Genomic DNA, 72089 nt, shown 5'->3' with positions numbered 1-72089 from the left:
GGGTAGCACTGAAAGCATTGTCATTGTTTCAACATCGTGGGAATAAACGCAATCAGGAAATTTCAACTGGTGCGAAAATAATTGTTAACGTTTTCTTTACACAATTTAAAAATGAACTTGTTCAATTTCATAACAATTGTAGAAGATATTAAAACTTTGACCGTTGTTTGATTCAAATAAGAAAGAAAACTACTTAAGAAATAGACAATTGACATAAAAAGATACTACCTGCTGACGGAAATATTATAAAAACATTAATGAAACAAAAATAGAATTTATTAATGATACATAAAAGTCAAATACTGAGAACAGATGTCTGACCTCCAAATTTATAAAGACAGAAAACAAAGCTTATATTTCATCTGCAGTGCTTATCCATGTTATAATTGTTGTAACATTCATTTTTATGCCAGCCTCCGATAGCAGGGGCTTGTGTGTTCTGTTTTGTGCGTCCGTCCGTTAGTCCGCTCCGTATCAGATTATGGTTTTGATTTAGGTAGTTGTTCATGAAGGTATGGTCACATCAACATGTGATTTAGGAAAATTGTTAACAGTTACATATTTGTTTTGGTTTGGACCCCGATTACAGGATTCATTGAAAATAGAAATATGATAATTTAAAATAAGAAAATTCTCATTTTCAAGTTTTCGTTAAGATGGCTTACCATGAAGTTTTGGTCACATCAACTTATATTTTCGGGGGAATTATTGCGTGTAATTTTGCAGGTATTTTTTTTTTCTCACTTTTGTACACATTTATTACCTGCATATTCATTTTCATCCTGTTTAAGGCAAGTTAGTTTTTTCTTCTTCATAATGCTCATTTTAAAAATCCTCCCGCAACCCCATTCCCGATAACCAAAGGCATATCTTACAATATATAATTGTCACAATTTTTTGTGGGATTTCAAAAATATACGTTTAGAAAAGTAAAAGTCCATGAAAGCTGAACATTTTGTAGACTGCCATGCGGGGTTATAAATTCTACTATAAGACTAAATAATTCCATGTTCTGATTATTTAATATGCAATAAAACTGCACGTTGCTGACAAAATATTTTTCGGAATAGGCACGCAAATTTCGAAGCCGGTTTTGAACAATGTTTTCGCTCTCTATGTGTTTGGTAGATGCACTGTTTTATCCAATGGATTTGGGGTTCGTTTTATAAAGAAAACTTCTATTGATATACACGGTCCATCTTTTGTTTCGTCAATTTCTTAAAGTATATAAAACGGGGATAACTGTAAACGACAAAGGTAAACGATTAGAGAAATGTAAACAAAATAGATTTTGCTCATTCCATCAAAAATATAAAAATGTGTTTTCTTTATACAAAAAAACAAATATAACTTTTTTTTGTTTTTTTTGTTTTGTTTTTTTGTGTTTTCCACAGTTTGGAAAATTTGATTTATTTTTTTAGAATCGAAACAATGTAGAATTTTACATACTGCATAGGCTCCTGTCTACTGTTGAAGACCTTTATCACACTTTCAATGTCTTTTGGGTAGTTTGGTTGATGTCTGATTTAATCTTTTAAATATCTCATTTTATCCAATATAAAAACAAGAAATGAATTTAGAACACCAAACATTTTCATTCAAGAAATCATCCACAAAGAAGTGCATTATCTTATCACGATTAAATCTGTTTGCTTCAATAGTAGTTTTGCTGACTTCATACATAGCATTGAACGGATTACTATGCAGTTATCTGATAGCAAAGTCAGTAGAATGTATGTGTTTTACAGTTTATTATAGAACCCGAGACTAATTAAATAAAAAAATATAGATAGCATAAAACATTGAAAAGTAAGGGATTTCTGTACGGATTTCTTAAATAAACCTCACACTTGGTTTTATACTAATTTAAATAATTTTCTTTACAAAATAATGAAAGGGGAACTGTGTTCCTCAGTGTACCATAATGTCATGCTGTTCATTTTATTATTACATTATTGATTAATTTCTAGTAAGTTGAACAATGGCAAGTGGCAAGTATTTAAATAAAAGTTTGGACCTGAAACAAGTTAAAGCAATCTTGAGGTGGTCAAAAATGGATAATATACAGAATATGTTAGCTCACATTGTTCAACCACAGCTTGTTAAATGTAAAAATAAATTGGACAAGAAAAGTAGAGAGAACACGTCGAACAAAATGTATGTTGCTTATCTCTCCATAAGTACTGCTATGAAACCTTTAATGACAAAAACATAGAATATAGTGTTGTGTGAAAACGAAATTAGACCTCAGTGAAGTTAAAAGGATAGATCAGTGATTGATTGGGAATTTTTAAATGTCAGCTTAAAAGGGTTATTTTGCAAAAGAGTGAAATAAGTTTATTTTTTAAAGAATCAAAATGCAACAATATAATTAAAAAAATGAATACTAAAGGAGTGGTTATATGAACACAAATTCTACTGAAAGATTTTTCAGAATTTTACCAACTTTTATGCTTTTATGAAATCATGTCGAATAGGCAATGTGTGGCCTAACATATTCTATCTATTTAAAGCTGTCAGCCATCATTAGAGACCATGATTTTCTATTTTTTACAGACGTCATATAATATTTTGTTTGTTAGAGACTTGTAAGACAGAAGCAATATTAAAATGATTTGTGCTGTGTACAACCTGTTTATATATATAACCATGCTGCAATTTAGTCAATTTACAAAGGTGGCAGATAAATGTTATATTCAAACTGGGCCACAACTCATCAAAATAACATTTTTCCCGCCAAAATAATTTGTTAAGGTTTTGTTTTAATTAATCTTCTAATATGTCCCTAGATAATGGATAAAAGACGAAGAGTAGAGTTTTTTAGAAAGGTCTAAATAGAATACAGGAAGACCTCTTCTAGATTGTCCTATAGTGTAAAAACCAGTCCAGATGGAATTGAAACTATCTATTTACCCTTAAGGTAGCTACTGCAGTTTGCTTTCTACAGTTTTTGTATTGCGTTTGAGTCATCTCATATTTAAGATTCGTCAGACAGTTCTTACTACTCAATAACAGGTTTATATGATTTAGTATCTTTTTGCAGAAGACTTGTGCAGCTTTGAATTCTTGCTTAATGCACTTCTTGACATAAGCCTGTCCGATGTATATGCCATATAAAATATTAGAATTTTTGCACAACCGTCATCGGTGAATCAAAAAGTATAAGACATCCACCCACAAAATTCATCAAGCAAACAAACAAAAAAACAAAACAAAAACAAAACAAAACAAAATACCAAAAAAACTAGCAAAAAACTCCAACAAAAATAAACAAAAAAAAAAATAAAACAATAAAAAAAAACAAACGAAACCGATAAAAACGAAAAAGAAAAGAAAAGAAACAAATAACTCAAAAATTAAACGAAGGAAAAACACAGAAAAAAGTTTTATTGTATAACAGTATCTCTAGGGAAAATAAGTTTCCCTGAGATATTCTAAAAGCCCACTCAAACAATGACATGGGTACTTATAATCCAAATTTATATATAAAACTCATCGGAAATACGACATATCTCCACAAAGCCACAAATATATACCTTAATTCAGTAATTTATATAAACAATTGATGTTCTTTTCATGTTGCATGTTGAAAAAAGTAACTTATTTAAGAAAATAAATATGCTGTTCTTAAACAAATGGGCGAATTTTACCAGAGGAAACAAAGTTATCTTTGTTTTGACAATGGTTACACTTTGTCTCCTTGTCATTGGATTTTACACATCACTTTGGATTTTGATATCAGTGGATACTGCCAACAGTAGTTTTAAATTGAACAATGAAGCATTTGAAATAGTCGATTAGGAATATGTTGGCCTTTGGCAGTGTTGCTTAAAACATTATGGATGTTTTGATTTATCATTGGCGGCGACAGTTTTATTAACATTTACCAAATCTATAAACAAAAGAAATAGAAATGACATACATGTACTAGATATGATAATAAACAAGACCAACAGAATTATAAGAATGTTAACATATTAATAGTTATACTTTTACATGTTGTATTAAGTGTTGGGTTTTGATATGGATTAAGTGCTATATGATATTAAGAAAAGGCAAAAAAAGTAAAAAAAGATATCCGATGTATTTCATTCTATTTTAACATCTCATCGTGTTTGAACTTCAAATTCCATTCAATCTTTCATATGCATATCCCTTAATTCTTTTTTAACGTTTCAACAAAGAAATATTTAAATTCAATCCCATTTACACGGTATAAATTTTTGATTTTCTTTATATTTTTTAGATTTGTGGACAGTTTCAAGATCATGTGCAACCGTTGCTGTCGTTTGTGCAATCTCATTTTCCATTCGGAAATTGCATTTTATCTGGTTAAGGAAAGTGAACCGTGTCTTCCTAATTGTGTCAACTGTAGAAAATTTCGTCATTGATAAGTTTAAATAAACTCATCAGAGGTACCAGGATTAAAATTTTGTATGCCAGACGCGCGTTTCGTCTACAAAAGACTCATGAGTGACGCTAGAATGAAAAACGTGAAGAAGGCCAAAAATGTACGAAGTTGACGAGCGTTGAGGACCAAAAATTCCGAAAGGTTTTGCAAAATACATGTACGGCTAAGGTAATCTATTCCTATGGAATAATATACATTACATTGCACATGTTAACAAATACCAAAGGTATTTGTAAGAGCTTATAATCCTTTTCACATGCATGCTAGTTTCAAATAGGGTGTAATGAAATCCGATGTATTTCTGGATATATTATACAGTAATTGAATCCAGTCTGCGTTCACACGTGTTTCTATCATAAGTAATTGTTATTCTGAATTTAATTCCATAAAGCAGTAACATTTTCAAACTACCTGCCTAAGTGGTTTGACTTAGGATCCTGCAACAGATGAAGGTTACCAGGGGTCGATATTTTCATTTTCTTTGTATATCGCTTCGGTGTTTCGGAACACCATATTTGAATATGAAAATCGCAGGATAAAAACGTGTAATTCTCATGTACTAAAACACGCAACAATTTTAAATCGAGTGGCGTCTAATGTAGACGAAACGTGCGTCTGGCGTATCAAATTATAATCCTGGTACTTTTGATAACTATTCGACGGCCAAGTACATTTATGAAGCAGATATCTTTTACAATAAGTTTACCTTGAGTAATATCGAAAAAATTTACTCTTTCACGAAAAATGAAATTAATGTCATCTGCTTCATGGAAATATATATTATGGTAATGTTATGTGTCTTAAAGATTATTTTTAGGGATTCGAAGGAACAAGGACCGTTCAATATTTGTCAAGAATTAAAACAATCAGATAAAATAGAAAGAAAATAACGAACAGAAGAACAGACAACATAATTGGCAAACCAAAATGCAAACACAAATAAAAAAAACAGCAATATTAACATAACACACTTTGTAACACATATAGGTAAAGATTGAAGAACACGTTACCAATAATAACATTAGGGGTACATCAGATGTTTTTGAATGATTACTAGTTCCTGCTCTTCAATTGGCAACCTTAATTTTTTATTTTCCGTATATTGTACGGCGAAGTTTACTTTATAATAATTAACAAATACCCGGAATATTTAATGGCGGCTGTGGCTGTCAACCAAACTTCATAAAGTATATTATAATGCATGTTTTATCCAAGTTTGGTTGCAAGAACAACATGATTTTATTCTTATTACAAACAGCGACTATGTACAATGCATGATGACGGATCCCATTGAACCCTGTATTAGAATATTAAAGCGTCTTTTCCTACAATTCACTATAGATGTATTCATGTTTAAATTTTCTGTCCGTCCACTATGATAAACATATATCTCTATTTTTGATAATTTTACCTATTATGTCTGTTTGTTTTGATCACACATTGTTGTCAATACAATGGAATTTTATGCGACTGTCATACAAGAATGACAAGTGAGAGGAATTAGCTAGCTATAAAACTAGATTAAATCCATCATTTTCTACATAAGGAAATGCCTGTACCAAGTCAGGAATATGACAGTTGTTTTTCATTCGTTTGATGTGTTTGAGCTTTTGATTTTGCCATTTGATTAGGGACTTTCCTTTTTGAATTTTCCTGGGAGTAAAGTATTTTTGTGATTTTACTTTTTACCGGATACATTAAGTATACGTACTAAATTTATAATTTATAAACAAATATATATATCGTAGCTATTGGAGATATCGAGTCCCACGGAAATGTAGAGTGGGTAGCACTGAAAGCATTGTCATTGTTTCAACATCGTGGGAATAAACGCAATCAGGAAATTTCAACTGGTGCAAAAATAATTGTTAACGTTTTCTTTACACAATTTAAAAATGAACTTGTTCAATTTCATAACAATTGTAGAAGATATTAAAACTTTGACCGTTGTTTGATTCAAATAAGAAAGAAAACTACTTGAGAAATAGACAATTGACATAAAAAGATACTACCTGCTGACGGAAATATTATAAAAACATTAATGAAACAAAAATAGAATTTATTAATGATACATAAAAGTCAAATACTGAGAACAGATGTCTGACCTCCAAATTTTTAAAGACAGAAAACAAAGCTTAAATTTCATCTGCAGTGCTTATCCATGTTATAATTGTTGTAACATTCATTTTTATGCCAGCCTCCGATAGCAGGGGCTTGTGTGTTCTGTTTTGTGCGTCCGTCCGTTAGTCCGCTCCGTATCAGATTATGGTTTTGATTTAGGTAGTTGTTCATGAAGGTATGGTCACATCAACATGTGATTTAGGAAAATTGTTAACTGTTACATATTTGTTTTGGTTTGGACCCCGATTACAGGATTCACTGAAAATAGAAATATGATAATTTAAAATAAGAAAATTCTCATTTTCAAGTTTTCGTTAAGATGGCTTACCATGAAGTTTTGGTCACATCAACTTATATTTTCGGGGGAATTATTGCGTGTAATTTTGCAGGTATTTTTTTTTTCTCACTTTTGTACACATTTATTACCTGCATATTCATTTTCATCCTGTTTAAGGCAAGTTAGTTTTTTCTTCTTCATAATGCTCATTTTAAAAATCCTCCCGCAACCCCATTCCCGATAACCAAAGGCATATCTTACAATATATAATTGTCACAATTTTTTGTGGGATTTCAAAAATATACGTTTAGAAAAGTAAAAGTCCATGAAAGCTGAACATTTTGTAGACTGCCATGCGGGGTTATAATTTCTACTATAAGACTAAATAATTCCATGTTCTGATTATTTAATATGCAATAAAACTGCACGTTGCTGACAAAATATTTTTCGGAATAGGCACGCAAATTTCGAAGCCGGTTTTGAACAATGTTTTCGCTCTCTATGTGTTTGGTAGATGCACTGTTTTATCCAATGGATTTGGGGTTCGTTTTATAAAGAAAACTTCTATTGATATACACGGTCCATCTTTTGTTTCGTCAATTTCTTAAAGTATATAAAACGGGGATAACTGTATACGACAAAGGTAAACGATTAGATAAATGTAAACAAAATAGATTTTGCTCATTCCATCAAAAATATAAAAATGTGTTTTCTTTATACAAAAAAACAAATATAACGTTTTTTTGTTTTTTTTGTTTTGTTTTTTTGTGTTTTCCACAGTTTGGAAAATTTGATTTATTTTTTTAGAATCGAAACAATGTAGAATTTTACATACTGCATAGGCTCCTGTCTACTGTTGAAGACCTTTATCACACTTTCAATGTCTTTTGCGTAGTTTGGTTGATGTCTGATTTAATCTTTTAAATATCTCATTTTATCCAATATAAAAACAAGAAATGAATTTAGAACACCAAACATTTTCATTCAAGAAATCATCCACAAAGAAGTGCATTATCTTATCACGATTAAATCTGTTTGCTTCAATAGTAGTTTTGCTGACTTCATACATAGCATTGAACGGATTACTATGCAGTTATCTGATAGCAAAGTCAGTAGAATGTATGTGTTTTTACAGTTTATTATAGAACCCGAGACTAATTAAATAAAAAAATCTAGATAGCATAAAACATTGAAAAGTAAGGGATTTCTGTACGGATTTCTTAAATAAACCTCACACTTGGTTTTATACTAATTTAAATAATTTTCTTTACAAAATAATGAAAGGGGAACTGTGTTCCTCAGTGTACCTTAATGTCATGCTGTTCATTTTATTATTACATTATTGATTAATTTCTAGTAAGTTGAACAATGGCAAGTGGCAAGTATTTAAATAAAAGTTTGGACCTGAAACAAGTTAAAGCAATCTCGAGGTGGTCAAAAATGGATAATATACAGAATATGTTAGCTCACATTGTTCAACCACAGCTTGTTAAATGTAAAAATAAATTGGACAAGAAAAGTAGAGAGAACACGTCGAACAAAATGTATGTTGCTTATCTCTCCATAAGTACTGCTATGAAACCTTTAATGACAAAAACATAGAATATAGTGTTGTGTGAAAACGAAATTAGACCTCAGTGAAGTTAAAAGGATAGATCAGTGATTGATTGGGAATTTTTAAATGTCAGCTTAAAAGGGTTATTTTGCAAAAGAGTGAAATAAGTTTATTTTCAAAGAATCAAAATGCAACAATATAATTAAAAAAATGAATACTAAAGGAGTGGTTATATGAACACAAATTCTACTGAAAGATTTTTCAGAATTTTACCAACTTTTATGCTTTTATGAAATCATGTCGAATAGGCAATGTGTGGCCTAACATATTCTATCTATTTAAAGCTGTCAGCCATCATAAGAGACCATGATTTTCTATTTTTTACAGACGTCATATAATATTTTGTTTGTTAGAGACTTGTAAGACAGAAGCAATATTAAAATGATTTGTGCTGTGTACAACCTGTTTATATATATAACCATGCTGCAATTTAGTCAATTTACAAAGGTGGCAGATAAATGTTATATTCAAACTGGGCCACAACTCATCAAAATAACATTTTTCCCGCCAAAATAATTTGTTAAGGTTTTGTTTTAATTAATCTTCTAATATGTCCCTATATAATGGATAAAAGACGAAGAGTAGAGTTTTTTAGAAAGGTCTAAATAGAATACAGGAAGACCTCTTCTAGATTGTCCTATAGTGTAAAAACCAGTCCAGATGGAATTGAAACTATCTATTTACCCTTAAGGTAGCTACTGCAGTTTGCTTTCTACAGTTTTTGTATTGCGTTTGAGTCATCTCATATTTAAGATTCGTCAGCCAGTTCTTACTACTCAATAACAGGTTTATATGATTTAGTATCTTTTTGCAGAAGACTTGTGCAGCTTTGGATTCTTGCTTAATGCACTTCTTGACATAAGCCTGTCCGATGTATATGCCATATAAAATATTAGAATTTTTGCACAACCGTCATCGGTGAATCAAAAAGTATAAAACATCCACCCACAAAATTCATCAAGCAAACAAACAAAAAACAAAACAAAAACAAAACAAAACAAAATACCAAAAAAACTAGCAAAAAACTCCAACAAAAATAAACAAAAAAAAATAAAACAATAAAAAAAAACAATAAAAAAAAACAAACGAAACCGATAAAAACGAAAAAGAAAAGAAAAGAAACAAATAACTCAAAAATTAAACGAAGGAAAAACACAGAAAAAAGTTTTATTGTATAACAGTATCTCTAGGGAAAATAAGTTTCCCTGAGATATTCTAAAAGCCCACTCAAACAATGACATGGGTACTTATAATCCAAATTTATATATAAAACTCATCGGAAATACGACATATCTCCACAAAGCCACAAATATATACCTTAATTCAGTAATTTATATAAACAATTGATGTTCTTTTCATGTTGCATGTTGAAAAAAGTAACTTATTTAAGAAAATAAATATGCTGTTCTTAAACAAATGGGCGAATTTTACCAGAGGAAACAAAGTTATCTTTGTTTTGACAATGGTTACACTTTGTCTCCTTGTCATTGGATTTTACACATCACTTTGGATTTTGATATCAGTGGATACTGCCAACAGTAGTTTTAAATTGAACAATGAAGCATTTGAAATAGTCGATTAGGAATATGTTGGCCTTTGGCAGTGTTGCTTAAAACATTATGGATGTTTTGATTTATCATTGGCGGCGACAGTTTTATTAACATTTACCAAATCTATAAACAAAAGAAATAGAAATGACATACATGTACTAGATATGATAATAAACAAGACCAACAGAATTATAAGAATGTTAACATATTAATAGTTATACTTTTACATGTTGTATTAAGTGTTGGGTTTTGATATGAATTAAGTGCTATATGATATTAAGAAAAGGCAAAAAAAGTAAAAAAAGATATCCGATGTATTTCATTCTATTTTAACATCTCATCGTGGTTGAACTTCAAATTCCATTCAATCTTTCATATGCATATCCCTTAATTCTTTTTTAACGTTTCAACAAAGAAATATTTAAATTCAATCCCATTTACACGGTATAAATTTTTGATTTTCTTTATATTTTTAAGATTTGTGGACAGTTTCAAGATCATGTGCAACCGTTGCTGTCGTTTGTGCAATCTCATTTTCCATTCGGAAATTGCATTTTATCTGGTTAAGGAAAGTGAACCGTGTCTTCCTAATTGTGTCAACTGTAGAAAATTTCGTCATTGATAAGTTTAAATAAACTCATCAGAGGTACCAGGATTAAAATTTTGTATGCCAGACGCGCGTTTCGTCTACAAAAGACTCATGCGTGACGCTAGAATGAAAAACGTGAAGAAGGCCAAAAATGTACGAAGTTGACGAGCGTTGAGGACCAAAAATTCCGAAAGGTTTTGCAAAATACATGTACGGCTAAGGTAATCTATTCCTATGGAATAATATACATTACATTGCACATGTTAACAAATACCAAAGGTATTTGTAAGAGCTTATAATCCTTTTCACATGCATGCTAGTTTCAAATAGGGTGTAATGAAATCTGATGTATTTCTGGATATATCATACAGTAATTGAATCCAGTCTGTGTTCACACGTGTTTCTATCATAAGTAATTGTTATTCTGAATTTAATTCCATAAAGCAGTAACATTTTCAAACTACCTGCCTAAGTGGTTTGACTTAGGATCCTGCAACAGATGAAGGTTACCAGGGGTCGATATTTTCATTTTCTTTGTATATCGCTTCGGTGTTTCGGAACACCATATTTGAATATGAAAATCGCAGGATAAAAACGTGTAATTCTCATGTACTAAAACACGCAACAATTTTAAATCGAGTGGCGTCTAATGTAGACGAAACGTGCGTCTGGCGTATCAAATTATAATCCTGGTACTTTTGATAACTATTCGACGGCCAAGTACATTTATGAAGCAGATATCTTTTACAATAAGTTTACCTTGAGTAATATCGAAAAAATTTACTCTTTCACGAAAAATGAAATTAATGTCATCTGCTTCATGGAAATATATATTATGGTAATGTTATGTGTCTTAAAGATTATTTTTAGGGATTCGAAGGAACAAGGACCGTTCAATATTTGTCAAGAATTAAAACAATCAGATAAAATAGAAAGAAAATAACGAACAGAAGAACAGACAACATAATTGGCAAACCAAAATGCAAACACAAATAAAAAAAACAGCAATATTAACATAACACACTTTGTAACACATATAGGTAAAGATTGAAGAACACGTTACCAATAATAACATTAGGGGTACATCAGATGTTTTTGAATGATTACTAGTTCCTGCTCTTCAATTGGCAACCTTAATTTTTTATTTTCCGTATATTGTACGGCGAAGTTTACTTTATAATAATTAACAAATACCCGGAATATTTAATGGCGGCTGTGGCTGTCAACCAAACTTCATAAAGTATATTATAATGCATGTTTTATCCAAGTTTGGTTGCAAGAACAACATGATTTTATTCTTATTACAAACAGCGACTATGTACAATGCATGATGACGGATCCCATTGAACCCTGTATTAGAATATTAAAGCGTCTTTTCCTACAATTCACTATAGATGTATTCATGTTTAAATTTTCTGTCCGTCCACTATGATAAACATATATCTCTATTTTTGATAATTTTACCTATTATGTCTGTTTGTTTTGATCACACATTGTTGTCAATACAATGGAATTTTATGCGACTGTCATACAAGAATGACAAGTGAGAGGAATTAGCTAGCTATAAAACTAGATTAAATCCATCATTTTCTACATAAGGAAATGCCTGTACCAAGTCAGGAATATGACAGTTGTTTTTCATTCGTTTGATGTGTTTGAGCTTTTGATTTTGCCATTTGATTAGGGACTTTCCGTTTTGAATTTTCTTTGGGGTTCGATATTTTTGTTATTTAACTTTTTATATATATAGGCAGCACTATTTTGTTTAAAATGTATGAAAATACGTGTATTTTTTATTGTAGGTCTTGATTTATTTGTATGCTTAGGAACGTTTGGTGTTGCAATACAAACCTTTGATGGGCTAAAAATGAATTTGACATCTGAATGGAACTTTGATCGAGTAGCAAAATTTAATAGATATTTCTTCATTTCTTTCTGGATGGTATGTGCTGCAACACTAGAATACTTATTTAATGGGATACTAGCCGTTGTCAGTTTGTGTAGAGGCTATGTAAAAGACACAAAAAACGGCATCTAGAAGACACTCAGTAGCTCGAAGTACTCTACTTGAAATCCTGGCAAATTACTTCTATGTATAATAAATAAATGAATTATTGCAATGAGAATAACCTTGGCGTATTAACAGTTTGATGTTTAGATTATTTATGATAACAGTATTTTCAAACGGGAAAGCACCTCCTAATTTTTACGAATACGTTGTTTACCGAGCCTGGAAATTTAGAAACGATCCGAGTAAACTTATCGATCCTTTAAATAGACTTATTCTAAAAGGTTACCAATTCAACATTGTAATTAGATTTTCAAATATTGTTTTTATTGGTATAAATATTGATTTTGTAATCAGTAAATTAAAACCAAACTATGCATATACATATATAGAAATAAGAAGATGTGGTATGAGTGCCAATGAGACAACTCTCCAAGTCACAATGTGTAAAAAGTAAACAACTATAGGTCAAAGTACGGCCTTCAACACGGAACCTTCTCTCACACCGAACAGCTAGTTATAAAGGTCCCCAAAATGACTAGTGTAAAACCATTCAAACAGGAAAAACAACGGCCTAATCTATATAAAAAACGAGAAACCACATCAACAAATGAAAACCAATGGACAACAGGCTCCTGACTTAGAACAGGTGCATACGAATGCACATTCACGGTTCTACAATCTGTCAATACCTGTATTTTGTCATTGCACAAGGTCATGTTTTACTCTGACTGTTAATGACGTCTTTACACTAAATCTATTGGATTTGAGATGTGTGAGGGTTGATACTTTAGTCTAAGATACATGTTTTTTTTATTAGTTGTTATAGGCTTTGAACTAGCTGTCAGTAACTGCGAGTACTCTCAGATCTGTATGTAATGTCTTTTTTGTTCTGGGGATGAATAAATACCCTGCCACGTCCGGTCTGTTTTTTTTTTTGTTTTTTTTTTTGTTACTCGCTTTTCTGCTTTGTATCGATCTAATGAGTTAAGCCCTTTTCAACTGATTTTGATAGTTTGTTCATATGTTGTGCTGTTACACCACTGTCCCCGGTTAGGGGATGGTTGGGCACCCGCTAACATGTATAACCCCGACACATTCTGTATGTGCCTGTCCCAAATCAAGAGCCTGTAATTCAGAGGTTGTCGTTTGTTGTTGTAAATCATTTTTTTTTCGTTCATTGTATTGAACATAAATCAGGCCGTTAGTTTTCTCGTTTGAATTGTTTTTCATTTGTCATTTCGGGTCCTTTTACAACTGACTATGCGGTATGGGTTTTGCTCATTGTTGAAGGCCGTACGGAGAACTATAGTTGTTACCCTCTGTGTCATATGGACTCTGGTGGACAGTTGTCTCATTGGCAATCATATAACATCTTCTTATTTTCATATGTGTTCGGTTTCTTGTTATTCTGTTGGCGTCTGTCGTACGTCTTTCCGAATCCTCAGTTATACAATCATCTTCGTGAACGAAAAGTAAACTAAATCAATCTACGTTCTGACAACCGTATGAATAATTTATGGAATGTTGTTTATAAAAAAATTCCCTTCTTAGAATTAACGACATAGGTACTTCTTTGAGAGCTCTTAGATAAGTCAATTGTTTTTTATTTCCTGTTCCTTTCCCCCTATTTTATAAGTTTCATCTCCGATCTTTATCCCCTATTTTATTTCTCTCCCGTCCCATTTACATTTTTATATATTTTAGAAGAACGAAACCCGTACCTATACGTTTTTATTTACTTTTCACTATTCAGTATAGAGACATCATGTACAATGCTTATATTGAAGATGGAGTGCAATATTTTGTAAAGAGGGAAGCATGATTATTTTCTGTGTTTTTATCATGCAATAGGTTAAAGATAGTCTCTTGTGTTATTCTGCTTATATGTTTATCGAACAGTGATGTTAACATTATTGTGTTGTCCCGGTTTATTATGAGTCATCTTCGGAGTTTGCGTTTAAGCCATGTTGACTTGTAAAAAAATCAGACAACAGTTCGAAACAAAACAAAATGTAAAGGTTAAATTACGGGATAAAAACATTTATTTCTTATACAGCATAAACACTGCAATCTGATTAGTTAATTATCCCGGTGTCAATAACACCCCACCCTTGTTCACCCCGGGATAAATAAAATTTTTCCAAAAAATTTAAAAAAATAAAATTTTGCCAACATAAAGAACAAAAAAATAAAATGTCAAAAAAAAAAAAAAATAAAATGTCAAAAAAAAAAAAATAAAAAATAAAAAATGAATAAATTTGAGAACAAAAATTTAAAAAAAAAGTTACATTGTTTTTTTTTAATTTTTTTCCCGAAAATTCGAAAGAACACAAAAAAATTCTGAATTTCCCAAAAATAAAGAAAAAAAGTATTTAACAATGCGCAGCAACATCGACGTTGAAAAAATGTTACACTGGAAATTTTTCATTAGCATTTTTCAATTTTACATCCCAGTTTAGAAATGGGTAAAGGCATTGTTCATAAGAAATAAATTCGTTATCTTGGTGTAATCAGGGGTGTACGGAATTTTACACCGTTGTTGAAAATTCATAAATCCATTCGGCTGCGCCTCAGGGTGTATGAATTTTCAACAACGGTGTAAAATTCTATACACCCCTGATTACACCAAGATAACTAATAGTACATAGTCGGAACAAATGAAATTTACTTTAATTGCTACAAGTCAGGAAAAAAGTTCGGTGAACCTCGTTGTTCATCCTGTTTCTTCACTTGGTACATATAAATCATATATTTATGAATGTAGGAATGATTTTGGAAAGCACATTATATGGAGATTTAGAATTAGTTAATTGATAAATTGTTTGAAAAATAAAGTTGCAACCCCCCAAACAAAAATGACCTTATATGAATTTTTGTTTCCTTTTTGGGGGCAGAGAAAATCAATGTAGTGTACTTAAACTATGAGTTTTATATATTTTTTGTAAATATGTATATATAGCTTCTCAATAGTCGTTGGACGCTGGCTCTGGTTTTAAAAATTTTGTGAGTTTATATTTTGTACGTGGTTTTAATAAAAAGTGAAACTATAACGTATTGTCTTTGTCTTGTCTACATTATTCAATATAATTCTAGAACGGTCAGAAAGCCTGGGTGGTAAATACGTGTAAATACCAGTGATAAAATAGAGGCGAAGGATACCAAAGGGACATTCAAACTCATTAGTCGAATATAAACGGACAACGCAAAAAAAAGACAACCGGACAACAACAGTACACAAAGACTAACATAGAAAACCAATGACTGAGCAACACGAATCCCACCATAAACTGGGGGTGATTTCAGGTGCCCCGGAAGGGTAAGCAGATCATGCTCCACATGTGTACTCCTTTTTTTTTGTAGATTGTTTGCTGCTCCGGTTTCATCTCTTTTTATTCATTCTGTAGACATCTCATACCTCTTAATTTCATGTTTATATGATTTATAATCTTGGTTTTACTTCTGCGGAGGATTTGTATAACCTGACATCACGGAGTAATAACGCTGTCTATAGCTAGTATCTTTTGAACGCGAAGTCCACTAAAGCTGTGTAGCTGACTTTACAACTTACGGAGCGATAAAACAAAAGAGACGCACAGTCGGAGCCTTTGACATATAATGAGTAGCCTGCATTATCCCCAAACATCTAACTGTTATGGATAATTTTATGTTAGTCATATGAAACAGTATTATTGGCCGCCCAGTGATTAAGAAACAGACACAACAACCCCTAAAGAGCAACCAAGAAACCTATAAAAAACACAATAAACAAACAAAATAAACAATTAAAAAATGAGGAACCCAAACACACATTTTTTTTGGCAAAAATAGCTCCTCTTGAATGATAAATTACTTCCCGGAAATATTTAAAAAAAAACGACCAGTCACACAATGGCACGATGCACTTCTAACTTTGTACAGTGATCGTTTCTGTTCCGGAACTATTTTCCTTTACTCCATCAATTAGCACGAGGATAAAAGCTTATGTGAAGGGTTACTGCCAGTCACTCAACGTCAAAACCGTAGCACTACGAATATTGTCTACGCAAGTTAATGTAATCCCAACCAAAAAGGTAGATCTATATACCTAAAGGGAAACATTGTAATTGAGCATTTAGATGCCATTGAAGTGCAATCTTTCTTGATTATCAAATTTAATAGAATAGCCTGTAATTTTCAAGTAATAATGATTCCAGTAAAAAATTTAGATTAAAATCGACGATGTAATTACATATGCAACGTGACTCAGTTGATGCTAACTATTATAAATTCTGTCACTCTTTATAATATGTATTTTGTGTCCTTTAATTTTAACTTAAGGTTTCATATATTTCATCTTTTGATTATCCTCTTTGTATTACGTTGAAAATTACTGTTTATTGGAAATATATAAAATACCATTAACAATCATATCAGGCAAAATGGTAGGTGACTGCAGGTCACATTTACATATCACCAACTTTTAAAATGTTGTAGATCTTTACACGTAGGGTATCATGGATTTATAATTATTCATATGAGGGTCAAGAAGGAAATTTAAAGGTAAGACCTCGGACCTGATTTTCGAAAGTATCTTATGACTAAGACATGTTCTACGATAGTTTTAGTTCATGTCATAGTCGTGAGATATGTATTCGAAAGGGTCTCAAGTTATGATATGTCATAACTTTTATCGTACACTTAAGACACCTTGCAACATGACTTATAATGGTCTTATGATTGTCATAAATGTTACGACATCACACATTTGTTTCTAACGTATACGTGTCATTTACTGCATCTCTATTTGCACATGCAACATGCAGGTCCAGGATTTTGAAAAAAAGGGGGCCCAAACTAGACAACGTTTGGAGTGGCATATGCTAAAAATCTATACATAAACCATATATGTAGCTCCATATGGGGCAAGGCCTTGCCTCTCCTACTAAATCCGTTACTGCATGCAGCCTCCCTTGCTCTATTTTTCGGAACTGTTTGTTGTGTTGTTTTATCTGCCAAATAGTAAAGATTTATTTTTTTTCACTTTGCAATTTAAAATTTGAATCTCCTGCAAAGTAAAATTTGGAATCCTCTTTATAGTCATGATTATTTTTAATAAATATTTATGATATTTTTCTCTTTATATAGTAAATCATTAACGTATTTGCACGGGCATTTCATTTAAGCGGGTACTCGATGTACCATGTCTTAAAGGTATTCCCATTTAGAAGTTCTAACTAAATTAAAACAAATTATCAACTCAGATTATAACTCGTTTTCATATATACTTTCATGTTCATCTTGTTCATTATAATGAAAAATACGAAATATTCGTATAAGATCAGAATAGTAATAGTTTTTCATACTTTTATTTTTTTTTTTACTGTCATAAGAGCATCATAGGTATGATTACTATTTTATGACTGCCATGATTTACGTTCTATGAAATATCATATGATTGTCATAGGATGGTCATAAAATGTGTCCTAAGATTATCTTATGACATATCTTGGGATACCTTCGAAAACTAGCCCCTGGACTTTTACAATTCAACAAAATTAAATGTTTACTTATTAAGTTCGTGAAAACATAGGTATCAACCGAATTTGGAATCCCAAAAATATCTACAGGGGCATATCTTGAAAGTTAACTGAATCAACAGGTGAACTTCGTCTTAGTTCAAATGTTGTTTTAGTGGAGTATATTTTCCATTTCCTTTCTTGAATGTTGCTGTGTTTTTTTCCCTTTTTTTGGTTATTTATGATGTCAAAGAGTGGTGTCGTGTTAAAGGACTTTTAAATTTAATCAAATGTTATTTCTGACCTTTTACTCTACATAGACGATCTTTTAGAAAACCGCAGGAGTTTCACTTAAAAGGGGGACATGTATATGTGTTCACGTGTGGAGTTAATTGGTGGCATCAATATTCTTGCAAGTAGTCATGCCAAGAAATTTTCTCCGTTGCAATTTTGAAAACATCCAATGGAGCAAATTACACTGATGATTTATATTGACCATTTGGTACATAGGAGGGATTTAAGCGACATGTACATGCAAGTCATAAATTAATTTGTTGAATATTTATCTACAATTGGTTGTCGTAGAATGTCAACCAAGGTTTAATTGAACTGTTCGTGGCATGACTAGTACGGCGAACTGCCATATCTTTTATTTTCTTTAATTAATAATTATTATTAGATTTTGGTTGTCTGCCAATCTTTATTTCTATAACTTTACATCTGTATTTTGAACTACATTTACATTTGTACAATTACTTTATATTAAGGCTCTTGTATTGCACGATGCAAAGAACTGTTCTGTTCTGAGCTGTATACTGGTAAACATGTAGGGTTAACATGTACCACCACGGTTACTTCCTTGCACATTGATGAAGCAACCCTATAAAAGCATCACAGCACCTGCATCTTAATAAATGTGAAACATGTTTTATTCTGTAATATCGGCCTAGGCATAATGCAGTTGACACTAAATACTTGATTGCTTTGTTCATTGCATAAGTCGCACTAAAATACAGACGTCTTTCTTCTCGTCAAATGACAGTTTATTGGTCATTGCAGGCCACTAATAGACTAGAGTTACTGCTAGTCTTATCCGATAATACAGGTGATGCTACTAATATTATCCTTCAGCATAGGATTTACTGCTAGTCATACAAAATAAAACATGAGTTATTGCTAGTCGTACTCAATAGCACTGGATTTACTGATAGCCATACCCAATAATACATGGGTAGATGCAGGTCACACACAAACGTATTGGTAAGGACAGGTTACTCCTGATAACATATTAACTACTGCTGGCCATTCCGTATAACATATAAAACTCATTTGGTTTTGCATTTAAGTCATCCTGTTATTGATTTGTACCATAATTTTCTGAGGTGCCTGTAGGTCACCGTGCTATTGATCTGTACCATAGTTATCTGAGGTGCCTGTATGTCACTCTGTTATTGATCTGTACCATAATTATCTGAGGTGCCTGTAGGTCACCCTGTTATTGGTCTGTACCATAATTATCTGAGGTGCCTGTAGGTCACCTTGTTACTGATATGTATCATATCATTTCAAACGTGTAGGTATGTAACCCTGCTATTGATGTGTACCATATCTTATCAAAGGTGCAAGAGGTCACATTGCTATTGATCTCTATCATATCTTATTAAATGTGCGTGAAGGTCATCTACTTTTTGTCTCTACCATATCCTACCATAGCTGCTGAAGATTATATTCCTGTTTGTCTTTACCATATCCTATCATAATTATCAAAAGTGCCTGTATGTCATCCTGCTACTGATCTGTACCATAATTATCTGAGGTGCCTGGAGGTAACCCTGCTATTGGTCTGTACCATAATTATCTAAGTTGCCTGTAGGTCACCCTGCTTTTGATCTGTACCATATCATTTGAAAGATACCTGTAGGTCACCCTGATGTAAATATGTAACATATCATATCAAAGGTACAAGAGGTCACATTGCTATTGATCCGTAACATACCCTTTCAAAGGTGCTTGAATGTCACCTTGTGGTTGGTCTGTACCATTATATAAATAACACATAACTGAGAGGGTGATAGAGCAGATTGTTTCCCCGAGAAAACATTGTCAATTGAGGCGAAGCCATGATTGACAATGTTTTTTCGAGGGGTACCAATCTGCTCAATGGCGTTTGATTTTGTTGCACTTCAGTGTTTCTGTTGTTCCGTTGTTTTCCTCTTATAATTGATGTGTTTCCCTCGGTTTTAGTTTGTTACCAGGATTTGTTTTCTCTATCGATTTATGACTTTTGAACAGCGCTATACTACTGTTGCCTTTATCTATCATAGCTGCTAGCTGCTGAAGGTTATATTCCTGTTTATCTTTACCATATATTATCATAATTATCAACATTATCAAAAAGGTCACCCCGTTATTGATTTGTACCCTATGATATCCTAGGTGCCTGTATGTCATACTGCTTTGATCTTTAGCAATCATTTGAACGGCTCTGTTGTTAACCATTTCATATTATAGATGCACGTAGGTCACCTTGTTATTTTCCATATTACATTATAGGTGCCTGTAGGTCACCTTGTAATTTTCCATATCATATATATATGCCCGTAGGTCACCTTGTTATTTTCCATATCATATATAGATGCCCGTAGGTCACCTTGTTATTTTCCATATCACATTATAGGTGCCCGTAGGCCACCTTGTTATTTTCCATATCACATTATAGGTGCCCGTAGGCCACCTTGTTATTTTCCATATTACATTATAGGTGCCCGTAGGCCACCTTGTTATTTACCAAACCCTATCATAGGTGCCTGTAGGTCGTCCTGCTATTTATCCGTACTATAATTGCCTGTAGGCCACCATGGTATTTATCCATATCATATTATAGGAGCCTGTAAGCTTAAGTCACCCTGTTATCTTAAATATCCTATCATCGGTACCTGTACGTCACCGCGTTATTTTCAATATCATATATATTATAGGTGTCTGTAGGTCAACTTGTTATTTTACATATCCTACCATAGATGACAGTAGGTCATAATGTTATTTTCCATACCGGTATTATATTATATTATAGGTGTCTGTAGGTTACCCTGTTGTTTTACATATCCTTTCATAGGTGCCTGTAGTTCACCATGATATTGATCTATATCGTATTATAGGTGTCTGTAGGTCATCCTGTTATTTTTGTTTTACCTATTATAGGTGCCTGTAAGTCGCGAAGTTATTTATCCATATCGTATTACTAGATTCAACCTTCATGCTCCTATGATACAGATCTATATGGTGATTGGATCTGAAGTCTCCTATAATGCGCAAAAGTGTAGATAGATATCAGTGTGACCTGCAGGCACCTATGATAGGCTATAGTATAGATAAAAAGCTGTGTGATCTTCAGACACTGAATATAGCCTATGTTACATATACATAGCAGTGTGACCTGCAGGCTCCTATGATGTGCTCTGGTAAAGATCTATGAGGATACGACCTGCATGCACCTATGATACAGATCTATGATGACGTGACGTAAAGGCTCATATGATGGGCTATTTTTCAGATACATATGAGTGTGACCAGCAGGTAGCAATAAAAGGCTAATGTTACATATGAATAAAAGAATGACCCGAAGGCAATGATGGTAGTGATAAATTTTTATATGACCTGCAGGCACCTATGATAGGATATGGTACTTAAAATAGCGGTGTGACCTACAGGCACCTATGATTGGATATGGTAAATAAAAAATACCTGTTTGACCTACAGGCACAATTGACAGGCTATGGTATAAATAAATAGCAGTGTGACCTGCAGGCTCCTCTGAAAGGCTATGGTGCAGATCTATAGTGAAGTGACCTACTTGCACCTATGATAGACCCATGATAGACTATGGTACATATCTATGGTGATGTGACATGTAGATACACATGCTAGGCTTTGGTACAGATAAAATGTTGTATGGCCTGCAGGCACCTATGAAAGGATATGGTGCAGACCTATGGTGATGTGACCTGCAGGCACCTTTGAGAGACTATGGTACAGATCTATGGTAATGTGATCTGCAGGCACCTAAGATTGACTTTAGAACAGATAAATATCAGAGTGACTTGCAGGCACCTATGATAGTCTATGGTACACATAAAAAATTGTATGACCTGCAGTCACCTATAGACTATGGTACAGATAAAACGCTCTGCGACCTGCAGGCACCTATGATAGTCTTTGTTGCAGATAAATGGTGATGTGACCAGCAGGCACCTAAAATAGGCTATGGTACAGATAAAAAGCAGTGTGACCTACAGGCACCCATGATAGGCTATGGTGCAGATAAAAAGTTATAGACCTACAGGCAACTATGATGGGATGTAGTGCAGATCTGTAGTGAAGTGACCGACAGGCTCCTATGATAGGCTATAGTGCAGACATATGGTGATGTGACCTGCAGGCACCTATGATGGACGATGGAACAGATAAAAAGCTGTGAGACCAGCAGGCACCTATGATAGGCTTTGATCTATGGTGATGTGTTCTGCATGCATCTATGATAGGCTATGGTACAGATAAATAGCAGTGTGACCTGCAGGCACCTATTATAGTCTATGGTACAGATAAATATGATAGGATATAGTGCAGATCTGTAGTGAAGTGACCGACAGGCACCTATGATAGACTTTGTTACAGATATATAGTGATGTGACCAGCAGGCACCTAAAATAGGCTATGATACAGATAAATAGCAGTTTGACCTACAGGCACCCATGATAGGCTATGGTGTAGATAAAAAGTTGTATGACCTACAGGCACATATGATAAGATATAGTGCATATCTGTAGTGAAGTGACCGACAGGCTCCTATGATAGGCTATAGTGCAGATATATGGTGATGTGACCAGCAGGCACCTTTGATTGGCGATGGAACAGATAAAAAGCTGTGTGACCTACAGGCACCCATGATAGGCTATGGTGCAGATAAAAAGTTGTATGACCTACAGGCACATATGATAGGATATAGTGCATATCTGTAGTGAAGTGACCGACAGGCTCCTATGATAGGCTATAGTGCAGACATATGGTGATGTGACCTGCAGGCACCTATGATGGACGATGGAACAGATAAAAAGCTGTGAGACCAGCAGGCACCCATGATAGGCTTTGATCTATGGTGATGTGTTCTGCATGCATCTATGATAGGCTATGGTACAGATAAATAGCAGTGTGAACTGCAGGCTCCTATGATAGGCTATCATGGTGCAGATCATAAGTGAAATGACCTACAGGCACATATGATAACTGCAAGTACTCTCAGATCTGTACTGATTGGTTTTTTTTTGTTATTTGCATGTACAAGTACCCATCCACGTCCACTTTGTGTTTTTATTAGATTATGATGTGTTTCTATTTGTATCCATCTGATGAGTTAAGGGCATACCATACAGTTACAGGTGAGGTAATAACGTTTCTAACGTAAAATGTTATTTTCGCGACGTCAAACTGTGACATATCGGTAAAAGATGCATTTGTCTACTGTTTTTTTGTGATTTAAACTGATTTTACCTGAAAACGAGTACATAGACCCATCTTTTTTTAAAATGGCGTTAGGTTTGATTACGTATGAAGATAATTTTGTACCAATTTTAATGAAAAAGTCAACATTGACATTTTTTTTTTAAATTTGATTAATATACCGCAAAAATGCCGTTTTTTTCCTAAAATCCTGAAACTTTGTTAAGAATTAATTATTTCCAAAGAACTGTTGAACATATTAAGACCATATTTATGTAAAGAGGATTTTCATAATGTTTCTACAAAAATCCACTTGTGTTTATCTGTTGAAATAAAAAAGTTAGGTGTGTCTATCATGTCTATCCAAAGGATAGAAATGTCCAAAACACCGAAATTTTGAGTAAAAGTCTAACATTTCTACCTCTGTTATCTCTTAAAGTAGCACATGAAGGTATATTTGAATTGCTAAGATGGAAAATAGCTTGCATGCAAATTTTCGTAAAAAAATCATCATGGGATCGAAACTGTATCGTATGCCTTTAAGCCTTTTTCAACTAATTTGTATAGTCTGTTCTTATGTTGTACTGTTACACCACTGTTTTTCGTTCATTTTCTCGTTTGAATTGTTTTACATTTGTCATTTTGAAGCCATTTATAGCTGACTATGTGGTATGGGCTTTGCTCATTGTTAAAGGTCGTAAGGGGACCTATTGTTGTTAATTTCTGTGGCATTGAGTGTCATTGGGTCTATTGTGGAGAGTTGTCTCATTGGCAATCGTTCAAATCTATAGTGATGTGCCCTGCAGGCACCTACCATACATATATATAAATGAAAGTGTGACCTGCAGGCACCTTTAATAGAATATAGTGCAGATCTATTGAGATGTGACATGCAGGCACATATTATAGGCTATGGTACAGATAATTAGCATTGTGACCTGCAGACTCAAACGATAGGCTATGTTACAGATCTCAAGTGATGTGATTTGCAGGCATCTATGATACAGATAATTTTTGTGTGACCTGCAGGCACCTATAGTATTGTTTATGATTATACGCGTAGGTATATGCAGCACTACTTTTTAATAAGTGGTGACTGGCAGTAACCCTTCACATAAGCTTTTATCCTCGTGCCATCAATTAATGTAAAGTAGTTTGCGGATCGGAGCTGGAACTGCCGGGAAGTTTGGATGCACTTAGGCAATCCATCGGAATACTTACAACCAGAAAAATAATATCCTTAACACCATTTATAATGAACATTGTTCTGAATGTTTCATCAAATATAAAATGTTCTATGTATATTGAAAAAATATCAACAATATGTCATGCCTAGCAAAATGGACGAATACAACCAGAGTAAACAAAATAATCCTTGTTTTGACCATGGTTGGAGTTTTTTGCTTATTCTTGAAAGTTTAGGTTTTTGATCTACAAAATCAATCCAGATAATGTAATAAATATGAAAACAAATTATTCACTAGATATAACACCAACCAAACTTTTGGAGGCAATTAGTATGTCTTTTCATAATTTTCAAGCTTAATGAACTTTTAATTTGTTGTAAGTATATAGCGTTAAGAGGGTTATTAAGCGTTTGGTATTGTTCGCCGTTTTGGCCTTAGATGGAACACTTAAATCTTCGCTGGGCTCTATATCCGCTTTGCATGGCCTTGTACAACATATCTAAGGTACCTAATTGAACAGTGAAATGTTCGAAGGTAATTTCGCGGTTAAATGTTTATCGCGAAAAAAAAACGACAATTATAGACACTGGATAAAATGTTTCGATATACGGAATGTTCTAAGGACAGTCAAATTGATTGGTCAGCTTGTTGTTCTGGTAATCATTTTTGTGATTCCAAAATATGAGTCATTCAATGCAATCGAAATATGTTGTGTGGTTCCTGAAAGACCATCTTTGAAACAATTTCCGTAAGCTGAATATATTGTCAGATCAACATTGCTTCTCCCATTAACTATGAGACATCAGTCATTTAATTGTATGTGCAATCGGTATTAGAAAAAAAACCTTCTTGCGAAGTTCGAAAAATTCCCTTTCATTAATAGGGATGATGTCTTGTCACTCAATAACTCACATTTCAGTGAGCGCTTGAATCTCATATATTCCAGTAAACTTGAAATTAAAAATACTACCAAAAATAGAAGGTCTGGAGAAGCGGATTTAGGGGAGGCAGGGGGCCTGGGCAACCCCTTTTGAGGGAAAAATTTGATTTATTATTTAAGGAATCACTGAAGCATGACTGGAGCGGGCCCGCTCATAGGCAGTCAGTGGGCCCCCACTTATGAAAATTTCTGCATCCACCACTGGTCTGCTTCCTATTTTGATCTTTTCTTCGATATTTACACAGATAGACGACTTCTAGCTGGAATCTATGACAAGCATGATGATTTCAAATTTTCATTTTCAACTTCCCATTTCTCATCAGCGACATTACCTTTGCGCCATCGTATGTCGTTTCCTCGATTGATACGTAACAATCGTGCATGTTCACACTTTATTCGGACTATTATGAGAAAGAACGACTAAAACTGACACTAAACGAGTGGAAGAAAGAAAAGAAGTTGGCATTATTCTTTAACTTCTCTTTCTGTTATATAGATGATGTTCTCTCACTAAATAATTCAAAGTTTAGTGTCTATGTGGAACGCATCTATCAAATCGAACTTGAGATAAAAGATACAACTGATATAGTTAAGTTTGCCGACTAACATCTAAAAATCGATAATTAAGGTCATTGAAAACAGAACTTTACGACAAAAGAGATGATTTCACCTTCCAAATTGTGAACTTTCCATTTCTATATAGCATCATTTCAGCAGCGCCTGCATATTGAGTATATATCTCCCAGTTGATACGATATTCCAGAGCTTGTATGTTCTATCATAATTTCCTTGACAGATGTGTTGATGCTCACAAGGAAGCTATTAAACCAAGAGTTCAAAGTGGTGAAGTTGAATCATCTCATCGTAAATTTTACGGACGCCATCACAAATTAGTTGACCGTTATGGAATATCTGTTTCACAGATATGACGACGGATATGTTCCGATTGTTCCGACAATCCCATACCCTTTTTTCCCGAATATGACCTACCAAATTTATCTCTGGGTTTGTACTTACTCGAATAACACGACGGGTGCACCATGTTGAGCAGGACATTCTTACCCTTCCGGAGCACCTGAGGTCATACTCGGTTTTTGTTGGGGTTCGTGTTGCTCAGTCTTTAGTTTTCCAAGTTGTGTTTTGTGTACTGTTATTTCCTTGGAGTTCGACATTTTTGTTATATACTTTTGTCTTTTGGTCTTTTTCTTTTTTTTTTGCCATGGCGTTGACAGTTTATTTTCGACTTATGAGTTTCAATATCCCTTTGTTGTCTTTAGTTTCTCTTTTATGTATACTATCACGAACTGGTTGACCGAAACGATATGTCTGTGTCTCATTAAACTCAGGTGACATGTTTTCGTAGTCTTAGATCTTATGATGTTATAGATAATGAATATTTTAAGGTCTGTTTGTCGTATAACACACCGAGGGGTGTCTGGATAGTTCAAATGAAAAACCGACCGAAGAAAAAAAGAAGAAGAAGAAAAAGAAGATGATGATGATGATGAATATTAAACCTGCTTTGTACTAGACCGACACGCTCTGTCAGATTTGTAAGGTGTTAGTTCACGAGGTAATAGTCCGCAGGAGGACATGCCACCCTACTCGGGAACATTACTCTGACTCAGAGCCGACCAGTCTTTTCTGTTACTCCTAAAAGTAAAATGTAAAAAACAAGATACATTATAGCCTAACTTACTTCATGCAATACTGTTTATGTCTTGTCATCGAAAGTAGGTGGCATAACGTTTTCTGGTATGTGTGTCCGTCAGTTCCGTATAAGGATAAAGTTTTGGTTTAGGGTAATTCACCATGAAATTATGGATACATAAATTTGAATCATTATACACATGTTCCTTGTGTGTGAACTTATCAGTGCTAAAACCCAGATCTTGGTTTTATTGAACATGGTAATGTTACATTTCGAAGAGGACATATTCCTGGTTTTATTTCAAAGGTTGTCTTCGTGTCTATTGTCATGACTTCGGTTGAATATTGACTTGAAATGCATGTCTCAAAATAATAAAACAACTTCTGATATACTTTTTAGTATATAAGGGTCTGGATGGGGGTCCTTCGTGTTTGTATTCTTTTATTTTTTAGGCCATTTTTCTCTTCTCTTTATACTTTTTGCCCATTATTCTCTATTCTTTATATTTTAGCACCTCATTATTCTCTATTCTTTATTTTTTTGATCCATTTTTCTCTATTCTTTATATTTTTTTCCAATTATTCTCTATTCTGTACACCCCCATCCACACTCTAATATATATTGATTTTTACTCAACCTGATTAGCACAGCTAGCAATAATTTGAAATTTCTGTTTTCGTGATTAATACATCTGCCAATGCAATTTCTACCTTCAAATTTTTGAACGTATGTATCATTTCGACAAAACCAGATGACCCCGAAAGATCTTTAAAACTGAAATTAAAACGAGGGTAGCGTTGTTGGATCCTTATAAGCAACGGGTGGACACAGTATCTGTATTTTATTCACATTCAATTTGGTTTTTACTAATGACAGCTACTAAACTCGAAACTAGTACCAACAACTCCATTGCAATAGTAAATTCGTAGCAACAACGATTATTGATACTGTAAAAACGTTTTACAACATTTATTTAGGAAATCAACTGTTTTGCCTGTAAAAACCTCAAACGTTTCAATAATTCCCAACGACTTTATTTTAGGATACATTAAGAAAGATCGCGATATGGATTTGATTTACTCGTAGTGCAGACGACATGTTGAAACTACACCTGGTAGCTGTTATGGTGATCTTTTTCTCACAAAAAAAGAGAATCCAAAGGGTGACAGGGGTGGTTTCCCCTTCCGTAATAGTAAGACCCGCATTGCTGCTTAATGCGGGATGTAAAAATACGCAACCACGTCCAATTAGAATGGAAGAAGACGGTTCTTATCTGGAGATACTGTTTACATAAAAGAACCCTTACGCGACAACTAAAAGACTTGGGGATTTAAGGTCACTAATTTTTCGAAAGGCGTTTCTACCCCAAGAATAGACTACCGTAGTTATATTTGGCAAAAACTTCTGGAATTTGGGTCAACAATGCTCTTCAACTTTGGAATGTATTACAAGAAGCGCGCGTATGGCGTACACAATTTTAATCCGGTATCTACAATTAGTTTATTGCAAGGTAATTTTTATTTCCTATCTAATAAACCCTTCTTTCTTCAGTGGGAGCCCAACTTTTCCCGGTCTTCAAAATTGATTTATTGGTTGATTTCCTCTTGTCATTATTATGCCTGAAATATTAACCACTGGACAATAATCAAATAGCGATCAATCTATCAATCATAAACAATTTCTATATTTCTCTATTACTTAAATTAAATGAGTTGAAAAACATGATTATTTGACATCACTCTGCCTAAGTAGGGTTTAGACATTGGCAAACTCCCCGGCAGTTCCAAATCCGATCCGATTACTACTCTACATTGATTGAGTAAAGGAAAATAGTTCCGGAACGGAAACGATCACTGTACGAAATTTGGGTTTTAGAATGATCTGTGAATTTGAAAATAAAAAGGTTTAATTTAATACAGAGTAGAAACATACATAAAAACCGCTCCGTCAAACTTGCATTAATAAAAATACAAATAGAATTGAGAATGGAAACGGGGAATGTGTCAAAGAGACAACAACCCGACCAAATAGCAGAAAACAGCCCAAGACCACAAATGGGTCTTCAACGTAGCGAAAAAATCCCGAACCCGATGTCGGGCTTCAGCTGGCCCTTAAACAAATAATGTATACTAGTTCAGCAAAAAGGACGTCACACTAAACTCCGAAACATATAAATGAGCCAAAAAAAAACAAAAACATACAAGACTAACAAAGGCTAGAGGTTCCCGACTTGGGACAGGCGCATAAATGCGGCGGGGTTAAACACGTGTGTGAGATCTCAACCCTCCCCTATACATCTAGCAATGTGGAATAATCAGACACAGTAATAGTTGAATACGCATTCACAGTAAAAACTCGGTTTAAATGAAGTCCGAGTCCGATGTTAGAATAGGTAACTGAAGAAACTACATTGTAAGCAAAATGACAATGATCAACATAAATTAACAAGTGTTGCTTTGAATGATTTTAATTATGCGTAAACTCTACCGGGTCTGTTTAAAACTGCCTTTATTACTTATAAACCTTTTTCCTGTGTAGGAATTCTTTCCCATATGACGTAATGAAACTTTAGAAGAATTTGTCAACTACTATTAAGCAGTTTAATTTTGCTAATAACCAGAATTTTTTTCATTTGAATCATACCACCTTACAAAAGAACAATTTCCTGTGACACCTACTGTCTTCTATAATAACCTATGGTAAACGTTGTAACATAACAGAACAGTAATGTTTTATCAATAGTTAAAATTCAGCCAATCATAATTCGAACAGTAAATTAAAACACATGAATCAATAGCGCAATTGGAAAACATAATTTTCAACTTTGCATCCATGTGTAAATTCTAATATCAATTACTGATTTTTAATATCAAGCGATAGTACGTCTGGAAATTAACATAATTATTAAGTTGGAGAGTTTTGTGAAAATGTCACGTAAATACACGAAGTAAAACGAAGAATCCGGAAGTAAGAATCTTTTGCTGTGGGAGGTATATAACTAGGCAGTCAAGTCCGATCAGACGACAGACGTTAAATTCTTATATACATGAGGAAAAGAGAATCTTGATATTATTATTTTTTATACAAAATATACAAGTAAACGACTATTTGGAAGAATTGTGAATTAACATAAAATTGGCAGTCACACTCGATCAGACGGAAGACTTTAAATTTAAATATACACGAAGAAAAAAGAATCTTGACATTTTTCCTTTCTATGAGGAATATACAATTATAGTAAACGACTATTTGGAAGAATTATGAATTAAAATATAATTGGCGGAAGACTTTAAACTCGTATATATACAAGAAGAAAAAGGAATCTTGTTATTTTTTCATTCTATGAAAAATATACAATAGAAAACGACTATTTGCAAGAATCATGAATTAAATTTAAATTTCATAGCTGAAAGTTTAAATGAAAATGATCAGTTATTTCTTATCATTGGTCTATGTTTTATTCCTCATTGTAACCTTCATAGTTACAAGTAATGGAAAACGACTGACATACGCCAGCGCGAAGGCAAACGCTGATTTTGTTAACATTATCGTTAACAGCGTGACGCCAATAAACGTTCAGCTTGGACAGAAACAAATACGATGTTTAAAATCATGTATGGATCATGCCTCCTGTATGTCTTTCTTCTACAATTTCTTGTCCACGGAGTGTAGACATTTTGGAGTGGATTTTACTGATCCAGGCGTTGGAGTTTCGGAAAATGGTTGGAAATATTACACTGTAGTTAGAGGTAAGATATCAATAAGTATGTTACGTTTATCAGTTTCTCCTATTTAAGGAAAAAGAAAAAGACGCTAAACGGTCCTAAATTATTAGAGGAAAATAAACAAAAAATGAGGGTCTGGATGGTTTTACAGAATAGAGAATAGTGAGCCTACAAAAATAAACATTAGCAAAAAAAAGGCCCCAAAAAGCGAAAAATAGAGAATAAAAGGCAAAAAATTTAAAGAGTAAAGAAAATGACCTAAAAATGAAAGAATACAAAAATGAAGGACCAACATCCAGACCCTCAAATATACTAATTCTATTCACAGTATACGCATTTAAGCAACTGTTTCTAACTACTATATGGTTTCCATTTTTAAAATATCAAATACTTGCATGGATATAAATTAATGTTTTTTATTATTACGAAGGCAAAATAATTATTGTTTTTTCTAATATTGCCGTGATGGCCCTGACCATGTAGACCCTAATCACGGTAAATACATAGAAAATATTATATGGATTTTTTCAATATCACATCCGTATCAACCCGAGACGCCAATATAACCCCAAGAGCTCTGTTCGAGGGATTTATTGGTGTCTCGGGTTGATACGGTGTGTGATATTGAAAAAGCCATATCATATACTTTATTATATATCTCAAGTAGATGTTTTTCATGTGACGTGACTTCATACAGATAAGGGGTTTGATAAATCCTTTGCAACGGTGACTGATGTCGATGACGTGACGTCATAGAGATTAAGGCTGTGATAAAGCCTTTACAACTGTGACTGATATCGATATCATCATGGATGGCTGATACAGCATGATTGCATTGATCGTATTACACATACAATTTATATGTATTTACTACTAAGTATATGATAAATTAAAATTACTATACTAATTATTTGTCTTAAAATACCGCCTAGGTGGCGTAGTTTCTTAATTATGCGGCTCGAGTTTGCTGCGGGTCAAACCACAGCACAGCAAATAAGTATTTGTCGCTTCTCTGCTTAGTATTCGGCATTAAGGAGTCGGATAAGTACGGGTCGGTTTAATAAAAACACAGATTGTGATCAGGAATCTGAATCAGAATATCACTCGTCAAGTACTCGTATCACAAACAAGTACTATCTTTTAAAAAAGATATCTGACGCATTCAGGTGTGAGCATAGAAACCATGAATCTTTATCAAGTTTTTTTTTCAAACGAGTAAACCAACAAACATACAAGACTATTGACAAAAGAAAAATAAAGCAAAAAGACGAGCAAAAGTCCACAAAACCAAATTATTAAACAACAAGAATCTCATAAAAGATATGAACTGATGAAGTCTCAAGCAAACTATAGTAAAAAAGAATAAAAGAATAAAAGTAAAAGTAAAAAAAAAATTATTAGCTTCTTCATACAAAACTTTTCCCTTCAAAACAAAAGAAACTAGAGAAACAGGTTACATGCATCTAAAAAAATATATTCATACATTGTTATAGTGTATGGTACACAATTTGATCAACCCATAATAGCGATATATAAAAGAGAGGCGGAAGATACCAAAGGGATATTCTAACTCATAAGTCGAAGACGGACTGACAACGACATGGCAAAAAGTAAAAAGACATTATACATAAGTCTGCAAAACACAACATAAGAAAATAGACTGTCCGTACCTTGACCTATAATGGTTTACTTTTATAAATTGTTACTTGGATGGAGAGTTGTCTCATTGGCACTCATACCACATCTTCCTATATCTATGAGCAACATGAATCCCGCGTAAATCAGGGGGTGAACTCATTAGCTTCAGAAGGATAAGAAGATACTGACCCAAACGGTAAGAAGATCCTGCTTCAAATGATAAGAAGATCCTGCTCCAAATGTGGCAACCGTCATGTTACTCCTGTAAGTAAAAGTTCGGTGATAAGCCTGATTTTGGGATGTCGAAAATTTCACGATATCTTGCATATGCTACCACTAGGCCATTCCGTTATCTTTCTTTGCGTGGAAAGCAGAGGCGGATCCATCCGTTTTTAAAAGGGGGTTTCAACCAAGAATAAAGGGGGGTTCCAACTCAGGATAAAGGGAGGGGGTTCCAACCATATGTCCCCATTCAAAAGCATTGATCGACCAAGAAAATGGAGATCCCACCCCCCCCCCCCCCCCTTTTCCACACACACACCCCATCCCACCCCACCCCCTGGATCCGCCACTGGAAAGTGTCCGTACCCGAAATATGTGTTTACTTTGTAACGTTGATTTTTTTCAATTTTCAGATTGCAGAATAAACGGTTACGCATGCCCGACTAGTACTGGTTATACATTTTTCGCAGATATCTGCTTTTGTTACAAATACGTTGGAACAAAGTCCACCCATTGGCAAGCTAAACAATATTGTGCTAACATAAAGGGATACCTTGTCAAGATTAATCGCAAGCTGAAGCAAAGAGAGATGGAACGTCTATTAAGTAAGTGAGATTATTATACTTCATGTCAAAATGCCAGACTTTGATTGGTTATTACGAGAGAGATAATTTACTCTATCCCAATTTGCTTTTCATTCTCGCAGCTATGTGCTATTTATTTTAAATTATCAGCTTAGTTGTCAGTGCTGCGGTACTAACATGATTCAAAACAAAATCAAAAATATGATTGGCTTGGTTATGTCTTCATCGAGTCATACTAAAATTAAGAAAGGCCATTCCATCAACACTTAAAATAAGATATCTTATATATTAAGTAAGATATCTTATATACTAAATAAGAATCTATAAAAAATAAACAATTAAGATTTCTTACAAACTAAATGTGATAAGTTTTTTCGTTTTAATTATTTTTGATATCAAAAGCAGGGTTACCTAGAAAAAAGGACAAAACCAATATCCCTGTTTTCATATTGGGATCTTCTTTGCTGGTGGTAAACTGTCATTTTCATATGATTGCAATTGTTCCTGCTTGAAGCACATTAAACAAGTTACATGCATATTGATAGGGAGCAAGGAACTGCTTTGTTTTCTTTCGTTTATCGTGAAATGATCATTTACAACCTCCGTGGAAATGCACATAACCCCCATTTTTAGGAATTTGTATGTCAATAACATGCAATTTACATTTAATACAGCCGAGAATAAATGTTTGCAAATAAAATTTAAGGCTTGATAACAAAAATGCAGAAAACAAGTATTGAAATAAAGCTTAAGTGTTCAGTAATTATTTTGACATTATGCTGATGATTAGGGTGTGAATCTCCACAAGTATCATCAGTTGTAATCAAATCAAATTGACAGTAATCAACCAGTTATAAATTTTGGTTATTATATAGGTGCATACGGATTAAAATAAAAGATAATTTTATCTTTTTATTGTGAAATTATATATTAATTGTACATAACGGTGGCGGAACAGAAGAAGTAATTTTTATTGATATATTATTGTGTAGTGGATTGGACATATTCTTAACTTATAATATTGTGTGGTGAAGGACACTATTTTATTCTACTCCATTGGAGGTGTGCCTACACTTGCAGAATCTATACAGATACAGATACGGTTTGGCAATCTCGATCTGAATTGCTATTGATTTTATGATTGGTCAAACTTTTTTCCAACATAAAGGGATACTTTATTTCAATTCGTAAAAGAAAGGAAGATATCTTTTTTAGTTAATAAGATATCTTATTAAGTTCACAATATATCTTTATAAGAAACTATATAAAAGATATCTTTTAAAACTATTAAGATATCTTTTAAACTATTTGAGATATCTTATAACCTAAATAAGATATCGTATATGTATAATATCTTTATTACCAGTTTAATAAGATATCTTATCTAATTATCAAGATATCTCAATTAGTTTATAAGATATCTTATTTAGTTAAAAAGATATCTGATTTAACTTGATAAGATATCTTGAAATTGAATAAATATAAAAACGGCTTGCCATATAATTGCCATTGACACAAATATCTACCAGAGACAAAATAAAATGAAGGCAGATGTATGCAACTATAGGTTAACGGACTACCTTCAAGAATGAGCAAAATATTCCGGATAGTAAAGTATGACCATTATTATGTTTATGATGTATTCCAATAGCTATATAAAAATAAGGAGATGTGGTATGATTGCCAATGAGACAACTATCCACCATAGTTCAAATGAAGTGAATATAAGTAATTATATGCTACCGTTCGGCCTTCAAAAGGCTTGCTGCTGATGCAGAAAATCATTTTGTTTGATGGCGTTCGACTAATAAACCAGTTCAGAAATGTTGTTGCTGATTTGAAATGTCTTTTACATAATTTACGACGAAGCTTAAACTACGCAAGACAATTTACAAAGACAGAAGAGATTTTTTTTAATTAGTAAATGTTATTACAAAGAAGGGTGATCTTGTCAAGAATGTTAAAGAAAGTAACAAATATGAAAATAAGAAGATGTGGTATGATTGCCACTGAGACAGCTCTCCACCAGAGACCAAATGACATAGAATTTAACAATTATAGTTCACCGTACGGCCTTCAACAATTAGCAAAACCCATACCGCATAGTCAGATATAAACGGCTCCGAAATGACAAAAATAAATCAATTCAAACGAGAAAACTAATGGCCTGATTTATGTACAAATCAATGAACGAAAACAAATATGATATACAGCAACAAACGACAACCACTAAATTACAGGCTCCTGACTTGGAATATACACATACAGAATGTGGTTGGGTTAAAATAGTTTATTGGCGCCAAACTCTCCTCCTAACCTGATAAAGTGGTGTAACATTACAACATAAGACAACCTATAAAGATCAGTAGAAAAGGGCTTAACTCATCAGACCGATACAAAGCAGAAAGACATCTATCTAAAGCCTTGACAAATAATCTTTGGATTTTCAATCCTCGATATATTTTCGTTTCCTTTAACATCGTTCGAATTATTATTGAGTTTAGGTCCTTATTACTATAATCCTCGGATTAACATGACTCCTTTTCCAAAACCCATAATATTTAATCCAAATGAAATGATATGTAAGTTTGATTGATGTAAAAAAAAAAAAAAAATAATTACGATTTTGAAGAAGAAAAAACGATTTTGTATCGTGACGTCGTTTCGACTTTATGCTTATTTTGTTATTTTTATTACTTTTTATTCAATATAATCGAGACTTATTGAATTCTACTGGAAAAACGAATCTATTGACCTCTTATATCTTGGTATTGAAACAGAAATGTTCTCCCATTAATGACATTTCATTTTAAAACAAAATTCTGTTGACGGAATTTCGAGAAATAGCAATTCAAAGCGCGGGAACAAACTGCACTTTTTTGCTTCTTTTTACATATAATTAAACATTATCAGATCTATTTCGTCACTTTTGAATTTTGATTATATCTTTGAAAACATGAATGGTCATTTAAGGATTAGTTAGTTGAAATTAAAAAAATCTAGTATTTAAAACTGATACTATAAGTATTAGTTAAGGAACAAAATAAGCTAAACATATTGATAGGTTATGGAACTCCTTTTCGTGATATTTGATTAAAAAAAAAAATAGCGGGAAAAGGCTGTCTCGGACTTTTACCTTATATTTGCATTGGTATTATTTGGGTCTCAAATCGAAAGAAAAGAAATCTAGAATCTGCTTAAATTTTGGTGAATGACCTTTAATGAGCTATTGAAGTCTTATATGAAAAGAAAAATGGGTGTTATGGGGCAAAATATTTTACCCTGTATCGTAGGGAAAAACCAAGGAGTCCGAACATCTGACAAAAATTTCTAAACCTGACCTAAGTACATAATTAAGATTTACGAAGCAGTTCAACGAGTTCTAAATGCATACAAAGTTTTATAAAAATCCGAAAGTACCACTCAATTACGTAATATTCTTCGCCTGAATATTACTTCTTTAATTAACAAATGTCTTCTCATTTATGAACCTCACCGAACTTCCTGCAGAAGATCAAAAGTTTATTTTCATTTTGTCTTTCTATTGTCCTTTCAAAAAGACGGAAAGAAGAAAACGATAAAAGCGAAGAAAGATAAATTATGTATTAATACTTAAGTCTACAAAACATTATGACTATTCTCTATCTAAGATCATAAGCATTATTTGTAACTAAACAAATAAAAGGTCAGACTCAGTTTTAATGTATAAAACAATAAAATCCATATACTGTACTATAATATTTCTTGTGAGCCGTTTTAATAGATAATAAATATGTCTTCCTCTTTATTCAAAAGTAGATGCAATGTACCGAAGTGGTTTTTAATGTCATTACGTCAATCGTAGGAATAAAAAAAGATTTTTAAATTAAATTGTGCAAAATTTGATAATACAATTCTTGAGTATTATGTAATTTATGTATGCATTCTAAAAGAAGAAAGCGTAAACATTCTGATATGAAAAGAAGATGTGGTATGATTGCCAATGAGACAACTCTCCACAACAGACCAAACGACACAGAAATTAACAACTATAGGTCACCGTACGGCCTTCAACAATGAGCAAAGCCCATACCGCATAGTCAGCTATAAAAGGCCCCGAAATGACAAAAGTAAAACAACTTATACGAGAAAACTAACAGCCTAATTTATGTACAAAATAATGAACGAAAAGCAAATATTTTACACAGCAACAAACAACAACCACTGAAATACGGGCTCCTGACTTGGGATAGGCACATACAGAATGTGGCGGTGTTAAGGTGGTACCTTGACTAAAATTAGTTTGGCTCGTTTAATTTTTTCATAAAGTTTGGACAAAATATTTACTTTGACCCTTTGACAAAAATATAAAAAATTCAAAAAACTTGAACAACACACTTTATCGGAAAAATGTCATTGGATATATAGCAGTTTGACAAACATTAATTTTGATCATTGAGAAGCTTAATATTTCCTAAAAATTAGAACGTGATTAAAACGTTCAGCTGATTTTTACAGAGTTATCTCCCTGTAGTGTAATGTACCACCTTAAACTAGTTTGAAGGCGCGTGTTTTTGCTCCGCCAACGATGGTAGTAACGTTAACATTACGTTTTCCGCTCTGTCCGTCAGTTCGTCTGTCCCATTTCAGGTTGGAGTTTTAGTTTTAGCTTATTAAACTCGATAAACATGTTCATTATTATGATATACGCCAAATTAGGGTTTTGACCCAGATTTTGAGGTGCAATGTACATGTTCATGGAAATATGATAGTGTGAAAAGTGCATATGATTCCTTCGTGTTAATATAATATGATGTCGAATATGGATCCCTTCTCCTGTCCATCCTGTTTTAATTTTGTTCTTCTTTTTCCATTTCTCTCTTTTCGAATTCCTGCTTTTTATTCATCGCGCATTCTAATCTCCATTCATTTCGGCTTAATCTGTTCTTCTTTTCAGTCGCCTGTTTTTTGCATTAAAAAGGACCACGGCAAATCATTTTTACAGAATGACGGTATATTGAATAAGGACAGAACTTGGTCTTGCAACAACCCACCTACTCACCCCTCTAAAAGTTGTTGCAAAGGTTCTTCCCGTGTAGAGAGCGTGGCATTCTCAAAACACGAGGCATCGAATTTAACGTCCCCATACCTAATTAGACAACATTCTTGAACGTTTTTTCTGGTTAATATTTTATAGATTTTCAAACGAAATGCAGTCAAATGTGTAAGGTTTTTCCGATTTATTTAAACATATCGGATCAAATCTCTACGTCTATCAACTTTCTTTACTTTACTCATGGCTTTTCCTTTTAAAATTTATTCATTATCTAATCTTAATTTTCAACAAACCCTTGTCATGTAGATTCATGATATATACCAATAATTGCTATGTAAGAAACAATTATTAATAAAGCAGTCCAATACTTTCAAACTGGACACATCCAAGAGTTGACTGAGGTATAGGAATATGGTCACTTTGGTCTTCTTCCGACCGGCAGTAAAACCCTCGCCAATGTATATATAAATAAGAAGATGTGGTATGAGTGCCAATGAGACAAATATCCATCCAAGTCACAATGTGTACAAAGTAAACAATTATAGGTCAAAGTACGGCCTTAAACACGGAGCTTTGGCTCACACCGAACAGCAAGCTATAAAGGACCACAAAAAGACGTGTGTAAAACAATTCAAACAGGAAATCCAACGGTCTAATATATACAAAAAAACGAGAAACGAGAAACACTTATGAACCACACCAACAAACAACAACCACTGAACAACAGGCGCCTGACTTAGGGCAGGTGCATAAAAATGCCGCGGGTTTCAAACGTTTTAACAGGCGCCAACCTTCACCATAACCTGAAACAGTGGTATAACATTACAACATAAAAAGACACACAATAAAATATCAATTGAAATGACTTAACTCGATCAAAAAGACAATATACATGTATAAACAAAAGAGAACTGAAGGTGTGTGTGCATGTTAAGTTGTCCACCTACATTTCATGGATGTGCCAATTCAGGCTATGTGTAGTTGATTGTTGTATGTCTTTGTACGTTTATTTTTTCGCAGAGGAATCTGTTGTAGTTAGTTGTGTGGAATTGGTGTACGGTCTAAACATGTTGACATATGTAAATTTACAAAAAAAGATTTTGCTAAGGGACTTTCCGTTTTGAATTTTTCCTTGGAGTTCGGTATTTATGTTATTTTACTTTTTATCAACAATTTAATTCTTAATTTCATGGTTAACGCATAAAAATGTAATCATGAGAATTGAAACCTTTTTAACTTAATTTTATAGGTTTGTAAAAGCGTTGAGAGTGTACAATTTTTTTAGACTATATACAAAAACAAAATGAAGCATTCAATTATAAATAAAATGTTGAAGTAGCAAATTTGAATTATGATCTCGTTTTTTAACAAATAACATTTTCAGATGAATTCTCAATACTCAAATGTAATTAATTAACCACTTTTCAATACCATATCTCCTTCGTATACGTAAAATATTCAAGTCAATCTGTAATTTTGGACATGTAAACAGGGCTTTAGTTCAATTCACGTGTCGCATGCAATACTTCTACACGTTCAATTGATTCTTGACGTAATTTGTAAATTTTAATTGTTTACACAGTATAATTTTTAACTGTTACAACAACATTACAATAATAACCTCATTATGATTAATAAATTGATTAAGTAACTTTTACAATATGTGTTAAATGATATTATACTTCGCGTTAAAATGCCAGATTTTGATTGGCTAATACGAGGGAGATAAATTCCTCTATCCCATGGGTCAGCGGAAGACAATTTTTTGAATGTCACCCTCTCGTGCAGACCAATCAAAGTCGATAATTTAAAGAACAATAAATTGAATTTACATCAATAATTTTAAAGACAATGCTCAAATTCAATGTTTTGGCCTCAGAAATTTTTCATAGACTGTCAAAATTAAAGAAACATCTTGCTTAATCAGTTTTGTTGTTTTTCTAATAACTGTAACATTGTAATGTACATGGCATCATGATTAATTACTTTCAATTCAAAATTGAAAAAAATAACAGTAATGGCAGAACTTGACATTCAGTTTAATAAATTAAATAACACCTAGCTGAGATGGTGATAGAGCAGATTGTTACCACTCGAATAAACATTGCCACCTTAGCATCACCTCGGTTGACAATATTTTCTCGGGGTAACAGTCTGCTCTATTATTCTCTCAGCTTTGTGCTATTTGAAAATACAGAGGTCCCGTATATTGAAAAAAGGGGGTAGTGTAATATTTTAACTTATCATATACTTAGAGTAAATATCTTATAATTTCAACAGTATGATAATAGCATTAAATTTACGTTAATTCCATATTTTCCCAAATGGTGATGAAGGAATGAAGTTGCTACCTAATATAAAATTTAATTAATAACAATTTTAAAACATAATTTAACTTTTAAATAATGCTATAACAGCTAAAGCTTATTCATACATTCTGGAAGGATTGCAAGTATCATACAACGATATCCCAGATTGGCCTTATGATTCAAGTTTTACCCAATCATAACTGTTTGACAATTATATAGTAGGATGATCAGCTGGTTGTTTCAGATGTATTTTCCTGTTTAAGTCTTCTACTAATTCCAACACTTCAGTTGCTTATCCGGTTATTTTGTCGTTTTTTCGTAGTCACAATTCCATACACCTGTCCATGTTTAGTGACCGACCATTCGTCTTTAGTTGGGGAGATAGCGGGTTTTTTTCAGGGGATAAACATTTTTTTCTACTTTAACGAAAGTAATTTGTTTAGTAACATGCAGGAACGAGAATTATTTTGAAACTCAATGTTGAATACGTTTGTTCCTAATTTTCAATGCAAACAAAATCATGTTTTTTTTATTTCCCTTCTAAAACAAAAAAATATGTTTTTCAAGAAATTAAAAATCAAAGATTCTATGCCTCCTCTCCCACACACAAAATGGGAATTGTCGCTTCCTTATGATATCATCAAATGCGACTTATTACCGGATAATTTCTTGTCACGCGAAAGTCAACGGGTGTAAAAGAGAGAGAGGCGAAGATACCAAAGCAACATTCAAACTCATAAGTCAAAAATAAACTGAAAACGGGGGCCTCGGTTGCCGTGTGGTTTAAGCAGTTACTACTGTAATCACTAGCCAGTCAACACTGCGGGTGCACTCGACTCCAACCTTAATTGACTAGGATTGTCAGTTTTCCTATCGAAGGTCGGTGATTTTCTCCGGGCACTCCGGCTTCCTCCACCAATAAAAACTGGCCGCCACGAATAGCCCAAAAGTGGTGCTTAAAAGTGGCGTTAAAACATCATAAATCAAATAAATCAATAAACGGATAACGCCATGGCAAAAAAAGAAAAAAAGACCTAAAGACAAATAACAGTACAAATAACATAACAAAGACCACTAAAGACTGAGCAACACAAACCCCACCAAAAACCAGTGATGATCTCAGGTGCTCCGGAAGGCTGAGCAGATAATTCTCCATATATGGCACTTGACGCGTAATTATCCAAATAGGAAGTGTCTACACTTTCGGAGCACCGCAGTATACCCGGTTTCCTTTAGTGGGCTACACGGTGCGCGATCTGTCGACCTATGACCCGCCGTTTTCCTTCATCTATGTTTTTTTGTTATTTCATCATTGTTAAACTCTTATTTAAAAGTAGAAGTAAAAAAAGGTACCTAAGTTCTATATTGAATACTAGTTTACTTAAAACAGGAATATTAACCTTTACATGAACTTGATGACAGATGATATAATAAAAATAAAACCAAGCGCCTTGTTTCAGGAAATGTATATTTTTGTCAAAGGTCGGCATCTCTGTGTTAATCAAAATTACGTCAAAATAAAGTAAAAAATAAATGAAAGCAATCTCCTTACTGTCTATTTTGAAATCGATTCGCTTTCACAATAAATGGCTTATGTGTAATATTTTGCTGTTAGGGTTAACTGTTAGCAATGTCAGCTTAATTAAATTTCAGTTAATTGTTGAATGAGGGTGTGGATGGAGGTTTACAGAATAGAGAATAATGGGCAAAAAAAAAACAATTATAGAGAGAAATGGACCAAAAAAATAAAGAATAGAGAATAATGAGGTACTAAAATATAAGAAATAGAGAATAATGGATAAAAGTGTAAAGAATAGAGAAAAATGGCAAAAAAATAAAGAATACAGAAATGAAGGACCCCCAACCCCAACCCCACCGCCATCCAGACCCTCCTTAATTGAATTTCAGTTAATTGTTGAAATGAAAGGACAACAAATTATCAACTAAACTCTTTCACAAATGGATTAATTGGTTACAAGAATACGTACTTATTGCTTAGAATTGTATTATATATGTATTTTCATTTCTGAATAAATACATAAGATACATTTCAATGAGAGTACTTGATATTGACTCACATCAGGAAATGGACAACGAATGTAGGCTGAGAACTATAGTTTACTACAAAAGGTCATTCAAATTTTTCCATTGTGACCTATCCATTTCTATGTAGCTACATTCCAGAAGCGCCTGTATACGGAATCTACATCGGTAGCCTTGTTGGTCGAGTGGCCTATGAAGTTCATCTTCTGTATCACTAGCCTGTCAACACTGATCGAGGTTATGAGTTCGAACCCTTCATGTTGCAGGTGCGTTTGACTCCAATCTCAAAATACTAGGATTGTTAGTTTTCCTACCGAAGGTTACAGTATGGTTCTCTTCGGGCATTCCGGCTTCTTCCAGTAATAAAAACTGACTACCACAAAATAGCCAATAGTGCTGAAAGTGGCGTTAAACACCAACAAACAATTAATCAGCCAATCCAAGTATGTATCTATTTGTTAAAACTATCTATAAGGGCTTTTTTTTTCCTTCCATTATTCCATGATAATAGAGGATTGCTAGTTACAAGGAAATTATTGAAACAAGGGTTCCAAATATAGTAACGTTGATAATCCCTGAAATGTTTCAAGCAGACGGAATCATGATTTGTGACATTACCGAATTGAACTTATCACCGAATGTGTTACTTGTTAATACGGGTGCCTCTAAGTCTTAAAGAGCAGGAACTCCTACTTTTTTTTCAGAATGGATAAACACCAACGTTATAAAAACCGTTTTAGGTCTAGACAGGTTTTGAATAAAGGAGAGGGTATAATTTTCTATGAACTTACTTCACTATAGTTCAATTGTCGAAAATTCATTTCAATCATTATACTTAAGATTAATTCATTGCTTTTTTTGTAATCTTATTCGGGTTTAAAAGCGTTGTCCGAATCACATGTTGTATGACGAGCGGAAGCACATATAATGATAATATAATACAGTTTATGATTTAGTATTTAGTTCTGTATGAAGTCTCCTCAGTTCAATTCTAGTTGCAAGAGTAGGTGCATTCTTTCTAGCTATTTCCATGTAAAAATCACAAAATTTCAAATGTGATTTTTCAATCGGACTATATTTTGAGCAAACCTTAAAATGTCTACTTCTTTTCCAGATTTTAAAGCTCCTCATATATATATATATGTTTTGCTCTATAAATATAGGTACATATGTGTCTGACTAGTTTACTTCAGATTTGTATATCGTATAAGAGGGTCTGGATGGGGTTTACAAAATAGACACTAATGGGTAAAAAGTGCAGAATAAAGAGCAAATAAAATAAAGATTATAGAGAAAAATAGGCCAAAATGAACTGAGAATAGAGAATAATGGGGTGCTTTTAAAATATAAAGGATAGAAAATAAGGGTAGAAATAGATAAATAATAGAGAAACATGGTCTAAAAAGTTAAAGAATAAAAAGGTGAAGGACGTTCTCCTCTCCTTACATATAATGTAAGAAACTCAACGTATGCACTTGGAGTTTAAGTGAATATTAAACGGCTTTTTTAATTGAAAAATCACTATCAAAAGTATTTCTAAACACGAGTCAAAACACGAAATATAAGCAGTGATGTATCTGCCATTAATCTGTTAACTTAACAATTACATAGGACACATAGGGACCAGTTACCTACTGATAATTTTTAAACTCGGTTATACTACGCAGTTACTTCCCTTGATAATTGACGTACACACATTTTGCCTCTTATGATTAATTTTCTTGAAAATAAAATTATTCATTTTTGACACACTTTTATTTATGCAGTAAAAAGATCAATTATTTTCATAGTTGATATACTTTTATAGATGAAATTGCAAGTTAAAATCCATATCTATACCTATTTCATTGAACACAAATAAATACGTATATATCTTTGATAATAATTATGTGGCATAAGAACTGAGCAAAAACATATTTGAAGGTTACTTGTAACGAAGTCTCCCAAATATTTAATTTGCTTAATATTTAGAGAGGATGCATTGCATCCTTATACTATATACTTATATAATACAAAGGAAATACATCACACAATAAGAGAGACAGCGAAAGAAAATTAATCTTTAGTGCTTTTAAATGATGTGAAATATAACCACTTTCTAAAAAAAAATATGTATCCGCAGTTTTAAAAATTATATATCTACCACTGACAAGATAGCCTTCCAAAATTGACACTAGGCGTCTTTGCTTAAAGGAAGATATTCATAAAATCTGTATAGATTTTCAATTATTTAAAGCTTCATTTTCAAAACCCTATCCGTATCCATATAAAATACCAGTAAGCTGATACATATTGTAATTATACGGCAGCAAACAGGGACGATGCTTTATTGAAATATCAATTCAAAAAATATAATGTTACCGGACGGGGGTGAATCTATTCCAATCCCCTCTTTACCTCAATCCACTGACCTCGCCTTTCTCTTTGAAGTAAGATTCGATTTTTTTCTATGAAAAAAATATGTCATGACAGGGTTTTTTCAACAGATTTGATTTAATAATAATAATAATAATAATAATAATAATAATAATAATAATAATAATAATAATATCTTTATTTAGAGAGAGTAACTGATTTGGATTACACAAATTTTAAATAAGGCTCTCTAAATACAATAATAATTACATTAAACATTTAACAATACAAATTCAATAATAATAATAAATAAAGATGCAATACAATTTGAATTTCATAAACAATTAGTAGTATTATATGGCATTACAGTACAAATATTATGGTAATGTTAAAAGTACATAGATTTGTAGTTATGTTTAAATTCTAATACTGTGTTTGATTTTTTAATTGTATTAGGAAGAACATTCCAAACTTTTGGTTCACTGTACGAGAAACTAGACTTATGCAACTCTGTATTTAGTTTGGAATTATAAAATTATCAGAAGACGAAAATCTCGTGTATCATGTGTGGTCCTAACACACAGGTCCTTGTCTCTGTTTTTTTTTACCAATACATCTTTAGTAACACAAGGTACCCATCTTGCATTTTTGAGAAATAACACTGGGTCACGAACTTTCTCTATATTACCATATATTGCAATTTTTTTTTCTGTGAGAAGTCATACACTTTTTTGTAGATAATTGAATGCAAATTTACGACATCAAACGTTTTAGTGGGATAGATGATCGCGGAATCAAAATAAAGCGAACGTTCGCGACCGAGTGTTATAATATATATAATAATTTCTAAAAAATGCGAGATGGGTACATTGTACCTTGTGTTATATAAAGGTATTATAATAATACATAGATTTTGTATAGAGACAAGTGCCTGTGTCAGAACAGTATTAAAAATTCAATAAATCAAGCGCTGCAACCAACAAAGTCTTTTCATTACTTAATCACAAAATTGAATTAATTTTAGATTGTTTTAAATTATAAGTATAGGATTAAACTTGTGTTGATTAATTAAGTGTTTTCTTTTCTTTTTAAACGTTTTCAGAGCCATTTGAGAAATATAATGTTTTTCCATTAATACAATTATATTCTAACTGCACGATGCAATGTATAATGTTTTTAATACTTCCTATTATGAATTATTACATTTACGGAAACTCCATTAAGATATTAACTTTTTAATAACCATGCAATACATTTTCACTATATTGAAAGAATCGCTGTAACAAAGCTTATATGTATTAAAAGAAGACTTTAAGTTAGTAAAATTACCGTAACGAGTATGAGTCATTAATTGACTTTTGTCCCATGAGCATTCTTAAGAGTTTTTACATTTGAAATCATCGTGCAAAAACTTTGTAGAGTACTGATGTTGTTTACAAAAATAAGAAAATGCGATATGATTGTCAGTGAGACAACAATCCACCAGAGACCAAGGTATGCGGATGTAAGCAACTCTAGGTCACCGCACGGCCTTCTACAATGACCAAAACCCATTCTGTATTGCAAGCTTTTAAAGGCCCAACAAGACAAAATGTGAAACAATTCAGACAAGACAACCAACAGCCTGAATTAGGTTAAAACAATAAACGGAAAACAAGAATGACAGACAGCCAGCTACGACAATTAATGAATTATATAGGTTCCCGACTTGGGACATGTAAAGGGGGTGTATACATGTCCGTCTTGCAATGTTAATCTGTCAGTAACCTCATTGTATGGTACATTGGTAAAGTTACAGTTTTCCTCGTGGTTATGTCCGTTTCTCTGAATATATCTTCATTCTCGTAAACTTAAGTACAATGGTTATAGAGAAATACACAAAATAAATTAACAATTATACTAGTACACATAGTACAAAATGTAAATACAAACGCAAAGTAGAGACATAAAGTGGTTACAGATGAGATTTTATAGGTATTTAATCATTATTCGTATAAATTTGCACAACTTTAGTTCAGACGGGTTGTTTCTATTCATAAGATCTTAAAATTCTAAAAAAATATGTCTATTTACAAAATGATACTTGAATTATAAACTATTATACTATATATATATATATACTAAAACACGCCAACGACATCGCGGGTCCGAGACTGAATTAGAGTACCTACACCTTATTTTTAGCATGGAGTTTTAGTATTCGTATTGTCATCTGATAAAGTCACGCTGATTATAAGGTGCAGAGTTTCTCTGTTTTCAAAATCTTTCTGTTTGAACCCGTCCTGGTTTTCTAACTACAACCAGAAACTAAATGTGACTGGTAGTAAGACCCGTCACGGCCAGGCTGAAAATCTGGGTAGGAAAATGCTCATATTAAATCTGTACTGATACAGTGTATTTAATGTCATCCTTTACACTATAACCCATGGTGGTTTTCCTAATAAAGGAGGAAGATACAGAACATACATACATACATGTACTATTGGTATCGGTATCGGATTCGACCCGGAACTTGTTTATTATTGGTAATATTAATTATGTGTAAAACAAAAGGGCCTGGAATGGTGTAATTTTTAATCAACACCATTGTCCTATATTTGTTATATTTAAAGTTGAATTCTTTGATTCGTCGTTTTTACGTCATGCCGGCTAACAAATTGGACCTCGTTATTTTAGTAGTATAGATAATTTATTAGAATTAGTTTGTTTATTATAATTATACATGCTTTCTTCTTGTCATTTATGTAATACTATGTTTTGTTTGTTTTAGTCACAAATCATATATTAAGTTGATTTATATGATAATAAAGTTTGAATTGAATTTAGAAGTGTTTGTCTACTTTCGTATACTAGTGTTCCTGAACATTCAAAATTATAATGAAACTCGCCGCAATTATCACCGGAATTCCATGCATATAGAACAAATACGGTTGTCTCTCTGATTATTTTCCTATCTACCAATTTCAATAGAAATTTTTGTGTTTAAGGTTTTATATCTAAAAAAAACCCTCTTTTGTGTGTTACTAAACAATGTGTTGTTGATAGCGAAAGGGGGGAGGGGTATCAAAGATTTTGCGTATGAGAGGGTGTGAAATAAGCGATGAGGTAGGGAAGCAACACACAGAAGAATATTGAAATCGGTATCATAACTTAACTTAAATATCACTGTATCTCTTATTTCGTACTATGACATGGGCTTTCAAACAGTACGTAAACCGCGTTCAAAAATACTATTGAAATCTTTTAATCTTATTAAAAACAACACAACTAGGTCGCATTCTTGTTCACTCATGTACAGAAAAAGTTCAAGGAATAACTATGGTGTCTTTTCTTCAAATAAATTAAGTGCTATTATTAGTTTAATTCTAACAATGTACATTGTAACTTCAAAGCACTTAAGAGAATTCAAAAATTGCTTTAATTAAGTAAATTAAAAGATCGCCCCGTAATCTTGTTTAAGACAGACATTGAAAGAGTAATGATGAATAGTCTTTTGTCGTTTAAATGAGAACACATTGATTTTCTCAAATGTTAAACATGTTTTTTGTTTAGTTTCTATTGACTGTAACATCGGATTATACCCAAGCACCTGCGGTTTACTCGATTAAAGTCATTAACTAAATGTTTTGCAGTTGATTGCAATGCAATGAAAGGATAGGCAACATCAGATAATTTTGGAAAGACATCGTTTTTATTAGAAAAAAAAGAAGTTTTTTGATCCACACAAGTAACTGAAATGAAAGATTTTCCTACGTTTGAAATTATTTCAAAGATTTTAAAGCGAAGGTTTTATTTTTGAATTAAAATTGAAAATTCGTTATCATCAAATACCATATACATACGCTCTTATAAAGACAAATAAAGAAAACAGAATACTGAAATGATGATGAAAAAAATTGTCTAAACGTAAAAGCACACAATGTATTGTATTTATCTCTAAAAAAAAGTTCAGTGGCGAATATTTCATACATATTCAGGATGGATACATATTAACAAATATACTATAATTAGGTAGATGTTGCAAAATTGCAATCGGGATGAGGGACTGGAATTTTGACTTCAATTGGAAAATGAGGTAAGGACAGAAATGTATCTTGCAACAGACCGCCTACCTTCAAATCGAGCAGAGAGCGCGGCACTCTCCCTATAGGGAGGAATCGGATTTTACGTTCACATTAATACAGATGGTGACTGCATAATTATACATCACGAAGAACAAAACAACACCCTATCTTTAACATGGGGTTTTCTGTCGAATAGGAGAAGTCCGGGGATGGCCATATTTCTACTAGCACTGAAACGTCATTTCATTGGTTATTTCTAATATCAGTGAAACGTCATTTCATTAGTTATTTCGAATAGCAGTGAAATGTCATTTCATTGGTTGAATTCCCAATCTTAAGGACGTGTTTAGCAAATCACAATGTTGTTTACACTTTTGAAAATTGTTCTCAGAATTCTTTTGATTATGAAATGGCGTATTGACCAATTCTACTAATGAATAAACGGTTTCATGTTTTGTTTCGTTGATTTTGTATTTTGTATTTTTTTTCTCAAATCACAAGAAAAGATTGATTTGATAAATAAATGAATAAATTAAACAAAAAGGGATAAAAAAAAACGACGGAGAACTGGACTACTTTATTTGACTATCTAGAGTAATTCCAAAAATATGATTTTTTTTTAAAATAGAAAAAATAAATGTTATTTTAGAAAGGGTATGTATTTTTGAGATAAAAAACCCAATTTATATATCAAATTAAACGGTTTTTGTTTCGACTTCTGAAAACGACGAACAGGTCTACACACTGTAAAATAAATAAAACAGATATGAGGGTTTGGAAGGGTTTGGAAGGGGGAGTAAGGTTTGGGAGGGGTCCTTAATTTCTTTAGTTTTTAAAATTTTTTAGGCCATTTTTCTATTCTTTATTCATTTCGCCCATTATTCTCTATTCTTTATATTTTAGCACCCCAATGCTCTCTATTCTTTATTTTTGGGACATATTTTTTCTCTATTCTTTATTTTTTTTACCTTTATTCTTGACTTTGTTTTCTATTATTCTATATTATGTAACCCCATTCAGATCCTCATATATGACTAGTGAATTGCATTTTTCATGACAAGAACATTTCTAACTACTTAGCAACACACACACTGTAGAACCCACGTAGATAAACAGATAATTTTAAAATAAAACTAACCAAATTAAATATAATTCATTTCTTATAAAACTATATTTCACAGAAAAACAAACAAATCTGAAATTACAGTTATGATTGAAATCAAACAAAATAAACACATAAAAGAACATCTATTGCATCATTTTATTGTTAAATAAATGGTTATTTATTTAATCTCACTTGTCGGGTTCAAATTTTATAAGTAAACACAAGTTGCAAATATGTTTTTTTTCATTATTTACAGAAAATTAATTCTGTCCATAGAATAATAAAATATGTTTGTCTGAATGTGAAATTATCTATCGATCTGAAAAAAAATTAATGAGAATTGCAATTAATTTATCGATCATGTGCAATACTTTAACAAACATAGTGAAAATTGATAATATTATAAAAGTGCCTGTTTAACTCTGCCCATGTGTGCATAGATGTGCATACCACTTCTTTCTACGGCCTTTATGATTTTTACTCAGACTTAGTGACCTTGGACAACAATTATTTTTCATTTTGTCACAATTAAAAACATTGCACCTGTTTTTTTATGATATGTTTTGGGTGTAAAATGTACACTACAAGTTTAAAAATATCGTCTAAATTAGTGTATATTGTTTACAAATTAGCCCATACACATCAATACCGTTATGGAAAAGTTAAGAGATGTTCCGAAAATTGTAAGTACTACCTTTTTTCCGTTTTGTTTCCTCTTATTGTTGATGTGTTTCCCTCAGTTTTGATTTGTGACCCGGATTTGTTTCAGTTAAATTGATTTATGACTATTGAGCAGCGGTATACTACTATTGCCTTTATTCGCACCTAGCCTAACTATTCTTTCTAAAGCCATGCAGTACAAAGTTATAAAAGGGACCGGCATGACAATACTTTTAACAATTCAAAGGAAAATATCAATGGGTTTAGTTCTGCTAAATCAATAAACTAAAAAACAAATATGACAGACAGCAATCAATGACAACCAATGAATAACAGGCTCATTATTTGGAACAGCGCGTAAAGAATGTGCCGGAGTTAAATCTTGTAGAAAAAGAAAGATGTGGTCTGATTTCCAAAAGAGACAACTATGGAAGACCAAATTACGTAGATGAAAGCAACTACTAGTATGTGTCACCCTTTAGCAATGCGCAAAACTCGTACCGTATAGTAAACTATAAATGGCCCCGAAATGACAAAATTTCAACAATTCAAACGAACAATCCAACGGCTTGATTTATGTACAAATGGTTTGTTCTTGTTTAGTTTTGCACTTTCATTTGTTTTCTAACAATTTATTTCTTGTTTGGTTTTCAAATTCAAAACATGAAATTCACAGTTCTGATATCATACTGTGTACTTAAACATTGAACAAAAATTGACAGAACTACTTTATATCAAAAGTAGCTGTGCGCTTTTTCTTTTACATTATTGATAAGATTGATTTATACTTTTCCAACAACAAACAAGGACATTGCCTTTTCTACAAACGAGGAAGTTTGTTAAAAAAAAAATTCTATAGTTTGTATAGAATTGAATAGAATTGTTTGAAACTTCACAGAGAATTTGTGCAAATTAAATGTTTGTTTTCTCAAGCATCTAGTCATTGAAACTGAAACAGAAGGAAATGTAGCAGACTTATATGATTTTGCGTTAACACACACAATTCAATTGATCATTGAATGTAAGCACAGGTATCATACATCTGATGACTGCTTGGTTATTCATTTACTGCATTGACCACAATTCAAGTGACGGAAGCGGAACATGAATTATAATATGTTGACAGTATTCCCTTTCACTTGACATTTATTTCCGGAGCACCTGAGTTCATTTCGGGATTGGTTAGGTTTGCGTTGCTCAGTCTTTAGTTTTCTATCATGTAATGTTTGTCATTGTTGAGGGAGTGGATGGGGTTAACAGAATATAGAATAATGTGGTGCTAAAATTTAAAGAATAACTGCAAAAATTAAAGAATTGGGTTAAAATATACTGATTAACTGAGAAGAAAAATTTCCAGAATACAGTTATCAAGTAATTACAGAAAAGCCTTATTTTTAAAATAAAGAATAATGAGCGAAAAAATTAAAGAATTCAGAAATGAAGGAACCCCCCATCCATAGCCTCATTGTTGTTTGTCATTTCATCGTTTTTAATTTTGGCAATGGTATTTTCTGTTTTATTAGTTCATCTGGCCCGAAGGGCCATGTGAGCTTATGCCATCACTTGTCGCCCGTCGTCGTCCGTCGTCTGTCGTCGTCTGTCGTCGTCGTCGTCGTCGTAAACTTTTCAAGAATCTTCTCCTCTGAAACTACTTGGCCAAATACTTCCAAACTTTAACTGAATGTTTCTTAGAGAATCTAGTTTATCAATTGTATCCTAAGTTTTGATCCACCAACAAAAATGGCCGCCATGGCTTAAAGTAGAACATAAGGGTCAAATGCAGTTTTTGGCTTATACATGTTTTTCAAAAACCAAAGCATTTAGAGCAATCTGACAGGGGTAAAAATGTTCAATAGGTCAAGATCTATCAGCCCTGAAATTTTCAGACAACCGAACAACCCATTGTTTGGTTGCTGCCACTAAACTGGTAATTTTAAGGAAATTTTGCAGTTTTTGGTTATTATCTTGAATAATATTGAAGATAAAGATAAACTGTAAACAGCAAAAAAGTTTAGCAAAGTAAGACCTTCAAAAAAGTTAATATGACAAAAATTGTCAATTGACCCCTTAAGGAGGTATTGCCCTTTAAAAACAATTTTACACAATTTGTTCATCATGTTTGCTAACATTTAAAAATCTTCTCCTCTGAAACTACTGGGCCTTTTTTAATACTTATAAACTTTAACTGAATGTTCCTTAAGGTAACTGGTTTATAAATTGTATCCGAAGTTTTGATCCATTAACAAGCATGGCCGCCATGGCTAAAAAAAGAACATAGGGTCAAATGCAGTTTTTGGATTTTATCTCAAAAACTATAACAGTTAGAGCAAATGTGACAAAAATCAAGATCTATCTGCAATGAAATTGTCAGACCAATTGGACCACACATTGTAGGGTTACTGTCCGAAATAGTTTATTTTTATGAAATTTTACTGTTTTTGGTTATTATCTTTTTATATTATAATAGATAGAGAGAAAGTGTAAATGGCAAAAATGTTCAGCTAAGTAGGATCTACAAATAAGTCAAATGATAAACAAAACAAATGACTCATTAAGGAGTTATTGCCCTTGAAACTTTTATTTTTTACATTTGTTCGTGCAAGTCTATTACTTTTTTAAAAAATCTTCTTCTCTGAAAATACTGGGCCAAATACAGTGGAGATTACTTCTAACCTCTCATTAAATCTGTCAGAATCTGTCAGGAGAACTGTTCTAGGACAGTATGTAGAGCTGTCAGCCTGACACCTTTTAGACAGTTCTAGCTAGAACAGTTCTAACCTAGAACTGATTTGGTCAGTTCTACCTAGAACTGATTTGGACAGTTCTACCTAGAACTGATCCTGACAGTTCTATCCTAGAACAGTTTTAGGCAGTTCTACCTAAATCTTTGGTCAGTTCTACTTCTAGAACAGTTCTACGACTAGAACAGTTCTACGGTTAGAATTGATTTATAAATTCTACGACTAGAATTGATTTATAAATTCTACGGCTAGAATTGATTTATAAGTTTTAAGAACTCTTTGTCTTAGATATAAGGCTTCGGCATAATATCGATTTATATAGAGTTTTGCTATTTTGCCGGTCTTATTTGAGATTTTTAATCAAGACAACATGTTTAACCCCACCATATTCTGCATGAATGTGCCTGTTCCAAGTCAGGATCCTGTAATTCAGTGATTTTCTTTTGTTGATGTGTTACATAAATTATTTGGTTTTCGTTCATTTTTTGTACATAAATTAGGCCGTTAGTTTTATCATTTGAATTGTTTTACATTTGTCATTCCGGGAGTCAGGATGACTCGTATAACAAAATTATTTGAACTCATTAACCAAATGTAATAACTTGTTTCCCAATCCACTATTATAAATAAATATGTTTTTAAATTAAACTTAAACTGACCATATTTGCTCTTCATCATGTAAATCTATATACATGTAGCTGCAAACTGCAGAAATACAGTTATATTTTTAGGCAAGGATGGATTGTACGTAGCAAATGACAGCAATTATATTGGAAAACAATGACTTCAAATTTTGTTTGCATCAATTTATACTACCAGCATGTCCTCTTTTTATTCAAAATATTGAATCGTAAACAAATATGATATCTGTTTACGAGTAGTTTTCATACCTTGGACAGACCCGTTTAACAAAAATCTTTTGACCGCATCAACCTAAACTGACATTATTTGCTCTTTTTTTCTGCAAATCTATATAGCTACACTGTAATTCAGTTATAATTTTAGGTCAAGAGGGACTGTAATATACAAGTTACAGCAGTATTGGAAAACAATGACTACAAAATTTTGTTTGCATAAATTTATAGTGCCATCATGTCCTCTTTTTATTCAAAATATTGCATCGGAAACAAATACCAGTAGTTTTCATACCTCAGACTGACTCGTGTAACAAAATTATTTGTCTGCATCAACCAAAACTGACCATATTTAACCGCATCAACCAAAACTGACCATATTTGCTCTTTTTTATGTGATATTTTTATGTAAGGATGGATTGTATAATACAAATGATAGCAATATTGGAACACAATGATTATCAAATTTTGTTTGCATCAATTTAGAGTGCCAGCATGTCCTCTTTTTATTCAAAATATTGCATCATAAACAAATATCAGTAGTTTTCATACCTCAGACAGACTGGTATAACAAAATTATTTGTCCGCATCAACCAAAACTGACCATATTTGCACTTTATTATGTAAATCTTAATAGCCGCAAAGTAAATCACCTATATTTTTATATCAGGATGGATTGTATAATACAAATGACAGCAATATTGGAAAAACATTGACTACAAAATTATGCTCGCATTAGTTTATAATGCCAGCATGTCCTCTTTTTATTCAAAATTTTGAATCGTAAACTAATTTCAGTAATTTTGATATCTCAGACTGACTCATATAACAAAATTATTTGTCCGCATCAACCACAACTGACCATATTTGACAGCATCAACCAAAACTGACCATATTTGCTCTTTTTTATGTGATATTTTTATGTAAGGATGGATTGTATAATACAAATAATAGCAATATTGGAACACAATGACTATCAAATTTTGTTTGCATCAATTTAGAGTGCCAGCATGTCCTCTTTTTATTCAAAATATTGCATCATAAACAAATATCAGTAGTTTTCATACCTCAGACAGACTGGTATAACAAAATTATTTCTCCGCATCAACCAAAACTGACCATATTTGCACTGTATTATGTAAATCTTAATAGCCGCAAAGTAAATCACCTATATTTTTATATCAGGATGGATTGTATAATACAAATGACAGCAATATTGGAAAAACACTGACTACAAAATTATGCTCGCATTAGTTTATAATGCCAGCATGTCCTCTTTTATTCAAAATTTTGAATCGTAAACTAATTTCAGTAATTTTGATATCTCAGACTGACTCATATAACAAAATTATTTGTCCGCATCAACCAAAACTGACCATATTTGACAGCATCAACCAAAACTGACCATATTTGCTCTTTTTTATGTGATATTTTTATGTAAGGATGGATTGTATAATACAAATGATAGCAATATTGGAACACAATGACTATCAAATTTTGTTTGCATCAATTTAGAGTGCCAGCATGTCCTCTTTTTATTCAAAATATTGCATCATAAACAAATATCAGTAGTTTTCATACCTCAGACAGACTGGTATAACAAAATAATTTGTCCACATCAACCAAAACTGACCATATTTGCACTTTATTATGTAAATCTTAATAGCCGCAAAGTAAATCACCTATATTTTTATATCAGGATGGATTGTATAATACAAATGACAGCAATATTGGAAAAACACTGACTACAAAATTATGCTCGCATTAGTTTATAGTGCCAGCATGTCCTCTTTTTATTCAAAATTTTGAATTTGAATCGTAAACTAATTTCAGTAATTTTGATATCTCAGACTGACTCATAAAACAAAATTATTTGTCCGCATCAACCAAAACTGACCATATTTGACAGCATCAACCAAAACTGACCATATTTGCACTTTATTATGTAAATCTTAATATATATATATATATAGCCGCATAGTAAATCACTTATAGTTACATATCACGATGGATTGTATAATTCAAATGACAGCAATATTGGAACACATTGACTACAAAAAAAAATCCACATCAATTTAGAGTACCAGCATGTCCTCTTTTTATTCAAAATATTGAATCGTAAACAAATTTCAGTACTTTCGATATATCAGACTGAGTCGTTTTAACAAAATTATTTGACAGCATCAACCAAAACTGAACATGTTTACACTTTATCATGTAAATATATATGGCCTCATTGTAAACCAATAATATTTCTATGTCAGGACGGATATGACAAAGATGACAGCAACTTTGGAACACAATGACTACCATGACTACAAAAGTTTGTCCACATCAATTTAGAGTGCCATTATTTCCTCTCTGTACATGCTGTATCCATAATAATGAACCGTCACTAAAGTCAGTGGTTCGTGATGGTTTGTTGTTTTAAACAAAACTATTTAACGGCATCATCCAACACTCAGATTACTCTAGGAACAGTACAATGTATATATGTTCCTACATGACTGATTCATATGAAAAGTACATGTATGAGAAGTTTTCTTCTTGGAATAGTATACTGTTAATATATTTTGAAGAAGGCAAAGAAGAATGATTGATTTTGTGTGTAGCCTATTTTTGTCCAGGGGCAAATGTTTCATTCATGTTCAGATCGAGTATATTTTTCTGACGTCCCAGACTCCCAGATATCATTTATAATCGTTATGGATAAGTCTGTCTAAATTGACGAGATGGTGCAAATGTACATACTTATACAACACGTATTTCATTAATATCCCATAATTCATCCACTGTACAATTTTCGTTTGAACATTTGTCAAAAAAGAATCTTAAATCATGAATGTAAATCCAAGGCAAACAAGGTAAATTACGATTAAAATTAAATGCAGAGTTATATTTAGGAAGAGACTGTTAAAAACGGGGAACGAAGTAAGGTAAACCATGATGTTTATATGTAATCATATAAAAATATTTCTTCGATGAGTTGGATAACTCTATCCGCTTCGATATTTGTAACGTTACATGTAACGTTTGATCAGTAAAAATATAGAAAATCTGCTATTATACAGTAAAGTAATTGGAACTGATTTTTTTTCTAAATTCTAAGATGCCCTTACTGCAGTGACGTCATTTAGAACTGTTCTACAGTCCTGACTGATTTAGTCAGTTCTGCTGACAGTTCTACGGTTAGAACTGATTTGGACAGTTCTACCTAGAACAGTTTTAGACAGTTCTACCCTAGAACTGATCCTGACAGTTCTACCTAGAACTGATTTAGTCAGTTCTACCTAGAACTGATTCTGACAGTTCTACCTAGAACTGATTTAGTCAGTTCTACCTAGAACTGATTCTGACAGTTCTACTTAGAACAGTTCTAGGGTAGAACTGTTCTATGTAGAACTGTTCTAGGACAGTTTAGAACAGTTCTATGACAGATTATTCTGACAGTTCTAATGAGAGGTTAGAAGTGATCTCCACTGTACTTCCAAACTTTAATTAAATGTTTCTTAAGTTATCTAGTTTATAATTGTATCCGAAGTTTTGATCAACCAAAAAACATGGCGTCAGGTTCAGCAGATTTATTTATATTCAATTTTTTTAACTGGTCTAAAATTTCTTTCTCAGTGATGACGAATTGGTTTAAATGACATGGAGGAGGCTCGTTATTATCAGGAATTTCTGGTTCCGTATCAATATTAGCTATACTAGCGAAATGATTGTTCAGGATCTCTGATTTGTTCAATGGATGAATAAAAATTTGGCTATCATCACTACAAAAGTCTAAAAGTCTGAAAAGACCAGTTTTTTTCTTAATTTGCATGAACTTTTACTCGACATTCTCCAAAAGTATGACTTGTGTCTTAATTTTTCTTGACAAATTCTCATTTATATTAAATTTGTATGAAATTTACTCGACATATTCTCGACATTCTGAATATGTCTTAAAATTTCTTGACAAATTCTTGACATTTGAATACTGTCTTGAAATTTCTCGACATATTCTCAACATTCTTATTTTTTCTCAGTCTGGCTTGACATATTCTAAACATTTTGAATCGTGTCTTAAATTTACTTGACAGTTCTGAGTTTTACAAATCATGACCAATATTCATGATATAACTTTAATCTTTATTTCTCTTTATATGATATACTGTTGGTTCAAGTTACACTTCTTTACAACAAAAATAAAAGTTGGGCATGTAAAATAATTGAAAATTTGGGTATATAAATATTTTTACAAATGCAAATATGGCTATGAAATCTAAAGTATAAAATAATTCAAATGTGGGTGTGTTGATATAAAACAATTTCAATGTGGGTTTTTAAATAATTACAAATTTTGATTCCTAAATCTTATAAATTAAATGATTCAAACCAATCATACTGTAGACACATTTCATTCTACATTCATAATATTCAATGTTGATATGGTAAATAATTATGATACCAAAATGTGGCTTATATAAATAGCAAATTATGATGATATACAAATCATTCATTTAACAGAAGAAAAATTTGTGTAATGTCATCTGTTGGAATATATTAAGTATTACACATGGACAGGATGTTCCCCATAAAATTAAGGTATTCCACACCCCAGAGTACACACAACTGTCAAATAGAAGTTATTGCTTTACCTGTAATCAGCCATACAACTTATCAGTTGACCGACCATGCCACTATAATTTAAAAAGTTTGTTGATAGATGAAAATGAAAATCATCATTTTGATGAAAACAAATTGAATTGAAATGGATTTTCTTCATCAAAATTATGAAGTTAATTATTTTAACATAAAAATAAATTGAATAATTCCCAAAGATTAAAAGAAAATTATTATCTACTCCAGGAATAATAAAAACAAATGTATTTATAATGGGTCCCATCAATGATTTCTATAGAAATCATCGGTCTTATGAAATGGTTCTCAAACAGACATGCATAATATAGATCTAAACATTTTTTTTTCAGGAAGGAGTTATCACAAATATTTATTTTTGATAAAAAAATTATAAAATTCAACACTCAAATTTGAATAAAAAATGTTTTTGGGTTGTTCTTAAAAATGAATAAGGTTTTTGAATCAAGATGGGAACAAATTCTTTGACCTAAACGAAAGCCCCCCCCCCCCCCCCCCCCCCCCCCCTCTTTTTTTAGCCACACACACCCAAACGATGAATTGTGGTGTCCAAAAGAGATACAAGACACCTATTTTAGTAAAGCAAATTTGACTGGCAGTTTTGCGAACGGCAAAAATCTAAATGCTGTTTGTCAATACCTTCGACTTATATTCCAAGTGAAAACAATTACTTAAATGTTTAATAAAAAATAAATCAAAATTAAACTACATGGGGGATTATTCAGGGTATTCCAACTTAGTTGCACCAAAAGGGTATCTTACTATACCAAATTAATCCTTGATTCTTCAAAGTTTAGTTTAGCCATAATAAAAAGGAGTATACAACAGCAATAGAATGTCATAAACAGTGCAAAATAAGTCTGTTCACATTTCAGGCGAATTTTATACTGTTGAGATAGTGTCAAGACATATTTAAGACTGTCAAGAATGTGTCGAGACATATTCAGACATTATTTAGAATGTCAAGAATATGTCGAGACATATTCAGACATTATTAAGAATGTCAATAATATGTCAAGACAGATCGAGACAAATTTAAGACAGTCAAGAATTGGTCGAGACTAATCCAGACTCTTATCAGATGATACAGGAAGTGTCGAGAAATTTTAAGACAATGTTCATACTGTCAAGACACTTGTCAAGAAAAATCAAGAACCTTATTAGACAAATTCATACTATGTCAAGAATTTTAAAAAATTATTCAGACAAATTAAGAATGTCGAGTAAAAATTCATGCAAATTCAGACAAAAACTGGTCTTTTCAGACTTTTTGACTTTTGTAGTGCATGTTCTAAAAAGGAGGTGAATCTCTGCTTTTTGTCAAAATTGACACGGACTTGGAAATACGCTACCATTCACCAGGAGGAATATTTTTATCAATAAGTTGTAATGTCAGCTTGCACTTATAGTCATCTTTTGCCTTTCTAACTAAACTGATAATTTCATTACGAATTTCTCTAAATTTTTTCCAGTGCTTTATGGTGAATTCTATTACGATGTCTTATCTTGTTTCTAATTAAGTTGTTCATAATTGGTTTATCATTTGGTCGAACTGTAATAGTTTTAGAAGGTACATGTATATATCTATTGACAGTACTTTCAAATGTTTTGACAAAGTTCATATAAACACCATTTAAATTATTTGAGTTAAAAACTACATCATCCCAGTCAGTTTCGATCAACTGGTTTTTAAGACCCCAATAATCTGCACGTTTTAAATCTCGTATTTGTCTTTTAAACGAGTGTTGTTTCAAAGTTTTAAATGAAATTTCAACTGTAACAGGAGAGTGAGAACTGCATATCGGAGTAAGAACAGTTACTGATTTAATCAAGTTTTTGCGATTTGTCACACATAAATCAATACAAGTTCCAGTTAGCGTTGGAAAGTTGGTAAACTCCCAGACACCATTTTCTAAATCCAAACGGTCAAGTTGGTAGACTCCCAGACAACATTTTCTAAATTTAAACGGTCAAAGTGGTAGACTCCCAGACACCTTTTTCTAAATTTAAACGGTCAAGTTGGTAGACTCCCAGACACCATTTTCTAAATTTAAACGGTCAAGTTGGTAGACTCCCAGACACCATTTTCTAAATTTAAACGGTCAAGTTGGTAGACTCCCAGACATCATTTTCTAAATTTAAACGGCCAAGTAACTTTTTAAAAGAGTTACTTGTGTTTGACAACATATCGCAATTAAAATCACCACACAGGAAAAGTGGCAAATTACAATCAAGTACTTTATCTACAGACTCACTAAATAAGTCCCATATATGAGAATTTGAGTTTGGAGGCCGGTATAATACACCAAATAAAAAATTTTCATTACTACAATTCCTTACTTCAACCCAAAGTAATTCAAGATTGCATACGGAGAGTTCATTCCGTATAATAAAATGTAAACTATTTTTCACAAAAATGGTCACATCTCCACCATGTCTATTTCTATCTAACCTTATAGGTTTATGAAACCCATTTAATTTAATTTGGTCATCATTAATTGACTTGTCGAGATGAGATTCTGATATACGAATAATGTCATACTCATGTTGTTTTGGCTTTTATCTCAAAAACACATAGCTGAGGGTTTGGATGGGGTTCGGAGAATAGAGAATAATGGGCCAACAAAATAAACATGATAAAGAATAGAGAATATTAGGGTGCTAAAATATAAAGAATAGAGACAAGTTCTTTAAAATATAAACGATACAGAATTGAAGGACCCCGTATCCAGACCCTCATATCTTGACATTATCTATTATCTTTGAAAATATATATCAAGGTCAAATGAATCATACTAGACAGACATGCACACCTTACAATTATCCCATACAGTTGATTTATTTCTTATACTATATGTGTATATTGTGCGGATCTTAGTCAAAACTTTTTCAACTATTTTTCTATAGTTTTTCTTATGTTGTACAGTTACGCCACGGTCCCAGATGAGGGAATGGTTGAATGCTCACAAACATGTTTAATCCCTTCATATTCTTTATGTGCTGGTCTCAAGTCAGGAACATAGTGCTTGTCGTTGGTTGCTGTCTGCCTTGTTTGTTTTTCGTTTGATGTTTTAAGCGTTAATTATTAAATAAACTATAATTGCTAAAACAACAAAACACCCTATGTTTTATAAACCTGCAATTAAATGCATGTGGGCAAACCAGAATATCGACACCCATTGTAAAATATTATACATACACACGAGAGAGAGTGAGAAGACCAGGAGGGAAATAAGTCCAACAAGAGGCTCGTGAGAGCCTGGTAAGTGATATCGCTCACCTGTAATTTTAGTTTCAGGCATTTGACTAATTTGTAGATATTTTGATTATATGATATGTTTTGCCGTTTTATGATGTGATTTTTAATCGTGTGGTTTTACCTTTCCATGATGTGGACACGACATTAAATGATATGCACTTGTTATTATATATGATGTTTAAACATGGGAAAGGACATCACATAATAATTGATTATCTTTTGGTGTTTTTTGATTGAAGTAACTTATCTATTGTATTTTTGCCAACGAATGGATATCGCTAACTTGTTGTACATGTGCTCTTTGATTGAAGTAACTTATTTATTTGTATTTTTGCCAACGAATTGATATCGCTAACTTGTTGTACATGTGCTCTTTGATTGAAGTAACTTATTTATTTGTATTTTTGCCAACGAATTGATATCGCTAACTTGTTGTACATGTGCTCTTTGATTGAAGTAACTTATTTATTTGTATTTTTGCCAACGAATGGATATCGCTAACTTGTTGTACATGTGCTCTTTTACTCATAAAATGAAAACAATACCATGTCAATAAGAATAAAAAATAGCTTTTAAGTCTGATTAAAAAAACGTAATATTTATTGATTTTGAATTTTCCTTTTTACAAATCATTGATAAACGTTTTTTACCATGTTTACTCTAGTTCTTTGTTATACGTACATCACGACAAGAAATTTATAAAGCGTTGGAAATAATAAGTAGCAAAAAAAATCCATTACAAGTCCTGTTTTCTTTGACGCGTAAAGGGTTTTTCTGACTGTTTCTTTTAACAATTTCCTTGTACTTTTTTACTTCTCATTGACAAGCGGCATGTTCTTGCATAATGTAGTCCAATGGCATTGATTCAAGATATGGTGAACTTGATTTAAATGTATGCTATATTCGCAATGCAACGTTCTTGTACCAAGGTCAAGTCATTTTTGTTGTTATCTGTGTTACAAGTAAAGACTACATGTTAAAAACTGAATGTCATGATCAGCAAACCCATAGAATACACGAGTAATCCAGTGGTTCTTACGGAATGTCATGATCAGCAAACCCATAGAATACACGAGTAATCCAGTGGTTCTTATGGAATGTCATGATCAGCAAACACATAGAATACACGAGTAATCCAGTGGTTCTTATGGAATGTCATGATCAGCAAACCCATAGAATACACGAGTAATCCAGTGGTTCTTATGGAATGTCATGATCAGCAAACACATAGAATACACGAGTAATCCAGTGGTTCTTATGGAATGTCATAATCAGCAAACCCATAGAATACACGAGTAATACAGTGGTTCTTATGGAATGTCATGATCAGCAAAACCATAGAATACACGAGTAATCCAGTGGTTCTTATGGAATGTCATGATCAGCAAACCCATAGAATACACGAGTAATCCAGTGGTTCTCATGGAATGTCAAAACTGGCTAATCATGTCCATTTTCATTTATTTATATGATCAATTAATATGTTGAATGATGATGTGCCTTTATCATTTTATGATGTGATTTTTCAATTATATAGCGTGATTTTACTTTAAAATGATGTTAAAATGACATTATAATGATATTATATGGACATCTTCATAAGAAATTTCTAAAGCGTCGGAAATAAAAAGTAATAAAAAAGTCCATGACATGTCCTGTTCGCATTGACGAGTAATGGTTTTCAAACTGTTTTCTTTAAACAATTTCCTTATTTTTTTTATTTCTCAAGCGGCATGTTCTTGCATAATGAAAATGTTCTGTTCTCATTGACGATTAATAATTTTTCAAACTGTTTTCTTTAAACTATTTCCTTTGGTTTTTTTTTTTACTTCTCAAGCGGCATGTTTTTGCATAATGAAATCCCGTTGCATTGATTAAAGATATGATGGATTTGATTTAAGGGCATGAATATTCAAAGTTTCAGTATTAACACACCGGGTGTCCCGAGCCGAAACCGCCGAGGGATCCGAATCCCGAGCAGCAATTAGTGAAAAGTTTGTAACGGTTGGTAAGTAAAATCAGGACCCGGCGCATAATTTCTCCGTGGGAATCGGATCAAGATTTTACCTACCCACCGTTACACACTTTTCATTAATTGCTCCTCTGGACTCGGATCCCTCCGCGGATTTCGGATCGGGATACCCGGTTTTATCTAGGGTGGTCCTCTCCATTGCAACATACGGGTATATCTCTCAGAGCCAAACAGATAGAGGACATGGAACCAGTCTAGGTGTTATCAAGGTCATATGATCTTTTCTGTTAGCTGTGTTACAAGTATCGACTAAATAAATGTTAGATCCGGGTGTCAGCCCCTCAAAAGAATACACAAGTAGTCCTGGCAAATGGCTATTGTTGGTTGCCATCAATCATACTTTTTGATCGTATTGACTGGTAATGATCTTAAAACTGTTCTCTTTAAATGATTTCCTTGTTCTCAAGCGGCATTTTTTTGCGTGTTGAAGTGACATTTCATTCATTCAAAACATGATGAATTTGATTTAAAAAAAATTGTATGCAGTATTTGCGATTCAAAATTCTATTACCAAGGCCAAGTTGTTTTCGTTGTTAGCTGTGTTACAAGAAAAGTGTAAATGTTAAAATCCGAATATCAGCCCCTCAAAGGAATACACAAGTAGTCCAGGCCAGTGGTTATTGTTGGTTTTCATCCATCATACTTTTTTTTCGTATTGAAGCAAATGATTTTAAGACTGTTGTTTTCAAACAGTTTCCTTGTTCTCTCTTTTTTCAAGAGGCATTGTTTTGCCCGATGAAGTGACATTCCATTCATTCAAATCATGATGAATTTGTTTTAAAAAAATTGTATTCAGTATTTACGATTCAAGTTATATTTGATGTTAACTGTGTAAATGTTAAAATCTTAATGCACGCAGTTCAAAAGAATACATAAGTATTCGTTTGATGTGTTTGAGCTTTTGATTTTGCTATTTTATAAGGGACTTTCCGTTTTGAATTTCCCTTGGTGTTCGGTATTTTAGTTATTTTACTTTTTATAAAGGCAAAACCACACCATGATATCATAAACTCGCATAGTTTAATTAAAAAACATCATATACAAAAATGGACATACTATGACAGTAATGGAGCTGTCATACTAAACTCCAAAACATATAAATGAACTAAAATTAAAAAAACATACAACTTGAAGACTAACAAAGGCCAGAGGCAAAGTATTCATTTGTTTTGACCTAGATTTCGCGGATCACTGGTCAAGATTAATTTTTTGGTTAAGGTAGCTAACCATGAAGTTCGTTATAACATCAACCGTATAATCTTTCAATCAGTTTAACTGAGATCTGGAGTTGGCATGTCAGTAACTGCTAGTAGTCCTTTGCTAATTTGTGTTATCATTGTCATTTTACTTATTTTCTTCTGTTACCTATTCTAACATCGGACTCGGACTTCCTTTAAACTGAAATTTACTGTACGTATTGCTATGTGTTTGTTTATTCTACATTGGCTAGAGGTATAGGGGGACGGTTGAGATCTCACAAAACATGTTTAACCCCGCCGCATTTTTGCGCCTGTCTCAAGTCAGGAATTTCTGGCCTTTGTTAGTCTTGTATATTTTTTTAATTTTGTTTCACCTATATATTTCGGAGTTTAGTGTGACGTCCATTTTCCCCGAACTAGTACACTTTTTTGGTTAGGGACCAGTTGAAGCCCGACTCCGGGTGCGGGATTTTCTCGCTGTGTTGCAGACCCATTGGTGTCCTTGGGCTGTTTTCTGCTCTTAAGTCGAGTTGTTGTCTCTTGGACACATTCCCCGTTTCCATTTTAAATTTTATCAGTACACTTTTTCATAATTATGATTTTTTTCAAATAGATTAAACAGAAGGGTTTTGAACCAAATTTTGCACTTCACAGAACTTTAAAAAGTAATAGTGCGAGCGGGGTATGAACGCATATATACTCGTTAACGTAAACAAGTACGACAAACAAATTAAAGTTATTACTAATTAACCGAAAGTGATCGACACTCCGATAATAGTCATGCCGGATAATACAATACAAAACTAAGTACATAAGAACCTTTCCCCTTTTTTAAAAACAAGTCTCGTTATCAAAACTAGATCAGATACATACATGTATATGAATAAAAGAATAAGTGGGTACAACTTAATGAGAGAGTTACTAGTACTGGCATGATTTATGACAAACTATCTAAAATTGCCCGTTTATAAATTTTGAAATTTTACAGAAACTAAGGTTTCAACTCCCCCAGGCAAAGTTGGCCTTAGATGGATTTGGGTATTTTTTTAGGTCCTTTTTGGTTTATAGCTTTTCAACGTTTTCGGTCCTTATACATCCTTGGCTTTCAAATATTTGGCATTGAGCGTTCCTGATGAAGGTAAATATAGAAAAGCGCTTCGGACGCATGAAATTTATAACTTGTTATTTTCATTTTTTTACAGCACTAAGTCGATACCTCTGCTGGTGGACTATCAGTCCCCGAGGGCATCATCAGCTCAGTAGTCTTACTGGATTCTGTATACGTAATGAAATTAAAGTGTCATATGGGGCGCATTTGGTGGTTAAATTTTTAACGTTTACATGCAGCTTTTTATTTGCGGTGACTTAAAAGACAGAGCAAAAATGAAAACTTTAACAATTTTAAAATTTAATACGACTTTAGCAAAACCCATTAAACTCTTTCATATAGGATAATGTGAAAATTATTTATCAAAGCAATTATATTTGAAGTGTTTCAAAGACTTTCTTACACATTGACTTTTAATAGTTATATTTTGTTATTTGTTTTTGTAGGTTCTTTACCAGTTCTAGACTCAAAACAAGAAAATGGTAACATTTTCATCCAAGGAACACGTGTTGGAAACACATCAAAATGGCGGTATGATGATGGACAAGAAATTACTTTTTTTAAATGGAATAAAGAAAAAGGTCAGCCGCAACTTAGTACAGGAGAAAATGTGATAGCTATGCAAAAAGTCTGGGGTAGTTTGTGGCATGATGCAACGGCAGCGTCGAAAATTATGTTCGTATGTGAAGTCCTATTGTGAACGAAGAAATTTGGTTCTCGAGGGGTGCTTCGATTCGCATATCGGAGGAATTGACGTAGTAACATACTTTGCTATCTTTAAGTGATAAATTCTGATCGAAATTACTTATTTATTTATTTATTTATTTATTTGTATTTTTGCCAACGAATGTATATTACCTACTTGTTTTGCATGTGTTCTTTTATTTGCAAAGTGAAAAAATACCGTTATAATAATAAAAAAATAGCTTGAATTTAAGTCTGATTGAAATAACTTATTTATTTATTGGTATTTTTGCCAACGAATGTGTAGCGCTAACTTGTCGTGCATGTTCTTTTTTACTTGTAGAGTGAAAAAATACCATGTCAATACAAAAAAATAAATAGCTTGAATTTAAGTCTGATTGAAATAATTTATTTATTTATTTGTATTTTTCCCAACGAATGGATAGTGTTAACTTGTTGTGCATGTGCTCTTTTACTTGCAAAGTGAAAACTACCATATCAATAAGAACAAATAGCTTAAATTTAAGTCTGATTGAAATTACTTACTTATTTATTTGTATTTTTGCCAACAAATATATATCGCTAACTTGTTGTGCATGTGCTCTTTGACTTGAAAAGTGAAAAAAATACCATATCAATAAGAATGAAAAAATCGCTTGAATTTAAGTCTGATTGAAATAACTTATTTATTTATTGGTATTTTTGCCAACGAATGTGTAGCGCTAACTTGTCGTGCATGTTCTTTTTTACTTGTAGAGTGAAAAAATACCATGTCAATACAAAAAAATAAATAGCTTGAATTTAAGTCTGATTGAAATAATTTATTTATTTATTTGTATTTTTGCCAACGAATGGATAGTGTTAACTTGTTGTGCATGTGCTCTTTTACTTGCAAAGTGAAAACTACCATATCAATAAGAACAAATAGCTTAAATTTAAGTCTGATTGAAATTACTTACTTATTTATTTGTATTTTTGCCAACAAATATATATCGCTAACTTGTTGTGCATGTGCTCTTTGACTTGAAAAGTGAAAAAAATACCATATCAATAAGAATGAAAAAATCGCTTGAATTTAAGTCTGATTGAAATAACTTATTTATTTATGTGTATTTTTGCCAACGAATGGATCTCATCTATACTTGTTGTGCATGTGCTCTTTGACGTGCAAAGTGAAAAAAATACAATACCAATAAGAATATAAAAAAAAAAGCTTTTAAGTCTGATTAAAATAACTTATTTACCGACTTTTTTTGTCTACGAATGGATATCGCTAATTTGTTGCACATGCGTTCTATTACTTGCAAAGTGAAAAATACCATTTTAAGAATAAAAAAATCGCTTGAAATTAAGCCTGATTGAAATAACTTATTTATTTATTTTTATTTTTGCCAACGGATGTATAGCGCTACCTTTTGTACATGTGCTCTTTGACTTGCAAAGTGAAAAACATATCATATGTATACGAATACAAAATAGCTAGAATTTAAGTCTGATTGAAATAACTTTTTCATTCTTTTGTATTATTGCCAACAAATGGATGTCGCCTTTACTTGTTGTGCAAAGTGAAAAAATAACTTATCTATTTATTTGTATTTTTGCCAACGAATGGATCTCGCCTATACTTGTTGTGCATGTGAAAACAATACAATACCAATAAGAATAAATAATAGATTCAAAGTCTGATTGAAATAACTTATTTACTGACTTTATTTTGTCTACGAATGGACATCGCTAATTTGTTGCACATGCGTAAAGTGAAAACATAACATGTCTGATTCAATGATAATACTAAAGTGTTTTTCTCTTAATAAAATGGTTAATAACGTGTTGTTCATTCGTTTTACAACTTACTGCAGAAAAAATGATTCGTTGCATCATCAAACGATATGTTTTCCAATAATGAGAACACCAATTTGTTTTGGCTTTCCAAATATGAACATAACATTTGTCCATGCCTTATTGATTTTTTAACTTTCTGCACTGCACATTTTTGAAGGTGAAATTCTCTATTTCAGACATAATCGATATAATCTGGTCATAGTTTTACTATCAAATGGTCAATTTATAACCACCAATTTACTTTGTAATGACAGTTAGAACATTTACGGTACCCATTTGTCTGCACCAGATGCGCATTTCGACAATTAATGTCTTTTAAGTGATGCTCGAGGCCAAATTAGTTTAAAATCCATTGCATAAAACAAACGTCGACGAGCTGATATACAATGTAAAAAACAAAAGAAAGATCAAAAGTATAGCAAAATACGGTCAAGGAATCAGAGCTATGCAAGGACGATATATTCCTTAATTCTAAATGATTTCTAAATTTTTCCAAATGCAACTTTCAATTAAGCAATATCCATATTTTAATACAAGTACAGAAGTAATACTTTTGTTCCGAGATCGTCCGTTTTACCGTGTCTGATTTAATTTTACACAGAGACGTCACGTGATAACGTCAGAAATCTATGCAGCGTTGGGATCAGTAAAACATTGTCTGAATGACAACATCAACATTGAGACGATGTCACCTTACGGTAGGTTTTCATCAGGGCGAGGAAGTCAAACAAGAACAGCGTGGTATACTTTTGAGGTGAAAATTTAATTGAATCATAACATTTGCTTAATTCGCCTGTGTAAAAATCTAGGCATTTGTATAGAAAAATGTCACGTGATACGACCTTTTCAATCTCCAGATTGAAACAACAACTATAGGCTGGTGGTATCCCCTGGGAATAATCATATTAATATAACGATATCATAATTCTGCCTACTGGAACAACTTTATGATCTTCATTTCACAATCAAATGAAATATAATATTATAATTATCATTTGAATTAATTAATGATACCTCTTAATGGCTCACTATTATTATATAGAATTGTATAAGTAATAAAAATGCAATAGTCTATTTGTCCATTTCCGTAAGTGACTCTGTAATTAGAGATCCTTTGTTTAGGTGTCTCCCTTGGGAGGGTCATACATTTTCATTGACAATAGAGAGAGGACTCTATTTACCAACTGAGAAGCTAAAATGCCTAGTTTTAACAAAAATCGAAACAGTGCTTATTACCACCAATATGGTATTATTACAAAGCTATTATGGATAAAGCTAGTCACTTGGAAAAGACACATTATCTTGTTTTATTGTGTCTTGTTATTTGAGTTCTGAGATAGGTTTTGAAACACTGATGTAAGACGATAAGTCACCATGTGTGAATCGAGCTGCACTTCGCTGAATCTGTTAAATATATAATAAAAAAGATGTGGTACGGGTATGATTGTTAATGAGACAACTCTCCACCAGAGAACAAGTGACATAAAAGTAAACAACTAAGTGTCAACGTACGGCCTTCAACAATGAGCAAAACCCATACCGCAGGGTCAAGTTTGTTTATGTTCTGTTTTGTGTGTTGGTCACATATTGTTGCTGCATGTTCCACCTTTATTCAGACTGGGATGATGTCGCATTTGGCGTTCGCCTTACTGCAGATTCTTGAAATGCAAAGGTGAAGTTTGCTTTCTTCGTGATATTGTCAAGGTGGTTGTTCCGTGATAGGTTGGTGCTTCAGGTTAGACATACGTATTTTACATGTTGAACATATGTTACTGTCTAATATACCCAGAAGCTTTAAGACACATTCCAAAGAGGAAAACCAGAATAATCATCGGTCTGTTCTATGTTCCTTTGGAATTTCAACAAAAATGAAGGACTGGATCTTTCTTCACTTGATTGGATACATAAATAACATACTTTCCTTACAAACGTTATATTGTTGGGTGCTCCACGAAACCTCAAGTTTAGGTAGGAACAAACCATACTCTGCCAAAAAACACTCCGATTCAAACAGAAAATACTCTGAAACTGACATTATCAAGATGCTTTATTATTTTGTTGACAACCTATTTGTAACGTTTACAGGACGTGTTTTTTAACAAACAATCGGCATCCCTATGTGATCCATCTGTGCTCCTCTTCTTGCTTCTTTATCATATGAGGCAGATTTTATGCAGGAGCTTCTTATGTTGAATGAACGTCACGTTTCGCTATATAGATGATAATAGTTTTCACTAATAATTAAATGATTTGTGACTATGTTTAACGAATCTGTTCCATGGAACTTGAAACAAAGGATATAACAAATACAGTTAAGTCTGTCTCATATCTTGACCTTCATCCAGAAATTGACAATGACGTTGGGTCGAGGACAACACTTTATGACAAAAGAAACGGTTTGAACTTCCAAATTGTCAACTTTATATTTCTATGTAGCAATATTCCAGTAGCACCTGCATATATTTTCCTTAAAGATTTTTGTTGGTAGACACATGTTATAAAGGAAGCTACTACATAAAGGGTTTCAATTAAGTGGCAAAGATGAAGACATCGTTTCGAAAGTTTTACGGACGCAATCACGACGTGGTTGACCGTAAAGGAATATATGTTTCACAGATGACAACGGATACGTTCAAAATGACGTAA

The 72089-nt window shown here is 32.6% G+C and overlaps 1 long non-coding RNA gene across 1 annotated transcript; it reads left to right on the top strand.

Annotated features, from left to right (window-relative positions):
• The first annotated feature begins 30222 nt into the window (after positions 1 to 30222).
• On the top strand, positions 30223 to 67667 carry LOC127720364 (uncharacterized). The gene is made up of 3 exons (XR_007990707.1): positions 30223 to 31092; positions 33342 to 33533; positions 67364 to 67667. It is a non-coding gene; the product is annotated as an uncharacterized LOC127720364 (long non-coding RNA).
• The last annotated feature ends 4422 nt before the right edge of the window (positions 67668 to 72089 follow it).

This window comes from Mytilus californianus, unplaced genomic scaffold (assembly GCF_021869535.1).
Source record: "Mytilus californianus isolate M0D057914Y unplaced genomic scaffold, xbMytCali1.0.p SCAF_11, whole genome shotgun sequence".
Lineage (NCBI taxonomy): Eukaryota > Metazoa > Mollusca > Bivalvia > Mytilida > Mytilidae > Mytilus > Mytilus californianus.
The sequence above is the reverse complement of the archived record's forward strand: the minus strand, read 5'-3'. Positions and strand labels throughout refer to the sequence as shown.